This window comes from Oryza glaberrima, chromosome 2, assembly GCF_000147395.1.
Source record: "Oryza glaberrima chromosome 2, OglaRS2, whole genome shotgun sequence".
Classification (NCBI taxonomy): Eukaryota; Viridiplantae; Streptophyta; class Magnoliopsida; order Poales; family Poaceae; genus Oryza; species Oryza glaberrima.
Genome location: NC_068327.1, coordinates 21771050 through 21830773, shown reverse-complemented (window position 1 = coordinate 21830773; position 59724 = coordinate 21771050). Strand labels below are relative to the sequence as shown.

The window sequence follows — 59724 nt, the reverse complement described above, 5'->3', positions numbered from 1 at the left end:
CAAGCTAGACTGAGGATGAACAGGTGTGTCACCCCCCGCATCGTCTGCGCCAGGGAACACATTAGGGAAATGGTCCCAATGGCGACAACGAGCAGCACGATCACGAGCATGAGGCCTGACGGGCTAATGAACCTGCATGTTCATGTTGTTCGTGACGACATGGTGGATGGCTTGCAATACCACACAGGGATAGGAGACGGGATCACATCCCCTAGCATTCCGAATAAATATCCCACGCATCTAATGCTTGATACCGTCGAAAAAAATCACAGATTGCAAAATACTGTTGTATTTGTCGTTAACATGTGGATTAATGCCCTGCATGCTATTTTCCCATGATATAGATATTTTTTAAAAAAAGTCAAACTTTTAAAATTTTAACACCATAAAAATACTCGGTTTATATCAGACAAAATAATATCTTAGATTTACCATAAAAAATGCCACTCTATTGTAATACTAAAAAACATTAGATTTTACATACTTATTCGATAGAATCTTATATTAAATTTATTTCTTTTACAACTGAGAAGAGTTTTTTTTTCAAATATGTATGTTCCTACACACCCGATTAACCTCTGGACGATAAGGGCAACATCGGTATTATCACCTAATATCTGAACGACAATGGCAACATAATACTATGATAATGGTTGAGTCGTGGGGTGCATAACACACCAACTACAGTCTAAATTTTAGTGCCTACAAATATCACGTACCACCAAATAAGGTTCAAATAGAATACTACTGAGGGTAAGAATGTGCCACTAGTCAGGGACGGATTCAATGTGGGTGCAGAGGGGACTAGGGGGACTCAAGTCCCCCCTACACCCACAAAGGGACGGATTCAATGTGGGTGCAGAGGGGACTAGGGGGACTCAAGTCCCCCCTACACCCACAAAACCCATGAATACCCCCCCAGCACCCCCTTTGATTTTTTTCACTATGAATGTGTTAACGACCAAGTTTGGTAATATCACCATCGGAAAAGAGGATTAAATCGAAGCGGAATCAAGGCGAAGATTGATTCAAGAACAGAGCAAGAATCGGCTGGAGTCCGGATCGGCTACGATTGGGATCGGCTAAGTCCGAGTCAAACTGGGTTAAGTGATACAGCCGATTCCGACAATGCGACTTGGTGTACGACATCGGGTTGAGTTGATATGCTTCAAGATGATTGCCACGCATGGAAAGAGTCCTGAGAAAGCAATTGTATCTAGTAATTAGGATATTTTATGTAATTTCCTTAGAGATATGTTTGGGCAAAAGTCTGCCGTAAAGACTTATGGTATCTTAGAGTTTGTTAGAGATAAGAAGTCGTGTCCGATATGGACATAGTTTGTAATTCTCGGGTATAAATAGACCCCGAACCCCATGTAATCAATTAACACACATGTTCAATACAATTTCGGCGCATCGCCACACTTTTGCTTTAGTTTTATTTCGACGAGTTCTTGCTTTCAGGTTGAACTGCATCGGTTTCGATCTTCAACAAGAGGTAAAACTTGTTATGACGGCTTGCGTTCTCGGGATTAGTGCTTCCATCTTTATGATACTCTAATCTTGTTTATGTAATTCGTCGAGTTATCATATGTCTTACATAATCTCTGGCAATATCGCTATCTAACCTATAACTGGCTAATATCTGTTGGAAGAGGGCAGCCGATTAGGTTAGATTTCTACGTTGATTTAGATTATATAAGATATCTACCACCCTATGAAACTTCCTGCGGCTTGATTGTCTAGATATTGTTCTTCTTTTCATACTTAATGCTGCATCAGTTGAGTTTGATCTATTAAGTCGTGCTTAGAATATCAATCTCTAGCCTGCCTTCTGATTGTCAATTAGGGTAGCATCGGAGTTTCAGCCGATCTTATCTGATTTAACTATATTTGCTCTATATGCTTTGTTGACACGTTAAATCTGCCCTTTATGTTAAGATATTATTGCATCTAAGTATATTCAACTTCTGTTTGGTGTATTCTGCTTGTTTTAACATCTTAACATAGAGTCGTATCGGAGTATTAGCCGATACATACTAGATTTATCTGATCGGCTATGCTATGAACATATATAGTCATGTTATTAATATATATTTCGATATAAGTGATTTATACTGTCTCGGCATGGCGACCGATCTATCCCAATCACTTGATTCAAGTATATATCGATATAAGAATTATATATTGTTAATATCTACAGCCGTTCGAGTAGATTTATTATCTATTTATGATTACCGATCGATTTACATATGACATCGGCTCAAAGATAAATGATATGTCATCGGCTATCGTTTATAGGTTTAACCGCGGTTCCTTTGTCTTTATTTCTTGCACGTTTATATGTCATCAACTGGCACGCTAGCATACCCGAAGGCAAGTTTTGGACCTGCACTGGAGTTAAGCAGATCTCCCAGGCCTCGTGTTTTACGTCAACAGAATGATAAACTAAAGGCCTCTAAATGGCTGAAGGTTGAAGAAACTGCGTAATTGAGCCCCCCTCCCCCAATTTTTTGTTCCTGGATCCGCCCCTGCCGCTAGTCTCCATCTCTTTGAGTAGGTGTTAAGGATGCATTCACAACCGGTATGTGTGTGTGACGTCTTCGTCTCTTTTGCATGTGGTGTTAACTTGGGGGGGGGGGGCTTCTAATGGGCGATCGATCGCCCTGGCAATGGGGGTAGCGATCATATTCTCCCCCCTCCCCCACCTGGTTTCCTTTTTTGGCACCGCATTACTTTCCTATTTTAGTAAATTAATGCACCTAAAGTTTATATAACTCAAGTTTACACATTTAAAATTTAGAGACCAAAAGTTTATAAGTCAAAAGTTTATATATCCGATTTAAATTTGAATTTGATATTTTTTATATATGGTATTTCTATACATCTAAAGTTTATACACCTAAAGTTTATAAGTCGAAAGTTTATATACCCGTTTCAAATTTGAATTTGAATTCAAATATTTTCTATATATAGTATTTCTATACATCTAAAGTTTATACACCTAAAGTTTATAATTCAAAAATTTACATACCCGATTTAAATTTTAATTTGAATTTAAATTTTTTATATAGTATTCCTATACATAAATTTTTCTAACTTTTATTTTTTTTAGAAAAATTATGGTGTATTGTAGTAGAAAGAGAAGAATGGGAGGAGGAAGGGGAAGAAGAGGGAGGAGTATAGGGGGCTGATCGCGCGGGATTATGGGAAACGGAAATCGGATGCGGTTGCAAAAAAAACAGAAACTTCGATCTGATCGCGGTCCGATCCCGCAGGCGATCGATCGCTAAATATCCTTTCCGGTTAACGGGTGTCGTGGCTGGTGTGTTCGCGTGGGACGTGTATGACTGACAATTAGCATCCGATCGGGACCGTCCATCGCGTGAACGGGCGGCTCTCGGCCCGTAACCGATGCAACGCCCGATCCGACGAGCAGTGGATAACGCTTCCGGCACTCCGTCGTCTTCCTCCCACCCCGAAAAACCCACACAGAGATCTGGCCACGCGCCACCGCGATGCTCGCCACCACGCGCCTCCCTCCTCCGCCCGCCGCCGCCGCCACCACCCCAACCCCTCCCGCGCGCGGCGGCGGAGGCGGAGGCGTGGAGTTCCGCCGCAAGCTCCACTTCCTCTCTTCGGAGCTCCACCTCGACCCGTTCCCTCTCCTCGCCCTCCACCCGCCGCTCCGCGCCGCGCCGCTGCCGCAGCTCCGCGCCTCCCTCGCCCTCCTCCTCTCGCACGGCCTCTCCGCGGGCGACGCCGCCCGCGTCTTCTCGGCGTTCCCGTCGCTGCTTACCTCCCCTCCCGGCGAGCACCTCCGGTTCCTCTCCGCCGACGCGCCGCTGCCGCCCCCGCTCCTCCGCGCCGCGGTCGTCCGGTCCCCGCGCCTCCTCGCCGCGTCCGTCCCGGGGACGCTCCGCCCGGCGCTCCGCTTCCTCCGCCGCCGCGTGGCGCTCCGCAGGAGGCCCCTCCCGCTCGCCGCCGCGCTGCTCCTCGCCTTCTCCGTCGACCGAACCCTCCTCCCAAAGCTCCTCTTCCTCCGCGACGCCACGGGGATGCCCGACCCTGCCGTCTGCGCCATCCTCAGGCGCGCCCCGGCCATCCTCTCCTACGGGATCCAGACCAACCTCACGCCCAAGCTCCGGTTCCTCGCCGACCGCATGGGGAGGGACCCCGCCGTCGAGCTCGCCGAGTTCCCGCACTACTTCGCCTTCAGCTTGGAGGGGAGGATCAGGCCCAGGCACGAGGCGTTGAAGGAGAGGAGCGTTCAGATGTCGCTCAAGGACATGTTGACAATTAGCGATGATGAGTTCAGGGAGCGGCTGGTCGACGCGGCTCTCTCCACTCCTAGGTAGAGGATTTGCAGTTGGAAGCATGATATGCATGGACAGAGAGGGCTGGGTACAGGAATAGCAGTGCTGGAGTTTGTGTTTGATGAAGAAGATTACTTTCCGGTGGGAATGGGATGAATGGCGTCACCAACAATTCGAAGAATAAAATTGAGCATAAGGCCTAAATTCAAGGAAGAGGATGTGCGCTAAGTTGGAAGCATGATATGCATGGACAGAAAGGTAGCTGCACTAGTATGGATACATGAATGGCAGTGCTTATGTTCGTGCTTGATGAAGCTTATTTTTCCGGTGTTATGAATGGCATCAGCTACAATGCGAAGAATAAAATGGCTTTCTGTTGTTACTTTGGGTTCAGCATAAGGCCTTGCATTAGGCAGAGATATATGAATTTCACAAGGAGAGGGGCATTGAGATTAGTAAACAACCTCAATGAATGTTCATTGGGTATTGCATAAGCATCATTCCAGGAAGCAAAAAAATGAGTGATAAGAAAAAGGATCCTGCTGCTAAGCTCATGATTGGTTTACAGGTCATCTCATAGCCTTTGTAAAAAAAATCGCTGGGGCATGAGCTGTTTGAGGAGAGGCAATTTTGGGATTGATTGATGGTGAAGCTGCGGGTCTCCGTAAGGTTAGCTGCATGGTAACTGGCCACAATAGTTATATTGACAGCACGTTGGATTGCTTTTTTAGATGCAGATGCTTCATGGAGTGCCATGAATTTTATCATTGGCTCAGTGAATGCACTAATTGACTTTGCTACTGTTTTGAGATCATGAAGGATTTTATGCGATCATGTGAAAGACTTGTTTTCTTATTCACCTTTTGGACAGTTGGAAAAATCTGAATGAGGAAGATCTGATTATGTTTGTTAAACAGTCAGCTCTTTTCAGATCAGATTAGCCACCCTTTGCAAGTCAAGAACCAATAATGATACCAATGCTTTGTTCTGGGGTTATGAATTTTTCTTCGTTGGGGGGTAATTTTGTGTGTGTTTAGCTTGTTTATAACTTGTTAAGAGGACTATGATGCTCGAGATAACCAGTTCCGTGGGGACATTTGCCCTTGGGACTGTTTATGAGGTTTGTATTCAGCCTCTTCTCTTCCGGATCAAGCCACGTAAGTGTGCTACTAGCAGTTGATACACCTGACTGGATCCCAGAATTTTTCCAGCTAGCACAAAAGAGTTTGATCTAGCATTTAGAACAAGCTATGATGAAGATTATGATTTGTACCTGTATATATTCATCCATATTTACAACAGTATGGGACAGTGCCTACTCTTATATGTTACATGTTAAAGCCTCCTAGAAAAGAAGTTTAAGAATCCATCATCAATGGTGGCAGTCAGCAGCATCATAAAGTTCTGGCTAGCAAGATTCCACTCCTTTTATGCCCCTTGTGACATCAGTGAGTGTCCTGGTAGCCAAAAGATAAACAAGATGCTCAAGGCATGGGGATTCTTTTCACATCAGTTAGTTGCAGCACGTTGCTTGATTTGTCCTTAGGAGTTTCTCCCACATGCATAGCATGTGCCTTGGTTCTTGGTAGTGAGCAACGATGCACCCATCATTGCAGCCATCACTGTTAATTCTTTCATCTGTTTTGTATTGGACAGGTAACCCACCCTTCTTCATTTCATCAATCCATATACCCATTGCTACATCTTCTAGTTTGAACATCTGCATAAACCAGGGGTTGCAAACATGGTTAGTTTTCCTAATCTTGCAGCTGGTAGGAGAGAAAATCAGGAAATGAAAAGCTAGGGTTTTAGGCATTGTAATAATTTTCTATGAGCTTGCAGTTGCAGTGCTGTATGCTGGACTAGATAAGAATTTGCTGCATTTTCTGTAGCAAATTTTCAAGTTAAATTTAGCATGTAAGTGCAGAGCCACTGTTTGTGTCTACATCTAAATACAAATACCTTCAAATGATTTGTTTCATACCAACTGTTGATTTCCTTTGCAATGTCTTGTGATACCACATATCCTGGTCCGTGTGCCCATGGTGGGTATTTCTCTTCAGGCCATTCCTGCAGAGCAAATCACAATTCATAGTTAGCACTTGTGTTTCTTGACCATCCAAAAATATCATCTATGATCCCCTTTGTCTTAGTATGGTGACTGGTTGCAAATTGATTTGGTTATTTAGTATAAACATCCTCGGACATATTGTAGCTTGTGTATTTGGAATATTGGATTTCAACGATGAGTTCAGATTGAAAATGTTTACAATATTGATGTTTTTCAGGTAGAGATTTGTGAATTTGATTGCACAGAACTGATTGTTGTGCAGACATTACCTCTGGGCTTATGTACCATTTGCTCTCAGGATTTCTGTGAGGACCTGAGTCAGAATTGATACGACCATAAAGTAGGCCGTGACTGACATTCAGTTGTTTTACTGAGGAGTGTATCTCGTCCACACGGACAAAAGCATCATCGTCTGTTTTCATCAGATATTTCGCTGATACAGCACCAGTCTGTTCAGGGGAAAACCACTGCTAAGTGCTAAGCAAAGACAAACAAGAAATGGAAGGGAATGAATTAGAGGTAGAACATGAAACTTTACCCCGTAGATGCATATTGCCAGTGTCTTCCATGTTATCAGACTGTAGTAATCAACAAAGGGCAGCACTTGAATGTCGCCATATGTGCGTGCTTCATTCCAGAGTTCCTTGTTTACAATGAGGTTTGTATGCTTTTAAAACAAATAAAAAATACATTTACTGTCAGAATATAGTACGGAGCTATTATATCATATTCTTGTTTTGTTTTTATTACCAGGCCAACGAAAAAACGGACCAGTACTGCTCCTTCGCGCACCGCATCATATTGCATCCATGTCCGTCGGATCGCCATCCTTCGTTTGAAGTTGTTTGCTGTTGAAAAGATACCAATCAAAAGGTCCACATCTTTTCCCTCTGGAATAGGTGACGACTTCAACATTGCAAGATCGAAGCTGTTCTCCAGGTCTTCTGATGTGGGCAGGCCACTTGCAATTGCACTTACTAGCTTGAAATCACCAGATACTCCTACTTCAGTAACGAACCATGCTTCCAAGCCCTACAAACAGAAGCATCTATATGGTAAGGAATCAAATAATTGAGTTGAGTAAATGTCGGACTTATCATGGTCCAGATAGAAGGTTACCGCTTTATATGGAAATGAGGTAACATGTTTTCCATCAACTGTCATGTGAATCCCTTCTAGCCCTATCCGAAGAGTTGAGATAGCAAGGTGTCCCTGCTTAAATGGAAAATATGTGCTTGGGTGTTCATCTTTCTTGGCATTCAGGTGCTGTTTTGAGTTTATAGCTCTCTTCTCTTCTCTACCCACCATGGAATTACATCGCTCCAAATCATCCACTGTGATATATGTTAGATGACTAGTGTAACGGGGCAAAGAAGAAACAATAAAGACGCAATTTGGAAGTACCTTGAGTTGCATTATTACAGTTACTGCAGGGACATCTATCCTCATAACCCCAGCCATTACTTGCAGTGAAGGCATTCTGCACTATGACTGGACCTCCAGTAAGTTCATCACTTGTTAGACGAACACCATAGTGCAGTACGATGGGTTTCCCAGATCCCCCTGGCAATTCTGTCCCAACAAGATCAATCCTGAAGTTACCGGAGAGGCTACCTGGAGTGCCTATAATAGTTACTGAAGAACCTACAATCAGCCCACAAGGTATATCGATGGTAAAATCTCCAGTGTCTGGCTTGGAGGCATTCATTCTGTGGATAGAATATGGACACTGCCTCTCTTTCTCAGTCTGTTTAGAGGTTGAATTGTGAACTGATATCGTCAGGTTTTCCCATGCAGTTCTTGCATTGTCTATAGCCTCATTTGCGTGAGGAAGGCCATCGGAGATGTTGGTCAACTGCTTCATGTGATTCCATGTATTTAACCACTGAAATCCTTCAAGAGAGGAATTTCCGGAATTCGAGCTGTTTGAAGCTGAAGCATCTGCTGGTATCACTTCTACTGGTGTATTATCTGGATTTTGAGCCACTGAATTTCCCAATGAGTCGCTCAACCAACCAAGGAGATTAGAATGTATGACTTGGTATCGAGATGGCCCTGACACTGGGCTATTCACTATCAGATGATGCACAATCAGCAGAGGGAAGAGGACGATTAGAACCGTAATTCCGAGTCGCTTTGTCACCCACATCTGCAGTGCCGTTTCCATTAGTTATCGTGGCAATCACCTGAGTTCAATGAAAATGCAGCCCCTGAGTCTTCAATCCAAGCTTCTGGTCAAGGTCCAGCATTTCACCTGCAATGCAATTGATGTTACTGCTTCTTAGGAGTACTACAATTTGTGCATTTCCAATCAGACATATTTTGACGGACTTTCAGTCAAAGTTCAGGGAGGTATGTGGACTTTTTTCCTTTTGATAAATATGCTAAAGTTGATGACATGTCATCACATGTTAAGACCAGCAGCTACAAAGGAAATGATCATTCAAGAAACTGAGATCTCACAAGAAGAGCACATAGACTAGGAGCAGTTTTGGTTGACTGGAAAAGGTAGCTGCTACCGCTCTTTCTGTGCACGAAAATGACTGTCAAATCCGACGGCCTTGTGCCCAATTTTCGTATCTGTACTACAACCACTACCTGGAGTACAACCAGGTGATACGAAAATGCAGCCGGAATTGGCAAGCATACCATGCACCGTAGCGGACCAGGCACCCTCAGCCGAAGTCAAGTCCTGCACATGCCTCACGCAGTCTTTGAACGTTGTGGCATTCTGGCTTGCTTAGCAAATTTTCAACCAAGAAATGGATACTCGTAACAAAATTGGAAGAGAAAACCATGAATGTTCGCTTATATTCTATTGAATTTCTGGAAGTAGAGAAATCGAAGAATTTTCTAACATATCACCACAATGGTGTCGGAACTCAGAAATGGCCTGTAAAGCCAAAGAGAACATTGGGCTTTGAGCAGAGGAGTGTGCATCCATAGCCCTCTAGCGGCATGCATGTTTCCTTCTCTTCTCTTCCCTTGAGTTTTATGAGTTTATCTGACTAAACACCTTAGTTGCAACATGCAAAACCCCATGCTTTCTCCTTAATTGATCGGTAGAGTTACTACCCAATTTTCTTCAAAAAAAAAAAACAAAGAAATGGAAGGGTCCTAAGATTTATCGCCAGAACTATACCACTCTTACCAACGGCGATAACAAGATGGTGAGAGTAAAAGCTAATAAACGGAACACAAACACTAGCATGATTGCTGTATCGGCTATATATATATGGATTAAAGCTATCTGAAATCAACAACAAACCACGAAGAGATGCTTGAATCAAGTTCATGGAGATGGAAATTAACAAAGTAGTCCAAAAAAAGAAGAGAGGAAAAAACGGATATCAATCAAATCGCCTCACGAACAGACACAGAGATGCATATATGCTTAATTACCTAGGGAGATACGGCGATCATCCAGGAGAAGGGAGGAGAGAGAATACGACGAGTTCAGGTTCAGCGTATGCCTTGCCTCCGGGCTCCGGGCGTGGAGTAGTGCCGTTACCGCGGGCGAGAAAAAACGAGAGGGCAAAAGTATATAGAAGACGATTGCAAGGGCGGCAACCGGCGCACGTTGTTGGCCTGGTCCTCGATCGTTTCTCAATTCGTTTTTTTTTTTAAAGAGAGGGACACAGACACATTGTACACACTCCATCCAAAATGATATCTTCTCCCCGTTGATCGAATCGAACCGAATCAGGGAGGGAGCCAGCCGGCCTTGGAACCTGCCTCTCCCCTGCGGCTGCGAGCACACGACTAATAAGCTAGTGGAAGTAGAACTAACAAGCTTTGGTTTAATTGACGCGCGCACGTACCGGCGTGCGCCATCATCAGCTAATCGCATCGCGCCGCCGTTTGGGATGTGGGCAATGGCGAACCCAGAAGAAAAATCAGCGGGAGTCAATACGTGCTAACTAGTACCTAGTTATTGGTTGCTAGTATTGCTACTAACTAACGGGAGTGGATTCTAATCCCTTGAGAGGAATATCCCCTCGTATACCTTTTTCTTCTAAATTCGATGTAAATAGTTGTGAAAAATTCTGAAAAAATTAACAATGTAGAGTATAATGATACCCACTAGTCCACCAAAATTCATGTTCAAATTCGATCTACACATCGAGAAACAAAAAAGACAAATTTAGATATAAACAGTACACTACTATTCATACGCTGAATTTGTCTTTTTTATATCTCGACATATGAGTTGAGTTTGGACTTAAGATTTTGTGGAGTTGTATGAATGTTGCCAAATTTTTCTAAAATTTTTTATAACCGTTTAGATAGTTTTTGAATAAACGAGAGAACATCCCCTCGAGGGATTATAATAGTTTCCCCTAACTAATATAGTATAAGTTAAACTAGGATTGAATAATTTACCCTGAGTCACAGGCCCCGGGTAGTACTACATATGAATGCCCCTGGATGTGGGGCCAGTAGGTGCTGGCATCGATCGTGGCTTGAAGCTCGTGGCTTGAAGCCGGCCCGTTCTTTTCTCTGATAAAAGTTGGATAAAATTTTGGATACTCGTGACACGTTTTTTAAACTGCTAAACGGTACGTTTCGTGCGAAAACTTTCTATATGAAAGTTATTCTAAAATATCATATTAATCTATTTTTTAAGTTTGAAATAATTAAAACTCAATTAATTACACGTTATTACAACCCCGTTTTACGTGAAACACTTAATCTTCATCTTCAGGACATTCAAACACCACCTATAGTGAGCTTAATTTGAATCTGCTCAAATTTGTAGTCTTAATTGGTTGGGTTTTAGCTTGTGAGTTTAACGAGCTAGCTCACAAGCTATTCGTTTAGTAAGCGATCACCATTTTTTTTATTTATTTAGTGTTTTTTCTATAGTTACATAAAAACTATTTGTATTTAGTGAGTTTTTATTAGTTAGTTGTATTTATATATATATGATAAAATGATAAATTTAAAATATAAAATTGTATAAATACATTATTGAGCCTAATGAGCTTAATGAGTTAGCTTGTGAGTCGAGCCGAGTTGGCTTGTTAAGATAACAAGACTTAGCGAGCCGAGCTGGCTTGTTACGAGAACGCTCTCGCTTGTGTGCCCGGTGGATAGGAAAAAGAAAAAATATCGGGCATTCTCCCAATCACCTATTTCCACTCTCATGACTATCTCTTCCCCCTCCCCTTTCTCCCTCCTCTGTCTCTTTCCTGCGCAGGCACTTGCATCAGCCAGCGAACAAAGAGGAGTTGACACGATGGCTGACAGGAGCAGCGGGGGCATCCTCCCGTGCCGCTCTTCGGCAAGGTCTCATGGCACAACTCGACGTCAAGGAGTTGGAGGAAGACGATGGGTCCCATGTAGATCTGGAGGTGACGCGGCTTCCATTCGCCCGAGCAGTGACAACAACGTAGCTGAGGGCGTACAAGCGGTTGCATGTCTGGTTCGTGCCATTGTACAGCATCATGGGCCAGAATATGCACCTGACGCTCCAATGGGCTTGCATGGGCAGCATGGCCCATCTAGGATGAATAGATATGGTAAAAAATAATTATATCCTTTTAATGATACACATTGATTATTCAATTTAGACACTTTTAAAAATGCAATCCTAAAATGAATTCAAATTGGAATACGCATTACATCCTAAAAAATTGAGAATATACATTTTTATTAAAAAAAACAAAGGTTCTAAGTGCTCAAATAGAAAACGTGAAATTTCATTTAAAAACACCATTTTGCTTATTAACCGGGTAAACCTTAGTTAGCATTTGTTACTATTCTTTCTGCAACATTTTTACAAACACAAAAGTAAAACCCCATTAAAGAGTTGTATGGAATATTCCACGGGAATTGATGTACGACTTCCATAATAATTTCACAGGAATTGATGTAAAAGTAGTATTCTTATTTTACAAGGGACTATAAATAAAAATAGTATGTTTATTTATGTCAGAAACCAATAGATGTACCAGCACTATTATTATTGTTTTGTTCATCACTATTTTAAACTCAAATTTTAAAGGACATTAAAAAAATTACGGGCTATAAAGATTGGGCGTGCCAACCGGCACGCCAATTTTCTAGTAAGGGTTGGTTTGGTTTGAGGTCTATAGTGGCCTTACCAATATTTGGCAATTTGGTTTAGAGCCAAATTTTGACATGCCTAAGAAAATAGGCCATTTCAACAGTTAATTTAGGCTATTTTGGCTTCAATCCAAACACAGTTTTACCTTTACCAAAATTAGCCATGCCAAAAGTTGACAAAATTTGACATTGACAAAAATTGGTAAAGCCAATTTAGGCCACCAACCAAACCAGCCCTAGATGACCATATCTCATCCGAACACACGGCCCACCGGCGAAGAAAAAAAAAACAGCAGGCATCATGCTCGCTGGGCTGTGTAGGCTGTAGACCGCTCGCTTTCGTTTGTGAGGTGGGCTCGGAACGGGAGGCCTCTCCTCCCACGTAGGTGGCGAAACGGACCGGACCGCGGCGGCCGCCATCTCGCTTGTTTTAACAGCTCGCGAAGAGGAGAAGGAAAAAGTATACTTTGACTCCCTCAAGTATCATCCGAGTATGATTCATAACCTCCAACCACAAAACCGGGTATATCGACTCCTCCAACTATTAAAACCGGTGCAAACAATGTCCTTCACTGGTTTTGGAGGTGGTTTTGACTGACGTGGCGCCCACGTGGCAGTCTTGACCGATTGTTTGTCCTATGTGGCGCTTACGTGGCGTTAGAATAAAAACAAAAATAAAAAAAATGTGGGACCCATATGTCATTCACATAAAAAAAGTGTTGTGGGACCCACATGTCATCCTCCCTCTCTCTCTCCCTCCCTTATCTTTCTCTCACTTCAGGAGCGGCGGCGGTGGTGGTGGCCAATGGGGACGAGGCGGAGGGGAGCGACGGGGCAGTGGCGGCGGTGGTGACGGTGGGGAGTGGTGGCGGCAGTGGCGGTGGGTAACGTGCGGTGGAGAACGCGGCTATAGCCTGCGGCCGTCGGGAGGGAGGGAGGGGTACGAGAGGGGAGCTGCCCCCGTGGGGGGTCGGAGTCGCCAACGGCTGGCTAGCGCGGCGGCGGGGGTGGCACGAAGCGGCGGCGGTCGGGACGAGACGGTGGGGAGCGGCAGTGGCGGTGCTGGTGGTGGTGGCGATGGGGAGCGGTCAGGACGACGGCGGTGGGGAGCGATGGGGCGGTGCTCGGGAGCGACGGCGATTACGGTGGGGACGAGGCTTGCCGCCTCGAGAACTCCATCCGCCTGCTCTCCCCGACGCTCGCCGCGCCGCTCATCCACGGCGTCATCTCTGGGGCTGCCGCCGCCGGCCGCGCCGACCTCGCCCTCCAGTTTTTCCGCTTCGCCTACCGCCGCATCGGCTTCAGCCCCAACCCCGAGCCGTCCACCTTCGCCCTCGCCACGGCAGAAAAATTCTTGGCTAGGCACCGAACAATCCAAGAACGCACACCCCACACATTGTCGATGACATCGATCGCGCAAAAGAAAAAGACAAAGAGCGCTCCGGCGGGGAGAGCTAGCATGGAGGCGGGGAAGAGGAACACGGGGCTGCACTGGACCGCCATGAGGATTTCACGAGACGAGACGAGACGAGAAGGCCCTGAAGATGTTCTCTCCTCCTGCACGAACGAAACGAACTAACCAAAGCTAACACCAGGTTCGAGTTGGTGAGCTAGCTAAGGTCCTTTATATAGCCCAGCGATGCATATGTGTAGTCTACCGTCCTGGGGAACAGGTTCTGGGCGTATTCCGACCGCCGCTCCCGCCGCCGCCGCCACCGCTCCCGACCGCCGCCGCCGCCGCTCCCGACCGCGCCGCCGCTCCCGACCGCCGCCGCCGCCGCTCCCTATCGCCGTCCCCGCCGCCGCTCCGGCCAAGAGAAAGGCCGAGGGGAAAGAGAGAGATAAGGGAGAAAGAGGGGAGGAAGAAGGGAAGGAGATGGAGGATGACATGTGGGTCCCACAACACTTTTTTTTGTGTGTGAATGACATATGGGTTCAACATATTTTTTTTATTTTTGTTTTTATTTTAATGCCACGTAAGCGCCACATAGGACAAAGAATCGGTCAAGACTGCTATGTGGGCGCCACGTCAGCCAAAACCACCTCTAAAACCACCTAGGGACATTGTTTGTACCGGTTTTGATAGTTGGAGGAGTTAATATACCCGGTTTTGTGATTGGAGGTTATGAATCATACTCAGACGGTAGTTGAGGGAGTCAAAGTATACTTTTTCGAAGAGGAGAATGAAAGCTGCATGATCATCGGTCATCGCATCGTGAATTCGTGCCGGCGGCAGAGGGGGGCCACTGCGACCGCCTCACGTCCCGCAATATACTACCTCCAAATGTACGACGCCATTGACTTTTTATCCAACGTTTGACTATTCGTCTTATTCAAAAAATTTATGTAACTATCATTTATTTCATTGTGACTTGATTCGTCATCAAATATTCTTTAAGCTGGGCATAAATATTTTTATATTTACATAAAATTTTTGAATAAAACGAATGGTCAAACGTTGATCGAAAAGTCAACGGCGTCATACATTAAAATAGAGAGGGAGTATCATCATCAAAGCTTAATTGGTCTCTCTCAAAGATTTGGGCTACCACGAGGCAATAACCATTCATCGTTTCTCCTTAATTTAATTTCAACATAGCATGAAACAAACTACTCGGTCTACCTAGTAACGCTGTTATATATTTTTCTACAAGCAAATTGCATGCGAAAACGAAAAGGTCTACGTTTACGTGTAATGGACTAATGGCTAATTATAAGCTGATTAGTCCTGGGGTTGGGCGTACTTTAGACAATCTGATTCCACGCCTTATGTCATTTTTACCATGTCAAAATGCGTGACCTATCAGACACGATATACGTACAGTCGAATCCGGCGCCGTCAGTAAGTCGTCTGTGACAAACATCAACATGCACTCTACTTTATTTGCCAATAGGTGTATTTCACTACATGCACACACACTTTATTTTACTTAGGATATCAAATAAGAAAAAGATTATGAAAAGCAGCAAAAATAAGAACTAAAGTTGTATGCCCAGATTAATTAGAATTTAATGTAGTATGAGATGTGATGCTTTCTAGTAACACGAATCCGGATATAATTTCACATCACATATTACTCCATCCGTCCAAAAATATAAACATTTTTAGATTCGGCACAGTTTCCGAGATGCTATTTTGACCAACAATATTTATAAAAGTAAGATGTTTTAAATGAAAAGAGTTGCATATTATAAAAGTTTGTTTAATGGTAAATCTAGTAACATTAATTTTATATAATTGATCTTTTTTATTTTGTTTGCTATTAACCGTCAAAGTTAAAACCGTTTGACTTGACACTATTATAAAAATACTTATATTTTGGGATGGAGGGAGTAGATTAACTTAGTTTAGAACAGAGACAATAAGAAACAGCCTGAAATGGGAGACAATTATGGTGTACTGCTAGCAAATACGCTCTGGATATATTAATGGATTCTGGATAATGTCCTAGCGGATAAGAACCCGAAATGACCGTTGGATCCTTAAGGCAAAACCGAAATGAACCCCAACTACCTCTAATCCTCACTGATGCGTTGGCCCCACGCGTATGGGGCCCACATGTCAGTTAGAGGAGCGCCGAGGCATGCACCGCCGTCAGAGAAGACGGCGGGGCCGCCGGTGAGCGGACGGCGTCGTGACGGCGAGCCGTCCGTGTCCGTCACACGCCCATCACGCGGCGCGGGATAAAAAGCACCGACGAGTGGCGTTTTCCTCGCGAGACAAACGCGAAGAGGAGAGAAAAAAAAAGGAAGAAGAAGAAGAAAGAAAAGAAAAGAAAAGAAAGGAAGGTGGAGAGAGATATTTCGAGGAGGAGTGCTTCCCAGCTCATTCCGCCGAGGTAAAATCCCCCTCCCTTTCCTCTCCCCCATTTCGGCTTCCGGTCGCGTGGGGGGGTAATCCGAGCCTCGTCGTGATCCCCCGCGAGTCGGGGGGAGCTTCGATTCGGCCCGAATCCCGCTTCTTCGATCTCGCCACGGGATTTCTAGGGTTTTAGCCCCTAGCCCCATCGGTTCTTACCTCCAATCCGTTTTGTTTTTGTATTTTTGTGGGGGGTTTGCGGCTTTTGAGTTTTTTTTTTTGACGATTCGAAGGGTTTGTTGGATTGCAGGTCGTGAGAGCTGCTGAGCGTGGAGATTTTTTCTTTAAAACTTTTTTGGGTGATTTGCTGGAATGGGGGATCATGTTGCGGTGGATGTTGGGGGGCTCATGGCGTCCCGGGGCGCCGGCGAGGAGGAAACGGGGGCGCTGATTGGGATGGTGGAATGCCGCATTTGCCAGGAGGAGGACCTCGCCAAGAACCTCGAGAGCCCCTGCGCTTGTAGCGGTAGCCTCAAGGTATGTTGTTTCTTCTATCCAAGCGAGCAGTTCTTGTTCCAATCCATATTAACGATAAAATTATTTTTGCCTCAATTTCATGGGATCGTTGTTGATATATAATGAATTATAGTGTTGCAAAGAATGAGGAGGTCGTGAAACCATATATCCATACCAATGCATGTGTATATGACGATGTGCTATGCACACACGCTATGCTTTGCGCTTTGGGGCTTAAAGCTATGTAGGACAAATAGCTTAGCGGTTGGACTGCATGCTGATTGGAACCTCACATCCCATAAACCAGACATAACTGGAGTATTTGATGTGACTTTTAATCACATCCGTGTATTATTAGTTGTGTTTTGGATACAATCTTTTCTGCTGCTATGGCTACTGATATTATCAGGAAAAGTAGCGCCATAAAGTGATTCCAGTATGAGTAAATAGGTGCATGCTTGTTATCATCATTGTTGCTTAAAGAGTTGGACAACCTTTTTTTCTTGGTGGTAGCTACTTGAGGCAAACTTATGGATGAAGTGATAATGGCTAGATATCTTTTGTGAACTGCCTTCAATTTAAGGCACCCAAGTCACTGTCATGATCTAACTGCTCACCATAATTAACTTTGATAGCATGCTGTGATTGAATCTGTTAAGGATTTTTTTTTGTTTTACTGTATTTCTTTTGTACGTCATGTCTATATTTCTACGTGTTGATCTACAAGATTTTGTTGTGCAGTACGCTCATAGAGAATGTGTGCAAAGATGGTGCAATGAGAAAGGAGACATAATCTGTGAAATCTGCCACGTGGTAAGTAATTCTTTCATGCTTTAGTTCCTTGTGGCATAATTTGTTCCTTCTATTCAACAACAGGGGTGAATATGGGGGCATCCTAATAGTTGGCTTACTCAATCCAATTGCATAACAATTCTTTTGGCATGCAAATATTAGCAAGAAAAGCTTTAGTTCGTTCCCCTTGACATATGATACGCAGTATGTATATCCCTTAGTCAAACTTCTCTTTCTCAGTACCTTCTTGTCAGGACTAAAAAAATTAGTCATTTGACCCTTTTCTGTTCTTAAAAAATGTTTAGCAGGTTGAATACATCAAACTTATTTAATTATTTTCAAATTCCAATGCATCATGTTTATCTACATGTTTTTCGGTTGGTCTGTGAAAATGTGACATCCTATGGAAGTATTAGAAAGTACCATAAGTAAATGTGATCATGTATCTGCATAGTAATGTAAGCTAGACTTTTTTTTTTTTAGCTTGGATTAATTTGGAGGATTACTTGATTCCATATGCATTTAATTATTCATGTTTTCTTGCGATTTAACTGTGAGCTTTCTTGCTGTAAATCAGATTATGAGTTTTTCTTCTCTGTTGTTCAGTCATACAAGCCTGGCTATACTGCCCCACCCCAGGTACATCATGATGAGACTACTATAGAGATCAGGTTGGTATCTTCATTCATGAAAAATCTTCTTTCGTATCCTAGTACTTTTGTGAATAAATTTCTGAGTGAATATAAAATAATCCCTAAGCACAATTCTTAACTTCTCGTGTCTCTATCTCGTCCTATTCTCCAGTAGTGGAGATTGGTCTATCTCTGGCAATCGGTTGGATTTACATGATCCTAGAATCTTGGCTATGGCTGCCGCTCAACACCGTTTACTTGAAGATGAGTATGATGAATATACTGCAACAAACAACAATGCTGCTGCCTTTTGCCGCTCCATATTTCTAATTGTAAGTCTTAAAAGGGTTAGCAGTTTATATTCTAGAAACATGCAATATTTTACCTTCTGTTAATGTAAATTCATGATCATTAAGGAGGATAATCTTGTCATGCACTTGAATCCCTTTACTTCTTTCTTTCATTGTTTAATACTGTCATTGCCCACCATGTTAATATTGGATTGGATGATAACTGATGTGTCCTTGCTTTGTCTATCCAGCTAATGGCTCTTCTACTCTTAAGGCATACGCTAACCATTACTAGTAGTGATGATGAAGATGACGCATCTGCTATTTTCTCGGTAAGTTAGATTTTTTTTATGCAGTCATGCTCTGCTATCGGTTCATGTTTTAACTTGGCCACACTTAAATTTGGCAAGCTATGACTCCTTGCAGTTTTAGTGTGTGGTTAACATCTGTTATTATTTAGTTGCTCCTTCATTGTGCATTTCACTAGTTGCTGATCTTTAACAGTTGTTTCTTTTGAGGGCTGCTGGATTTTTGCTGCCATGCTATATCATGGCTTGGGCTATTAGCATCATGCAACGTCAAAGACAAAGACAGGTTGGTGACTGTTCGAAATCCTTTTGTTCTTTTATGTATCCGCAATCCACAGGCAAAAAATATTCCAGATTATCTATAGCTTGCTATTTTGCACTTTTGAACATATGATGGTATAATAAGGGTTAGGCATGTCAAGCAACCAGAGATTCAAATTGTACAAATGTATGTTGGATATATTATGTGAGGTAGTAATTGCCATTGTTCCATTTTCGTCCACACCACACATACACAGTTGGGACCTGGCTATCGGGTTGGAGTTTATCCTAACTGCCTAAACGTGAGTCACTGTGTCAAAAAATCTAGTGTCTTGGTTGGTTTGTTTTTAAGTAGTCTCTTACCCGTCAGTTGTGCTAAGCAGGTTGGATGATGCTGTTTTTTCTCCCTATTTTCATATGAGCAAACAATAAAATTCGTTTGAGTTGTTTTTAAGTAGTCTCTTACCAATCAGTTGTGCTGAGCAGATTGGATAATGCTGTTTTTTCTCCCAATTTTCTTATGAGCAAACAATACAATTCGTTTGAGCATGTGCATCATTCTTTATCACAGGGTATATCCTTAATTTTCACCTGTTTTATTTATTAACAGTTTACATTATTTACTTTGGTGAATCAGGAAGAAGCAATGCTTCTACCAACTGAAGTGGCAATCATACTCCACCGAAATGGAAGGACTATGCAATTCGCCGTAGCGCCAGAATCTCCTACCACACCTCATCCAGAACAAGGGCAATAGAATTTGCTGGCAACAGGCATATCTTGTGAGTGCATACAAGATACCTTGAGCCTTCTACACCTTGACTCTGTGTACACTGCAAGCCGGTTGCACCAGCCACTTTCAATGGCCAAATTGCAGCAAAAAAGTGTTGCGTGTCTATCTCTCGATTTGCATAAACTTTGCAGCTAGGCTTGAATGCTTTTGTGATTGGCTTTCAGCTTCTTCTGTACATAAAGAGATTCCTTTCAATAAATGAATATAAGCTAAATTAACAAGAAGAATTCTTGTTCCAGGGTCACTAGACTTGTTCATGGCTTCGTGCTGTGACGGGCCAGCTACTGTTCCAACAAATCCGGAGCTTCTTTTTTTTTTTTCGTCTTGGTCTGTTTACCAATTCCTTCTGTTTTGAGAACCACAATTTTCACGTCTGTGGAAGCCTGTAAGCTCTACACACGCAAGCCATGCTTCAATTGCATTGACCCGAAAGCTGAAACATGACGGCTGTGTTTGGAACCCCATGTTCGCAACCACTCTCCTTTGTTTTCTGCGCGCATATTTTTTAAACTACTAAATGATGTGTTTTTTAAAAAAGTTTCTATTAGAAAGTTGCTTAAAAAACCAAATTAATCTATTTTTTTAAAAAAATTAGTTAATATTTAATTAATCATGCGCTAACGAACCGTTACGTGCTAATGAACCGTTTCGTTTTGCGTGCGGAGGGAATCCACTGCATGCGAACACAGCCGAAGAGAGTACTTGTATCAGAGGTCAATGAAAAGGGTGTGTGTAACGTGTAATGTAAGGGTAAGCCGTTTGGTGCTCGTAAATGATCATCGGTACAATCTATTGGACACGCGAGGCAATACCAGAGAGCGAGAACAATATTTTACTATCTGATGTATCGGTTACTCACTGATGGACAAACATAATCCATGCCTGACAATACAGAATAGCTAATTGATTTTTGAGTTCAGATCAGATAAATAATTAACAGAAGTGCCTCTTTCAAAGAGGTCAAGATGGCCGAGTTGGTCTAAGGCGCCAGTTTCAGGTACTGGTCCGAAAGGGCATGGGTTCGAATCCCATTCTTGACAAATATTTTGTCTTTTTTAATCACCGGCATTTCTCAAATTTTCGATCACCGGCTCAATCATTTTCTCTTTTTTAATCCCCCGCATTTCTCCTTTTTATTTGTTTTTTTTTCCGTTGTAGCACTCAAATTTGCATTTCTCCTTTTTATTTTTTTCTGACACTTAACAAACACCGTTGTAGCACTCAAATTTTCAACCGCTACAAGGCACAAGCACGAAATTGACAATTATTTTATCTTTTTTAATCACCTGCATTTCTCTTTTTTATTTGTTTTTTTTCTTACACTTAACAAACACCGTTGTAGCACTAAAATTTTCATACAACACAAGGCATAAGCACGAAATTCTTATTACATCTAGTCCAAACAAGATCACACGTTGCATCGGACAGGATATTGAGAAGAACAGTTATTGATCAATGATCAAAGAGAGAGGCCGCATGAGTTCAGGATTACCCAAGAGGTCTGAAGGATTGAAGTCTCTCGTTTAATTCAACAACCAGAAGCTCGATGAGAGTAGGTACAGAAAAGCAACTATTAGTACCAATTACTTTGATGATTGCCTGTCCTTCATTCACCTTTTGAATCTTAAGAATCTGCTTCACAATCTTCTGCTCTTCCACAAAGAGAACTCAGAATGATCCTGCACCACACAACTCTAAGATGCAAAACAATATGTTTCACAGTTTCTCTAAAAGAAAGTACATGAACACAAAATTCTTGGACCCACAGAAGGAAGCCCCAAGAGTTGAAACTGGATCTTCATGAACCAGAAGATCATTCCCCTGCAGTTTTCTCATTCTTTTCATTGATGCAAAACTCTTCTTTTATTTGATTTACATCGCGATGTATACATATTGCCTCAAAACCTTTTTCCTCCTCAAGCTACAGCCTTGCACACACTTCCCTTGACTGTACAAGTATTTCCTATAAGAAATCTCTCCCTTTTGAGTTCTGAACATTTTCAGAGAACAAGTGAACCCAAAAACACCCCAAAAAGACAACACTTGATTTCTGAAGATCATCCAACCTAGCATTTGTTGTGAATCGGGTCAGATCCTCTCCGGACACGCCGCTTGCTCATCCTGTCGGGATCAAACACCGTCGATGGGGAAGAAGAACCCGTCGCCGCGGTGTTCTTCTCCGTCGACGTATCAAATCTTGCAGCTGCAGCAGCAGCAGCAGCAGCAGTGACAGCAACAGCAGCATTGCCCTCTGCAAGCTTTCGCGGTTGCTCAGCCGACGAGGCATTTGCACTGCTTGTCTGTGCAAGAACACCCAGGCTTCGGACGGCAAGAACCTCCGGTGTGGAGGCAAGAAGAACAAGAACGACGAGAATGGCGAGCTGATGGCAGTGAGCACCCATTCTCAATCGTAATCAACCTCTCCTCTAGCTTGTGATCTAGCGACTGGAAAGAAAGTTAGCAGTTCTGTGCCTATCTGAACTGGAGACAGAAATGTGCAGGGGTGGAAGCTAAGGAAACTGTGAGCTGTTTGTGTCTGTAGATATAGGGCCTCTTGGATTTGCATCCATGATAGTGAAGAGTGAGATCTTGGTCCAAAAAGAGTAAAGCTCAAAGCGGATCGGCCTCAAGAGATCGCTTTATACCAACATGGCCATTGTGGCAAGCAAGCAACAAGGAATTATTCTCCAAAGTGAAAGAAACTGCACTATGCAAAATCGAAGGCTGTTTAGGTAGATTCTGCAGGAGTTGTTTTTCAAAGAAAAGGTACTCCCTCCGTTTGAAAATATTTTACATAACGGAAATGGATTACATCTCCGGCTTCTTCTGTCATTAGACACAGCCATACTACACGATCTAGCGATACTACATGCATGCCATGAAACACATATATTTTTAGTTTAGTTATTAGTAAAAAGATTAATTATTGACTCTGCGGAAAACAAGGACGCCTCATATTTTCAAATCGAGGTAGTATCATTACAGCCCTTGTGAAGCCCAAGTTTATATTTGAAACAAAACTATGATACTCGTATTAATACTTTATGCTCCATCGCAGGGATACATCATCTTTGCATGAACTTTGGAAGCTTCTCTCTGAAGCAAGGCAACACGCTTCTCCATGCAAAACAGCACAGGGAAACACATCTCGTTGTGCTTTCTTTTTTACTGGTAGTAGTAGTTTCTTGTGCTGTAGCTGTTGCTTTATGTCCCTTTTGTTCTTTCATCATTCCTGGCTTGTTCTGTACCGCCTCTCCTTTTGCTGTGGATTTAGTGGGGTCCCAAAGCAAGCAGCACCGTTCAAAGATCCAAAGGAGCAGCCGCAATCGAAGGAAGGATCCATCTGATATTAAATCTAAGCAACATTCCATTCTTGTTCTTTCACTTTGTTCAGGACTTGGGGTAGATAATCCCTTCATTTGTTTAGCTTAAAGCATAAGCTTAAATAATGCAAGGTGGTATTATATATTATCTTGGTAAGTGATTAGTAAGATAAAATAAGGGACTTTTGACAACATTAAAAAAAGATAGATAGTTAACATGTTCAATGGTGTTACATGCTTGAAATTGGTAGCCACGGAACTTTTATTCTAGTTTGGATGACGTGGTACCTATAGAATTTATGTGATTTAGGAAATATTATTTTAGTAGATCATCTTATTGACAGAAGTTGGGAGTTTGTCCCATTATACCCTTTTTTTTAGTTTTTCTATGTTCATTTCTAACTTCTAAGACTTTTTGACTGTGTCCATAGATAGACTGGAGATGTAATCCATTTCCATTATCTAAAAAGTTAACATGTTCAATGAAGCTGGTACCTGTGTGTAACTGCACTTTACCGTTCACCGATAGTTCTGTCATCTCATACGAAAATTGTGAGGTGGATTTTCGTATAGGACATACGAAAATTGTGAGGGTACTACTTTTATCACATACCACCGATCAATAAACATATCATAGTGTGGATTAAATTTTCACTAATTAATTACTTAATTCACATTGCTATCACTAATCCATCAAACTTAACCAATGCAATCGAGAGAGCAAACGCAGTCGTCTTAAGGATAGAGAAAACCATTCTGATAGAGACGAGTTCAGGTCATGTTTGGAAGGAATATTGTGAATTTCGTATAGGACATAAGAAAACCATTCCTTTCTCTCTCGAAACACAGCAGCCACACAACCGATTCGGACTCGGTCTCGCTGCTGCTTGCCTTGCTTCCTTGCCGCATGGCTCAGCCACCACCTCGGCCGACTCGGTCTCCATCCAAATATCCAATCCAACCGAGCCGCTACATACTGTGTTGCACAGAACGCGCACACACATGCATGTATCGAGTACTGTAGCAACCATATACTCTCCAATTTTTCTACAAGTTTCCTTTCGAACCTCGATATCACAATCAGACAAAACAACCATTTCTAAACATAGATATCACAACCTGACCCATATTAATCACACACACTCACACCAAAATCTACATATATTCTCGAATCAATTCATTGATTAAATCATTCATACAACCAATTGATCATCACAAAATATTAATCATGACAACGATTTCACACAACCACAAAATGTTATAAGGATCAACAATATGCCCAAAGAATATATATCAACCATGGATCAGTAGAATATAGCACTGTTTTTTTTAGATAATCTTATAAAATGAACATTTATCTTCACATGGCATCCTTCTACAATTTCGTAATTCCTTAAAATGCCTACCTAATATCATTGGTGCAAATTCAACAGAAATTCCTATCAAAATTAGTCATTGTAACATTATAGTTAGAAAATACTAATATTAAAGAACAGTAGTGTTTATTCAAAACTATTTCGATTTACTTCACGGAAATCTCATATATACATGTTCATAGATTTATCTTAAAAGTAACATTACAATATTTCGGATAAAAAATATTATTATAATATTGCAATGTGAGATGTAGACATTTGCAAGCTATACAGATTGGGTTAATGTTTAACATTTAAAAACGTACTTTGTTGAACTACTAGAGTGATATGCTCCCAGGTGATCAGTGGTAGATGGCATGTTTAGTTAATAGCATGGTCAACCTGTCACTAGAATAGTAACATCATTAAAAATAACTGGCAATATCTTGTGAGACTGGTGGATTGAAAAACAAAAAGTAGTTGGCAATCTCAATTAATTGCAAACTAAGGGGGCAGAGCAAATACGTATACAACCACGTACATTACGTGCATGGCTAAGATGCAAGACGTTATATAGGTTGAGAATAAAAATCCTATATTTCCATACTCTTTGTTATGCAAATGTTACATCAGAAGTTTTCACTAATCGGGATAAACAGCATTAGAAGTACAAGTACCATTTGAAATTCGTAAATTGACCCAAGTAGGGATGGCAATGGGGCGGGTCTGGGGCGGGTTGGGCTGGAACGGCCTTGCACCCAACCCTCGACTTCTCCACCCAGCCCTGGCCCCTGGTGCAGTTGCGGGGCCAAATCAACCCCCACCCCCAGCCCCTTCGGGGCCCCGCTGTCGGAGGCGGCAAAGGCAGAGTCTCGCGGCGCCGCTAGCTCGCCGGCTCGCTGCGCTTGCGCTCCGCTGCCCTGCTCACCGCCGCGTGGAGAAATAAGGGAGAGGGGCGCGTGGCAGGAGGCTTGCGTGCGCCACCCGGTCGCCGGCTCGCCGCGCCCACACGCTGCCCGTCGCGCTGACGGTCCGCCACTTGTGCGCTGCCCGCCATGCTGCCCGTCCGCCACCGTGTGAAGACAGGAGGGATTGGGAGAGAGGCGAGAGGGAGATTGGAGGGCCGGAGGGACGGAGGGTAGAGCGCGAGATGGAGAGGTGCACTGGCGTGCTGGCCACGGCGGCTAAGGAGTGAGGAGGGTGAGTCTGAGCTTGGGGGAGTGGGGGTGGGGTGTATTAGGGTTAGGGTTTTCACCAAGTTGAGTTGGGTCTAATGGGCTATAGTTAGAGTTGGCACTATATTTAGAAGTCTAATATACCTCCTCCGGCCCAATTGTGGCCCTAGCCCTCACTCCCGCCAGGGTGGAAACTACACCCGACCCCGGCCCTACGGGGGAAATTGCCATCCCTAGACCCAAGAGTCCAAGTTATCGGCAAAGTCAGCGCTCGGCAACCTTGTGTGGCCGCCCAAGCTCGACACGTTAGAGGTATTCGGCAACCTACAAAGAGTCCAAGTTAAAAATCTAGCTAAAATACGTATGAGTTCAACTGACCCAAGCCTACAAAACATAGGCAAATCTAGGGATGGTCCTGGGAAAAAAAATCCTAGCCCGATTCATATATATACATATGTGAAAAGAAGCTTTTGAAAACAAAAAAGCTTGTTTTTAATATATTATGATGCACATTTGATCTGTTCATACTTTTAACTTGAAGATAAGAGATAAGCATAAGCATACCCAATCTGAAGCCACAGAGATCAAGATGGATCTATCGCCATATCTGATCTCGCCGCGTTCATATTCGAGGAAGAAGACAACCCTGTCGTTGACTATGTGGGGTGTTCCATGCCTCCAAGTCGATGATAACTAGACAGATTATCCTAAATATTGTATTTGTGTGATTCTGATGAATAAGAACAACACCGGCTTCGGCCAATAGGAGCAGGGCTATTACAAATAAAGGGCCTGAACCAGCATAAAAATCCTTGTCTCCGTATCGATTACCTCAATCTCGCGTATACCCTGGCACCAACGATCCTTATATACTCTACAAATATCGTAGCTATGATCTACTTCGTCGACAACGCCTTTTACCATAATAAAGGACTAGAGTTTTCTCTCCGTTGGTGCACTTGAGGAGTTGAGGAATTTAGTCCACTCAATGTCATCCCGCCAATCTGGCATCCGCTTAAGCGTTGGGCCAAGCGGACATTCGACGTCCAGATTAAGCCCCACATGTGAGATCAACTGATCCATCCGTCCATGTGAGGTAGGACATGCGTGTCATTTTTAAAGTAAGAGAAAAGGCTATCTTGTGCAATTTGGCTAATGTGGCATGTGAGATTCTTAGCGAGCTTGTAGGGTTTAATATATACTTGGAAGTTGGGACACACTCCCTTAAACTACACACATAACAACATCGAAATCTTTTATCCTTTCAACTATTAAAAAAAGTACTTATGTACTCCACACAGTTTAAATAAAACAACATGATATTAATATAGCGGTTTTTTTGCCTGCCTTAATACAACGAAATGATAATAGTGAAAACAATATAGGGCCTCACCGGTTGCCCAAAAACTTATTATAAGCCGTAGCAGCTTATTAGAAAAAAAATATAATTTGTGTGTAAAACTAAAATTTATGTGTTTCCAGTGACTTAAAAGTCAATGCTGAAAAAAATACGTTAAAAATATTTTCAAATCAACTTTAAAATTAAAATTTTAAATTTAACTTTGGCTTAATCCTTTTGGGGACATCCGAGGCTAATTGTAATTTGCAATATCTGAATCATCCGGCCCAAATCTAGTACACACAACACAACACACAACGAGCGACAGCAGCGTTGGGACGGCCGGCCGATTGTTAGGGTTAGGGTTTTAGAAAAACCCCCCGCGCGTAGACAGGCCCACGGGGGGATCATCCGACGGCCCACCCCACCTCCAAATCGGCTCAAACCCTGCGCCGGCGCGAATCTCAGCGCCGCCCGCTATATAAGCCCCCCGCTTCTCCCCCCCCTCTCCGCTCTCCTCCAGCTCCGCCTCCGACGCGCGCACGCCTCTCCCTCCCCTCCTCCTCCGCCTCGCCTCGCAGTGTGGAAGAAAGGAAGGAAGGCTAAAACCATATCGAGCGCGCGAGCGAGCGAGGGCTCTCTGCTTCCTTGCGATGACGGCGCCGGCGGACAAGGGGAAGAAGGCCAAGACCGACGCCGACGGCGGCGCCGCCGAGGAGAACGAGCAGATCGACGGCGCCCTCGTCCTCTCCATCGAGAAGCTCCAGGAGATCCAGGACGAGCTCGAGAAGGTGAGCCACCGCCCCCTCCTTCGCGTTTAGGAGCTAATCTTTTTTTTTTTGGGTGACATGGATGTGTCCTGTGGATTAGGCTGCGGGCGGGATGCGAAGGGGGGGTTTGGGAACCTGGGGCCGTGTCGAATTCGGGTGGAATTTAGCCTTTTGGGGTCTGTGATTGTGGTTGGGTGGAATTCTTCGCTTTCGCTACCGACCGTGGTGTTGCGGAGGGTGCGGAACATTGGGGTATTAGGGCTGACAGAAAAAGGTTTGGGTGTTTGGCGAAAGGCGAATTCTGCTAGGAAGTTACAGGGATTGGGGTCGAAATTTAAGTGGTAGCATTAGAACACGATTGTGTGTTAATAGTGTTATTTTAGAGATATGCATGAAAGCTCTGCACGCAATCAATTTTACTAAGTAATGTAGAGTATCATGAGAACTTTGCATTGGTAAGTACACTGTGCTGTAGTATACTTGTAGAAGGTGTTATCATCAATACATGGGAGCAAATATTTTTAGATGGTCTCATACCGAATAAGATAGTGTGGTGCTATCATCAATACATGGGAGCAAATATTTTTAGATGGTCTCATACCGGATAAGATAGTGTTTTATATGTTGGTAACATGCTCCTAAGAGACAAATATGCATATATATTTTTTTTTTGTCGAATAGCGCCCGTCTTGTTTGACATCATAAAAACCCAACTTTTGGTTCCTTGTCCTACTTGTCGATTGCCATACCCTCGGATAGCACCGAGCTTGTTGATTAGTTCACAATCTGAATTGTTGGACAGCTCAATAGTATCAAGTTTGTAGTCATGTAGCTCACTACAGCTTCACCATTGAATCAGAATTATTTTGAATCCTGAGGGGTTTTATAGTTAGCACTGTATAATGTCCCAAACTGACCTTTTTTTTTTTTTGGTTACCGCCACCTAATATGGAGTTTCCGTGTATTTCTGTCTATTTGCCGTATCCTTTTCTCCTTTGTATTGTTGTCTAAGTTTAGTGACTGTCCATTCATTCTTGTGGCGTGTTGGCTGTCTAGAATATAGGAAGAGAAGATAGCGCGGTATGCTTATGTTAGTTTTATGTATTGTTTACAGGTCAATGAGGAAGCTAGTGACAAGGTTTTGGAGGTCGAGCAGAAATACAGTGAGATTCGCAGACCTGTCTATCTCCGAAGGAGTGACGTTATCCAAACAATCCCCGACTTCTGGCTGACAGCGGTTTGTGAACACCTCATTCCATAATAACGGGCCCCCCTGTTTTTTTGAAACCTAACATTCTTATAATCTTACCTATTTTTGTTATGTGCTGATTACAGTTTCTGAGTCATCCTCTACTTAGTGAGCTTTTGACCGAAGAGGATCAAAAGGTACCTTTGTTCTTTGTTGTTAATAAAATTAACTTTAGTATACTTGTACGTTTGTATGACCGCAGAATGCAATTGGACAATACTTGCACATTTTTTAGATGCATTTAACTTATAAGTTTTTCTTTTGCCTTAATCGCAGATGTTCAAGTACCTGGAGTCTGTTGATGTGGATGATTCTAAAGATGTCAAGTCAGGCTACTCCATAACTCTTGTAAGTATCATTGCACACATGTATAGTTTTATGTTGCATGTTTTAGTTGTGCTTATGAATGTAATATGAACTGGCAGACCTTCTCCGAGAACCCGTACTTTGAAGACAAAGAGCTCACGAAGACATATGCCTTCGCTGATGACGGAACAACCACAATAAATGCTACTAGCATTAAGTGGAAGGAAGGAATGGTATTGTGCTCTTTTAAAAGCTGCTTCTAAGTGCTTGTATAGAAACGGCAAATCTAATATCTTTAATAATAAAATATACAGGAAATTGCAAATGGGAATGCCAAGAAGAAAGGGAGCAAGCGACCATTGGTTGAGGAAAGGTGAGTTTCTTCTGCCCATCTCTTGCCTCCAGCAGTATCATGTCTAATTGTTCCTCCAGTAATTCAAAACAATTTCTTGTCTTCACTTTACTTATTTCCAACTACATGCTGATGTTGAAGTATTTGATGCTTGTTTCCTATTTTGTAGTTAGTAGCTCTGCCATTATTCTGTTGGGTGGTTGTTTCAGGGTTAAAATAACTGTAAACGATTAGTGCTTTTACTTCCATATAGCTATTACTATATAAACAATTAAACACACAGTTATATTGTGTGCATCCTCTAGTAATTTGTGAAAAGATAAAGGGACTCTTTGAGCAGCGTTCTCTGCTACTGAACTCTTTCGCATTTGCTCAAGATTTGCACCAACCTTTCCAAAGGTGTCATATCACTTAAGCGGGTGTTGATGCTTCAATTATACATGGTTACAAAATTGGGTTGGCATGATAACTATTAGAAGACTCTGCACTTCTGGATTTTGTATTCTGTTCTTCAAACTGTTTATTACTGCATGCTTATATTTATCTTTTAGTTAGTACAATTTTTCTTGTTGATTCACACTTAGTGCCCTGTTTCTGCGATTCTGTTATGATCCAAAATAATGTCGTGTAGATTACTTGTCACAGCATCACTATTGCTATAGGGATCAGAATTTAGTTTCTCTTTACATATTTCCTCTTAAGTTAATTGCTGTTCTTTGGATTTCCTTTAATTATTAGTTTTTATCCTTTGGGATCTACCGCTTCTATATATGGAGGCCATTGTTACCATTATTGTTAAGAAAGATCAATCTAGCTGCCCGCCTGACCATCTTCTTGGCTGTGTTTTCACCCTATTATCTAGGTTGATAACAATTCACTTGAAACATTGCTTATTCCTAGTACAAGCAAACTTCATTGTGGGCAATGATACCTTTCAAGTTATCACATTATTATTCATTCAGCTTTGTTAATGATGGATTGCAGAGACTGTTCTCGACAAGTACTTTCTGATATTCTTATTTTTCCTATGTAATATATGACTTTTTTGGCATTAATTTTAAATCTTGTCCTGTGGTCATGGGTGGTGCCCTGCCAAAACAACGTTTTCTGTTGGACTCCTTGTTGCATGCTTGATGTATTTTTTTATATATACAAAATCGTAAATCAGAAAAAATATGTGAAAATCTTCTTCTGCCTTTCTTGCAGTTTCTTCACCTGGTTTACTGATACAGAGCACAAGAGTCTTGCTGATGGTGTGCAAGATGAGGTAACCAATTTGTGTCTAACCTGTCCTTCTGTTAAGAAAAAGCTTTCTTGATGTTCTTTTATTCCTCGAGCATGTTTTCTTAGCTTTTAATCTTGCAGGTGGCTGAGATCATCAAGGAAGACCTGTGGCCCAATCCATTGAAGTATTTCAATAATGTTGGTGACTGTTTTTTATGAATCATTTTATTTCATATCCTGTGTTTGGGGCTTTGGACCTTATAGATCTGTCATTGCAGGAGGCTGAAGAGTTAGGAGAGGATGACGACGAAGAGGTAATAATTTCTTAATGCAACATGATGGTGTTCTTATGATTCTAGGAAAGAGAGAATCATATGCTTGGCTTAATTTGGGTACACATGTTGTAGCACTACATTTCCATGCAAAAATCTAAATACTGGCTACTAGAGTAGCAATTAACTAGTCACATGCAAGACCATTTTGTACTTTGAATTGAAAGCAGGAATGCAAGTGCTTTTTTTTTTTGTTCTTTTTATCTGCTTCACCTTCGATGTTGACTTATTTCTACCTTTTTACCTGGTTGTTTGCAGGGGTCTGATGCTGATGAGGGTGAAGAGGATGAGGAGGAGGAGAACTGAGTCTAGGATGTCAGATTGCGATGGTGCCGATCGTCTGCATTTTGTGGATGCTGTCACTCTGAAGGGCGAAGTTGCGTGACCCTCGGTTGCTTCTTTCTTTTTTCTTTTTGATGACTTAGCTGGAACCCTTAGGAACTGTTTAATGCCTTATGGAGTCCGTCGTATTTTCGACTCAAAGGAGACACCTCTATATCATAATCTGCGTATAACCATGGAAGACATTTTAACCTGCTGATGTGTGGTTCATTGCGCTGCCTCTGTTGGTGCTGTAGGGTGTTCGTTCCTTTGTGCTCTCTGTCTTCTTTTTTTTTTTGTGTGTGTGTGTGGTCGCGCTGGCATTGTTGCCAGTCTGATGGGCTGTTATTTCTCCCTCTAGAAAGAGTGAAAAACCTGGCTTGTGATCATGGTTTACGAAACCGTGCGGGTATCTCATGGTTATCTCGGTTATTACATGCTGTAATTTTCTCAATTCGGTTATTACATGCTGTAATTTTCTCAATTTTTGAAACTACGATATATCTCACGATAACCACGTGGTTTTCGTGGTAACCGTCAAACCACACGGTGGTAACCATCCCAACCATCCCAAACGGTTTGGTAAAACCTGACTTGTGATTGACTTCCTGCATGTGAACTGATGAACCTTTGTAGGGTTCAGAGTTGGGATTTTCAGTCGCCGATCGTAGTAGGGTTGGTGAATATTCCATCCAAAGGTGGAGGTCCCGATCGCTTATCTTCCGGCACTGTAGCATAGCTTTAACTCATCACTCTTGTGTCACTCTCATACAGATCACTCATCCCGCTTTTGCCAATGCCATACAGGGAAGGTAACGTGCCTATTTTTTTATTTATTTTTACACTGGAGAGACGTTAATGGGGGCATGTAATTTGGTACTACTACCATACGTAGAAAATAGGATGAGGATGATCCGCTGGAGAGCCTGGATGGTGATGAAGGCCTAACGTTCCAGTAATAAATGCTATTGTGTGCTAACCTACTCTTTAGCTCCAAGCCTCCAACCGATAGTTTTGGCACGATATTTGTGGTTTCTAAAGTTAACTAATACTACAATGTAAGTAATTTTTTTTAGATAAAAAGATATTGTCAAACTAATTTTGGAAAGCATGAAGCACAAAATTAGAATGTGAGCTTAAAAAGGTACTCCTATAATGAGAAATATAGATGGTAAACCTGCCACTCAATAGCAAATACAACAAAAAAAAAGTGGAGAAATATCCAGTTTTACATCTTCACCGTAATATGCGCAAATCTCGCTTGCTAGTTGATATGAATACGTATGTGAAAAACCTCACTCGTGTAAATACGTCTATACCAACATGAATACATCCGTACAGATATCATATAATCAATACTACTTGATATGAACAAATCCGTATATATATATATATAAAATATACACCACCAATTAATACCAGTACATCTAATAGCCGAGTAGTAAATGCCACATTCAACCCCATCCAAAAATTCACCCCATGCTTACCTGGCAGCAAAATAAAGGGATAGGATCAAGCCAAACTTCAAGCCACAATTCCCCAAACCGATAAAACCATCTCCCACTGTCATACGAACAGATTAAAAACAAAAACAAAAAAAAAAACCCATCTCCCGCTGTCTTACGAACAGATTAAAAACAAAAAAAAAACATCTCCCGCTGTCATACGAACAGATTAAAAACAAAAAAGGATTAAAAAAACATCCCTGTGCCTCTGCCGGTGGGCCAGCCACACGCCTTCAACCTCTGAACCACCACCATCACCCCTCCTCGCCCTCTTTAAAACCCCACAACTTTCCCTCTCCAAAATCTTCATCTCCTCCTCCTCCTCCTCGTGCTGCAAATCCGCGCGCGTGCTCGTCTTCTTCCTCTTCCTTCTCTCGCTCTCTCTCTCCCTCCTCGAGGCCGCGACGCGTACGACGGCAATGGAGGAAGGCCGCCGTGGCGACCGCGAGGCGAAGAGCGCGGCCGGGTGGACCGCCCTGTCGACGACGAAGACGACGCTGGAGGAGAAGCGGCGGCTGCAGGCCAACGGGAGCGTCGGCGGCGACGCCGGGACGAGCGGCTTCCGGAGGATCGTGCGGCTGTTCTTCGCCTGCATGGTGGCCGGCGGCATCCAGTACGGCTGGGCGCTGCAGCTGTCCCTCCTCTCGCCCTACTCTCAGGTTAGCTACTCTCCCACATGCCTCTCTCTCTTCCTCTTCGTTTACCTTGGCTTTGCTCTCCATTGGAGCGTCCATGTTTTGTAACATTTAGCTCGTGTTCTTGGCGGTTAATAATTTCTTGGTGCTGTGTTCCTATCTTGTTTTTGCTTATTATTAATCTTTGTTTGACTGCAGACTCTCGGGATTTCCCACTCGTACGTTTCCCTGACATGGATCTGCGGACCAATCGCTGGATTTGTGGTGCGTGATTTCCACACGAGTTCATCATGCAAAAACAAAACAAAAAAAAACAAATCCTGTTTTTAAGGGAATTGTCATAAAAGGGTCAAACGAAGAACCGTTTCATATCGAGTATATATGTTATTTCTTCAATATCCAAATCTACAATAAATGCATGGGATTCACTGCGTATTTTTTTCCACTCCAAGTCATAAAATAAATGCAAAATTTGATGAAAAATAGGTAAGTAGTATATGAGATAAATGTGCTCATTTATTTCTACCGTCAGGTGCAACCCATCGTCGGTTACTACAGTGACAGATGCACCATGAAGATGGGCCGCAGGAGGCCTTTCATCCTTGTTGGCTGCCTCATCATCTGCATCTCCGTAAGCTCATACCAAACACAACGAACTCACTTCATGCTATTGTTTTTCTTTTCCATCTAGATCTTACCTATATGATTATATCAGACAAAGATATCATGTTTCATCATGGTTTTTTTTTCTCTTTGTTGATTGATCAGGTCATGATCATCGGTTTCTCGGCGGACATTGGACGTCACCTCGGTGACACCAAAGAGCACTGCAGGTCTGATCTTATCTCCCTTGTGTAGCGATGGCAAAGTGTTTGTATTTGAGCATGTTTATTTGTGATACGAAATATTCCATGTTTTGTTGCACACAGCACGTACACGGGTCCTCGCTGGTCGGCCGCCATGGTGTACATTGTTGGCTTCTGGTTCCTTGACTTCGCTAACAACACTGTCCAGGTAGTAGCATACAATATCTATCATCCATCACGCACTCAGATTGATCAATGTTTCTGAAATTTTAAGAAAACACGAATGCGCACGAACTTCTGAATTCTGATCATAATTTTGCTGATTCTCAGGGGCCGGCTCGTGCCATGATGGCTGATCTGTCAGGTGAGCTATTTATCCATCCATGTACCATGTTACGGTCTTGCGATATTCATCAAACTTGTAATGGTACAACTAATTTGATCCATTGATCGATTGTATGATTGCTTAATTTGCAGCTGGACACCATGGCCCCAACGTCGGCCAGTCGATCTTCTCCCTGTGGATGGCTATCGGCAGCGTCCTCGGCTACTTGTCCGGCGCCAACGGGAAATGGCACGAGTGAGTCATCTACAAAAATCATCTTTCATTTTTTGTCCTCTTTACTTCTCAAGCATTTGTGCTGTGTTGGCTAACTATGGTGTTCGTTCGATCGCGCCATTCGTCAGATGGTTCCCATGGCTGAAAACCGCGGCGTGCTGCGACGCCTGCGCGAACCTCAAGGGCGCCTTCTTCACCGCCGTGGTGAGCACTAAACTACTACTCCGTACTCCCTCCGTCCTATAAAAACCAACTTAGTACTGAATGCGACAGTTTCGTAGTCCGATTTATTTTTTGTGGGATGGGGAAGTATACGATATTTTGTGATACTGAATTGTTCTATGGTTGGTTTAATGATGCTTAACGTTGCTTTCTTTTGCTTAATCACTAGCTACTCATCGTCGTCAGCATGACGGTGACGATGTACCTCGCCGACGAGATGCCGCTGGACAAGCAGGACGTCGACACCTCCGGCGGCGGCGGGTGCGCCGTGTTCGTCGACCTCTTCAAGAGCCTCAGGAACCTGCCCCCCGCCATGTTCAAAGTGCTCGCCGTCACAGCCGTCACCTGGGTACGTACCGTACCGTTGCACAAATATCGTGCCTCCGTGTCGTCATCAAGTTAATTTAGATCTCTCCTATATACGTCGTTCTTCCGCGTTTGGTTACCGATGCACTCGCTCACCGATTCGATCATACGAAAAAGTCGCTGATCTGCACGTAAAATTTTCTCGTTTTTTTTTTTTTGCAGCTGTCGTGGTTCCCCTTCATCCAGTACAACACCGACTGGATGGGACGGGAGATCTACCACGGCGAGCCGCAGGGCACGGCGGCCAAGGCCGACGTGTACGACGCCGGCGTCAGGGAGGGCGCCATGGGCCTGCTCTTCTGCTCCGTCGCGCTCGGCGTCACCTCCTTCGTGATCCCCAAGCTCTGCCGCAGGCTGACGTCCAAGGTGGTCTGGTCCATCAGCAACTTCCTCGTGTTCGCGCTCATGGCGGTGATGGTCGCCGTCGGCATGGTGTCCATGAGAGGGTACCGGCCGTCGCTCGCTGCCGGACTCACCGGGCCGGACCCGACGCTCAAGGCCGTCGCGCTCGTCGTCTTCGCGCTCATCGGCATCCCCCAGGCCGTATGTGTTGTGTTTTTCATGTCCATTTCTTTCTCTGAATTTTAGTTGCTCCTTGTGGTTGCTTGCATTGCTTATTACTGTTTGCTGCAATGATCTTTGCAGGTGTTGTTCAGTGTTCCATGGGCCGTCGCGTCTGAGGTTACTGCTGAGGAGGGTGGCGGCCAAGGTATATCTCTTCATCTAATTCCTTTGAAATTTTTTACATTTTTGCCTCCATATTTGCTGGAGTGATAAAATCCTGGTTTCTTGGATTGATTGCTCAGGTCTTGCCATTGGTGTCCTCAACATTGCCATTGTTGTCCCACAGGTAAGATTAAGAGCCGTGTCATCATCTAGAAATTTGTTTTTCAAATGACTTTTTTTCTTTCAGGCACTAATTCTCATTTCGTTGTTGCTCTTGTCATCAGCTGGTGATCGCGCTCACCGCCGGCCCGATCGACGGCGCCTTCAACAAGGGGAACACGCCGGCGTTCGGCATCGGCGGCGCCTTCGCCTTCATCTGTGGAGTCCTTGCGCTCATCTGGCTACCAAAGACAAGGGGTGTGTCCAACGCCGCCGTCGTCGCCGGCGGTCACTAGTGCGAAACTCCATCAAAGGCACCACCCGGCCGGCCTATCGCCGATCGATGTGCCATGAATTGGGAGTGCATGAGACTCTGAAAATTTTCGCTACAAAACAAACTCAATGTTGATTCGTTCGCTGTGTTGTCCTTAGTTTTTTTTTCCCTACTCGTTCATGTCCATGTGAGAGTGTTAAGCCGTAGAGGACAAAGAGGAATTTTCCTGGCTGCCTTGTTTATTGGCAGATCTCAGGAAACCCAAATATTTTAAGATGAAGAATTGTTCTCTCTGCTTTAGAGTGGTAGCAGCTTCTGAACAACGAGAAAAAAAAAAGAAGACATTTGCATGACAGTTTGTTACTTTGTCTGGTCCACTGATTTGGATATTATTATTGACATCTTATAATAATTTCCTCTACTAATAGGATATACTATATAGCAGAGCAATAAGTAGTTTCAACAATAAACTGAAACAAACAGTTATAATCTTTAGTGAATTTAGGTAAGTTTTATCCATGTTGGAATTTGAGTGTTTGGCCATGATAGCCATCTGCATCTACACATGGATATGCCAACTAATGGTCGGCAGTGCATTGGTAATTCAGGCCCATCAGGCTCACATGTGAATCTTTATCTGTGCAACTGACGAACTTCTAAAACCACACGTTTAATTTTTAGCCTTACTACATTCAGAACAACGGGCAGGTCGAAATCAAAAGTAGAAGCCCCTTCTGACATTGATCACGTGATGGCACCCGTCTATCTTGCAAGGCTTTGCATGCTTCATATATTGATTCACTGTAAATTTTACTGTCCTTTGAGGGACCTGGAGATACCATTTTTTAGTATAAATTTTGGGAAGCTCTAAATTCATATTTCAAATGATTTTAAATGGATGCTAGACGGAAGAGACCGGCTACTTGGATACATATTAAGTCTTCCTTTAGCTAGAACAGTCAACATTCATTTTGCTAGAGCTTTTATCAGGTTCATTATGGTAGAACCTGCCCAGGTTCAACACAATATGGATGCTCGTGTATATAGCTAATTATTATTTTAGTGATATGCACGCAATTTAAAGAATTCATTGATAACAAGATGACTATGATAAACTTCGTTAATTTCAAGATATACTTGCCCAGTTTTTCAAAGGCTCTTGTAGGGGTATGTGTATATGCATTTATAGGGAACGTTTATATTTATACCGTGTTTTTTTTAAAAAAAGCACTTTCTGAAAATTGGCTTGAAAAAGGTAGTATAGATTTTGTTATTCATGCATGCGTAATACACATATGGACTTGGAAGGGGCAACAATTGGGGATATTTTTTTTTTTAAAGGAAGATGGCAAAAGAATTGCTGGTTATATTAGAAGGAAAGAGTAGAGTCTTACAACAGAGTTACAGATGGTAAAGAAAAGTACAACAAACAGCTAGAATAATACAAGAAAAGAGAATTAGGGCGGTTTAAATGCAAATTCTCTGCCCAAACAATTGGGGATATATCACAACTATTAACTCCCTGATAAAATGCTTGATCTATCCTGCTGCAAAATTTACCCTTTTTAATTATGTGCCATCCTGGTTTACTTCATTCTTAGCACACTTTAATACGTTCTGTTTCATTGACAAATGAGTAACCTCCGATTTTGGTTAGTTGACATATTTGAAATCTCTGCTTTGATATGAAAACGTACGGGGGCCTATATAAAGTTGTATACCATGAGCGTGATCGATCGACAGTTCATCAACACCTACAAAAGCAAAGCAAGCAGAAAAGTCATGGCGCCGATGACTTCCAAGATCGCTGGTGCCCTCACGTTGGTGCTGCTCCTGGTGCTCACCGCCGTGACGGAAGGCCAAGTCCTGCCGACTCCCTGCTGCCGCATCGACTGCTGCGACGGCAAGCCCGAGTGCTGCGATCCCGGCTTCGCCGCCACCGTCGTCGCCATGGCTGTCACCACGCCTGCGGCGGCTGTGACGACCTCCAAAGCACGACCAGCGGCAACGACTGCCGGCACCACCATGGCTCGTAAGGTTTCTGCCGGAAATTAGCTAGTGAGGTGCAAATGAGAGCCTTATTAGCTCACTCTTTGGAATATGTGTGTTGTGTGGATGTTTATCTTGGGACTTGCGCAGGTTTGCTGAAGTGCTAATAACAACAAACTTTGCTCTTGCAATTGTTGGCGATTCATTCAGCGATGCAAACTGAATCCCAATCTTTGCTCTTGCACCATTGCTCAAACTCGTGCCGTGTTTTTTTTTTTACTAAAAGGAGTTTCAATCGGTGGTGGTTGGTTGACACCAAATTGTGCTGTATGTGTTTGTCAGTCACTTGTGATTTTTTTTTTACAGATTACCTTTGTTGCACTTTTATGAAAAACTGCTGAAGATTAAGGTATCTGTTACTGCTTGCTGGTTCTCGTGCTACTGTTCTCTACTGTTTTTTCTGAATTCTACAGCTGGTGCTGCTGCTGATGTCCTGTACTGTCGAGGCCACGATCAGGAGTCTGCGAGCGTGATCTCGCAGAGGGATAGGCGGAAACAAATTTCAGTTGGTGATTTTGTAGAGGGCCCACCTTTTAGTTTTAGTAAGTCAATTTTAGGCAATCTTTTGGAGGGATCTATATTTTAGCACCTCAAATTTTATTTAGGATTCACATAAGAATAATTTTGGGAATGAAATTTTGAGATACTCTTAGTGATGCTCTGAATCCAAGTGTACTTAGGGCATCTTCAATGTATCTTACCGAAGTCAGCAATAGCGTGGGCCATAGTAACAGAGTAGTAGTAGTTATTCACAACATCCACAATGTTTATGTAGGGGATGGGAAGTAAGGTGGGGCCTGCTTTAGAAAAATTCGCAAGCTTTCTGCAGACATTGGCTTGATGTGTCAGAAGGAAACATTGTTTATTTGCTTATACCTAGTAGTAGCGCTACGATCCGGTATTAGTTCTTCACCACCTCCACAGTGTTTATTACCAGGTAATAAGGTAATATTTAATGCTTACTACCTGCTATTTTGCTATATTATGGATGCCCTTACGACGCAGACTTGTAGCTATGGGCAACGTTAGCTGGCCTAACAAACTACCGGGGTTTTTGGCTCGGTCCGTGGTGACAAGTCCATAACCCCAACAGGTGGGGTTGAGCTTGGAGCTGCACTTCATACTTGATATTCTACCTTGGCAGCATGATGGAGGCCTACCAGACTAATTAAAGTACTCATGATGCATTTGTGTGATGAGTGATTTTAAGGCCCTCGAGGAGGTAGCAGGTACTATATCGTGATCTCTCTCGGTACCTTAGTATCAGTAACAAATTTATATCAAAAAATTTCAGCCATCAAAAAATTTCCCTACTCTATATATATGACACCATAAACCAGGTTCGATGCATCAACAAGAAGAATGTGGAATTAATTTTGTATATCATTGCAAGTAAAACAATAAAAAAGAAACTAATTCATCCATGAGGAAAACATATATTCATTAATTTCTAGTTGAAAATTATAAATGTACATAAACTAACGCTATTCAACCGTGATAATAAAATGACAAAAAAAGGACAGTTGTTAAAAATCTTTGGCGAATAATATCACTAAACAAAATCGACAAAATAAGCATAATCCTAGCTATATGCTATCCTTCAAAGAAAAACAACCACGTATATATCATTTGTGGTTTTTTTCTCTTCAACAAATCAGATGCTTCTGTTGCCACTAGGATAGTGAGATAACAATAGCTAATGTATGTTTTTTTTGCGTGGAAAATCGACCAACGGTTTCCTCTTAAAGAAGCTGATAATTAATGTGCAATCTAATGTTGTGTCGTATTATAAACGGTTACAAAATCTCTTGTAGGGGATACGACTATACGAGCCAATACACGGTTTCCTTTGTAAAGAAACGACAATATAGATATTTATGCAAACTTCGACGCAAACGATAACATATATCTTTCTGGGACAAACGACAAAAATACGATCTAAAATGGATATGATTCTTCAAAGGAAAATAACAAGGCATGTAACGGTGTTTACCATATCTTCTTGGACGCCACATCATAAACCATGCGATTTATATATATAGTGTGAGAGTAATCTTATATATTCACCGCAGGTAGTATATTCTCAATTGAAAAAAAAAATCCACGGAAGCATTATAATTTGCTCTCACATTTCGTGCACTACATCTTCTCGGTGGTCCCCCACTTCTCTCCAAAACAGAAATCCAAACGAACCGCACGGCAGTGATCAGCTATAGCTTTAACAGAAGTTGCCGCTGGGGTTCAGCATCGAGAGAAGAGAGATCGAACAAAATAAAAGCATGCCATGCCAACGCACTATGCCTGGTATCCTTAGCCATCCAGGTAGGAGAGAATGTCACACACACTGACACATACACACCAGCCGATGGATGGAGAGCTAGGCAACCGTTGTGGCTGTGTACTCTTTTGCTGCATCATCGATAGATCGCTCATCCATCGTCCATCCCGGCCCGGCACTGCACACACGCGCGTAGTACCATGCACCGTCCACTACGCTGGACCCCACACACTACCCCTCCCTAGTTCGCCTTCCACGTACGCACTTGGCGTCGTATCTGCAGATCGATCCTAGCTGCTAACACTAGCGGGCGCGGGGCGGGGTTAGCAGTGCACGTCACGCTACGGGGGTGCCGGGGCGCGTGAGCTAGCACGGGGCCTCCCTCCTCTCTGTGGTCACGTCTCCTGCTGCTCGGGCCGCTTACAAAAGGGGCCCCCCACCCCGTCTCCTCGCTACAGCTACACCACCACAAGCCTAGCGAGCTTGGTTGATTTTTCGTGTGCGTGCGGTTGTGTAGGCGAAATCCTCCGGTTTTTTCTCGTAGTTTGGGATCGATCGATGGCGTCGTTGGGTGGTGGTGGTGGTGGGCAGGGGCCGCCCAACGGCAGCGGCGTCCCAACCAACCGGCCGGTGTTCACCATCGAGGGCCGTGTCGTGGAGCCGCCCACCCTTACCGCGGCGCAGCTGGACATGATTAGGGTATATATACCGCAACTTCAGTTAACTGATCGTTCTAGCTATATGTATAGCTATAGTTCATTAGTCCCGTAGTACGTACATCTGTAGATTTTATACTACGTGCGTGATGATGTTGATTAATTTCTACTCAGTATAGTATATGCTTATCAGTGTTTTTATGATAGAATATTTCTCATTTAGTTATTTCATCATACTCCTTGTTAAATGAAAAAAAATAATTTTGTATATATGTATCCATTTATTTCGTTTTGGGTCGTGAAAAAGTCGATGGATTAGTCCATCAATCGATCTGACTCTTATTTAGGTCATCTGCATGCAGTCAATGTATCTCTCGTCGCTTGGTGCGCCACCTGTCAACGGATTCTATCCGGTATATATACTACTACTCCTCGCCATGAAAATGATGTACTATCCGTCAAGTTAATTAGCTTTGATTTATTTTTGGTAAACAAACATTAATTCCTATATATATATATATATAATATACATCGACTGGGTTATTCATGAACAATCATTTCTATCTGATATACTATATGTTTTTCTGATTGGCATGCATGCAAAAAAAATTTCCCACATGCAGGGCGCAGTACAGTATACGAGAGGAGTGTTCGTCCCTTCAAACGAGTACGAGGCGGCAGGGGCAGCTCGGGCTGCCAAAAGGGCCAAGCAGACTGACATTTCCGCTGAGAACGAGCTGGCCGCGAAGACCACCGGCACCACCCCACCACCAGCCGCGCCGAAGAAGTGATGCCCGCGAGATGGATACATGGCGCGCGCGGCCGGCCGGCGTCGAGCTCCATCGATTCCTCCGGCGACCGGCCGGCGTGCGTGCAGGCGACCGACCCAGCGAGCGAACGAATAAAATCAGGGGCGCCTCCAGCCTGGCGGCCTCTGAGCGTTACTATCTACTACTAGCTGTAGTATTTCTATTTTCAGCGTGAAGACTGCGTGATAATTAAATAAACGAGGCCCGGTAGAAATTAAACCATGCGTTTGTGTGGTGTGTGGCATGGTGGACAACTCATATGCCGGTTTGATTTACCTGTATGGCTCTGTGTGAATGTGTGATCCATAGATATGCTCGCCTGCAGTGTGTTGTGGTTTTTAATAATTTGGTGTGTTCGCGCGTGTGTGATCTTGTTTGTTTCCGGTCACTTGTTTCTTGAAATGTTTCATCGCCATGCATGCGTTTCTGTTGTTGTTTTTGTTTTAACTGTTGGAAACAGGTGGTGCAACGTGCAGAGCGAGGAGCTAGCTAGGTTGCAACACAAGCATTGGGTTGCGCCAAATCAGACAATGATCGGCTGTTGTGAAGTTTTGCAGGTGGTGATTCTAGGCGCATCGACCTGAAGATCCTCGGAAGCTCGATCGCTTGAGGTTAGGCCTCAATTCCTCATCGATCGGGCTCATCGCGCCATCGAAGCCCGAAGTTCTTTCTTTGTGTATATCTTCGCATGTGTAGCCTGCAGGAACGTTAATTAATTTGTATATATCGTTCGTACTGCAATATCATCTCTTTGTAGTTCAGGTTTGTCTCATGAAAATTGTTAATATATTTTTACCAGCCATATTGGATCAAGATGTACATCATGTACTACCCATCTATATACAATACACGTGATTACTCACGAAGATGAGAGGCCTAACCTTGAACTGTTGACCAAAGTCAAGGAGTAATATTACACCCTCAGCCGAGAAACCAAAATATGTCGACGTATAGCAAAGTCGCAAGGAGGAAAAAGCGTTCGACGGCACGTCATAGCAATAAATTAATTCACTCAAATTCATCATTTATTTTTCTAGCTTGTTCTCATTGGTCTGAGCTAAAATCTGCAGAATATGCTAGCTTGATGTTATTTTACTCTATGTACTATAAATTAAAATTTGATTTTATTGCATCAACCATTATGGAAAACTGAAAAAAGTTATAAATTAATTGGATGTGCATTCATGCATGTATATCTGGACTTGATAGACACAAATTAGAGAGAGATTGCAACTAGTACTACCTCCTTGAGTAAATGCAAGCTTTGTTTATATCTGAGTAAAGTCCATCACCGGTCCCTAAACTCGCAAATTGACCGTTCAGGTTCTCAAACTTGTTCGACTGTGTCATCTCGGTCCCTAAACTTGCAGATCACTCGTTTAGGTCCTCTAATTTGTTCAGTTGTGTCACCCGGTCCCTAAAAACTTTATATCAAAAAATAATTCATATTTTTTTCATGTGAACTCTAATAAAGACAAACTTTATATCAAAATTATAGCCCTCGACGTGACCTACAACTTTGTAGTTGAAAAGTTTTTGAATTAAAACTGTTTAGGGTCCAAAATATTGTTGCATGTTTATAGATTTTGAAATTTTAATTTTAAAATTACATTTTGAGAAAAAAAATGAATTAAAATAAAAAAATCAACTACAAAGTTGTAGATCGCGTCGAGGGCTACAAGTTTGATATAAAGTTTGTCTTCATTAGAGTTCACATGAAAAATTTATGAATTATTTTTAAATATAAAGTCTTTAGACCGTCCTATTTGACCCAGATGATATTCAAATCCAAGCTTAGGGGCCAGGGTAACACAACTGAATAAGTTGGAGGATCTAAACGAGTGATCTGCAAGTTTAGAGACCGGGATGACACAGTCGAACAAGTTTGTGGACCTGAACGGTCAATTTGCGAGTTTAAGGACCGGGATGACACAACGGTACAAGTTTAGGGACCGATGATGGACTTTACTCTTCATATCTTCTATATCCTGCAACGTGTGGTTGAAATTCTGTCCAGTGGCATTCGATCACAGAAGCCGTTGACAACAGCATAAATCACAGCAATTTGTTTTTCAATTGGAAGTGGTTCATATTGTAGTTGTTTGGGCACTTCTGTAAGCCTTGCACCTCTATTGAGTAATGTCTGAGTCGCAGCATCAAAGTCTGACCCAAATTGAGCAAAGGCGGCCACTTCGCATATCCAACTGTTGCTAGCTTTAATCTGTAGTGTCATTTTCTTATTATTATGTGCTATCCCGATTTGGTTCATTCTTGCCACATTAATTTTAATACATTTTGATTTGCTGCTAAATGAGTAATCTAAAAGAGATACAGTAATTTGACTATGTGGGTGTATTTATGGTCCAAAAGGTTGCCACATGCATGAGAAATTTTGCCACATCAGCATTATACATGAGAGATGCTCTCCAATATCAGCCACCAATCATGACAGCAACCAAAGAGGGTAGGGCAACAATTAGAAAGAGGGTGATAGCCGAAGAATATATATGCACAAGCCAATGAATAATCGACACCAAATAATGAATGTAGAACCGAGTAAAGGAAAGGAGACAAAGAAAATATGAAAACAATTAGTAATGTGTCCATAAACCGCAACGAGAAGATATTATTTGTTTGAAAAAACCACTGAGGTGTATATATAAAATTAATAAATGTCAATAAACCGTGATAAGGAAGATACAAAGTAACAATGGTCAAACAATCTTCGACCATAAATACCCTCCCGAGGAAATCGACAAATTAAATACGAATGTACGGAAGCGCCCTCTTTCACGAAGACGAAAAAGTAAAATCCGATACCTTGTTCTTTTTGAAGGAAAGCGACAAAGCATGAATAGTTTGTGGAGTTTACTCTTGAACAAACAATTCTTATCGCCATAAGGATTGCAACACAACAATAACTACTGACACGTACTCTTTCCTATGCAAAAAATTAATCAACGGTTTCCTCCTAAAGGAGCTGACAAAAAAAAATAATACAACACATATCGGAGTACAAGCAATCAATGCATGGTTTCTACATAAGGAAACGATACTATAGGCCTTTCTACAAACTTTGGCGTAAACGACAAAATATGACCTGTAATGTATATGATCCTTTGTGGAAAATAATAAAGCATGTAATGACGATTGCTATGTCTTATAAAATGGCCACAACAATATATGCCATGCATCCTGCAAATTATCTATCGTGCAAGAGTCATCTTATTCACTATGCCCAATGTTTTTATAAAACAAATCACGGTAGTTAACATTACATTCTCATATTTTTCATGCACTGTATCGTTTTCCCCAATGCCAGTGATTATCCACTTCCCTCTATAGAACAAATGCACATGAATCATACATCACCACTAGCTTTTAAGGGGAGCTAGAAAGGGAGATTGCCCGACCGTCCGGGTTCAGGATTGAGAAAAACCGCACGCTGGTAGGAACGGAAACCAAAAGTAAGCACGCGATATAGCTAGTGTCACGTACGTACGCCAGCCGAAAGGTTAACCTGCCGTTATGGCCGGATGCCTGCAATACATATCCCTGCATGCTGCAGCGTGCATTGCATTGCATTGCATTCGGCGCCGCTCCTACGCACACGCGCACCACACTCCTCTACCATTAGTACGCGTAGTATATATACCACACCGTTCACCCTCCACGTATACGCACTCCCTAACAATCTCCACACGAGCAAGCGCAGTTGGTGGCGTACGTATGTGTCGCACGTCACGCAGCTGTACGTGCGTGCGTTACGCCGATTTTACAGCTTGGCTGCAGGCTGATGCTGATGCTGCGTGCGTGGGTGGATTGGTACGTTTTTGCTCCTGCTCTCTCGCGCTTACAAAAGGGCCGGGGTCCCCACCGCACCACACTCAGTCCAGCACCAACACCACGACAAGTAGTCCACACTCCACATTCCACAAGCCTATCAAACTAGAGCGCGGTGTAGGTGAATTTTGGAGTCGAGCTGAACTGATCGTGAGATATATGGCGTTCTCCGGTGGTGGTAGGCAGCAGGGCGACGGCCCGTCCGACGGCGACGACGGCGTCCCCCGGTCGTTGATCGGAGGCCGCCCCCGCCCCATCCTGGAGCAGATCAAACTTAATGCCACACAGATGCACAATCTTAGGGTACGACAGCATATTTATGTGTGCAAATTTCTGTTTATGGAGTGAATTCTAAACTTTCGAAGGGACATCCCCTCGTTATTTGCATATCATTTAAATGATTATGATCTTTCTTTAAAAAAAATAAGATAGATTAATATATATGATAAATCGCTCCATATAAACATGTAAGTTAAAATTTAACTCCTACAGATTACAACGAAAAAAAATCAAACTATGGCTAATGTATATATTCGCAGTCTAATTTGTTTCTTCGTTGTAATTTATACTCCCTCCATCCCATAATATAAGGGCATCCACAATGTTAGGAAAAAACAGGTATTAGGCAATATAGTATTCCTATGACGTAGTAATAAGCATTGTAGAAGTGGGTAATAACAATGATAGGTAGTAAGCTTATGACTAGTTATAAGAATAAAAAACATTAAAATCTCTCTCACTCTCTCCTTCCAACACAAGAATGTACTACTACTGCATGCTGAGTTAGACAAAAAGCAATAAATTTTTTCTCATGGGACCCACTTTACAAAGGCCTACTAGCTTAGCCTTACTACTTATTATCTAGTTAGACAAGATACATTGCTGTTGGCCTATGGGATTTTGAAGGGATGTGACATTTTCTAGGACTACGAATCTAGATGGGCTAAGCTAGATTCGTAGTCCTAGCAAGTGTCACTTCCCTCCAAAATTCCTTTATATTATTGGACGGAGGGAGTAGAAGTTAAATTTTATACAAATATATCTTTGATCATTTGCCTCATACAAAACTTTTATACAAATAAAAAAAATATAAATCTCATTTAAAGTATATTTAATAATAGAATAAATAAAAATTTTACTTATATAACATTTTAAATAAAATCAATGATCAAACATAATCTAAAAGTTAACAATTAAATAGAGCGAGTACCAATTAAATAACTCAACAGAATCAGTCGATCTGACTCTTATTCGATCGGCCACTGCACGCAGATGCAGGTAGAGTACCTCGTGGCAGTCACCAAGACGCGGCAGCGTGCCAACGGAAGCGAGGTATAATTCGCGCTGCCACGCAATCCAAACATTCCATCCCCTTTAATTACTGTGTTCAATTTGTTGATTTTCATGCCCTTTTTTTTTTCACAGGGCACAAATTCCCCTGCAGTTGGCACGCCTGGAATGTCGTTGGCCGCGGCGGCGGAGGTGGCAGTGGCCGCAGTGTTGGCGGCAGCGGCAGCGAGAGCGGCATCAGCAGCAGCAGATAATGCGAGCGAAGCTGAAGGTTCCGGTGGAAACAAGCAGGAGGCGGCGGTGACCACCGCGCCTACTTCACCGGAGAACTGATGCATGTAAAGCAACAGCGTCTCCGTCCGTCTCGAGCTTTCCTCCTAGCTAGCCTACTGCTCAGCGTTAAGACTGGGCGCTAAATAAAGGCATGTTTAGTTCACACTAAACTTTCCTCTAACTCCTAATTTTTCATCACATCACATCACATCCAAAACTTTCCTACATACATAAACTCTTAACATTTTTTTTTTAAATTACCAACTTTCATTAAACTTCTCCCCAATTTCAGCTTCTATAAACACGGTCTAAGTGAGCTCCGGTAGAAGAACCATGCATGCATGATTGCCTCTGAGTGTGATCGATGATCTCGGGTGCCGGTCGACCTGTGTGCTGTGGTTTTCAGTAATTTGGTGTGTTTTCGCGTGGCATACACACCATGCATGCTAGACTGTGGGTGGTCTTGTTTGCTTTAGCCTTTAGGACATATGTTTGCGATTGTCTTTCGCTAATTTCGCGTGTTTCTCATAATTAATATTGCATCGCATTGGAGGTTTTTCGAAACCGACGCACCCAATCCACTCCAATATATTCAAAACTCATGTTTAGATGCTTTTTAACTTTTTCGTTCCGGTAAAAAACATGGCACCCACGTGTACTAATATCGGCAAAATGACAAAAGTTCGCCGCATGAGTAAGGAGAGATCTTTCGAAACGAACGCACCCATTCCACACCATTATGTTCAAAACTCATGTTTCGGTGTTTTTTTGAACGTTTTCGACTCGGTGTAAAACATCGCACCTACCTGTGTCAATATACGACATTAATTGACAAAAGTTCGTCGCGCGAGTCATTGGGAGAGTTTTCAAAAACGACGCGCCCAATCCACTCCAATATATCTAAAACTCATGTTTTTGTGCTTTTTGAAATTTTTCGTTCCGATAAAAAACATCGCATCCACCTGTGCTAATATATGACAATATTGGCATTAATTTACAAAAGTTTACCGCACAAGTCACGGGGAGATTTTTCGAAACCGACACCAAATAAAAATTTACCAAGGTGTTTGACACGACTCAAAGTGATTTGGAGGGGGAGAGAGTTGATTCGCTTGGCCTGCACGGCACACGGAAGGAACACAAGGAAACAACCTATCTAATCGATTCAATCTACTATTTCTTTCCAAAACCAAATTTCACTACTTCCAAATAAAATAGATCTGATAATCTTCTTCCCTTGTCTGCACGACACCAATGCACGGGCAAAAACAGAACCACGGCTAGGTCTACATAAACCCTAATGCAACTCAGCAACCTGATCCACAAAAACTTCTGAAAATTATTAAAATCAAACCCTGACGGCGAGACAATTCCGTTTCCAAAGTTCCCAACGACAACAAAGACATGGCAGCGACAACGATAGTAGTACTTAACGTGACCAGAACTCAAAACTCTAAACAGACAAACGCTAAGACCAGCAACTCAGCACGACGATATAACGCAAAACTCAACAAGGTAAAAACTGAAAAGAACAAAGAAGTGGCACAAAGATGGCAAGGTGATGGATGCAATATTTTTTATGGCTATTTTCTGGTTATAGGTAGAAAGAAAACTCACCGAGCAACAAAAGTTCTGATACCACTTGATAAACCCTGAGCTCCACTCGAGACACCGAAGGCTGTTGTTGGCCTGATCTTTCGATGAGTTGATGATAACTACGATTTGGGAGAAGCATTGACAACCCAACTACAACCGTGCGAGATGTTGTTGTGTTACACCTTAGCAATTGATACACCTCTCCGTGGGTTGTTGATATTGCCAATGCATATCAACCTTATTCCTGTAAGCAAATCGAAGAAACAAGCAAGAACAAGATAAAAGCAATCTGAATTGTAGATAGGAATTGAATACAAATGATAAGTTGGGATTCCGTAACGAGCAAACCGGCGATCTAACCGATCACGGGATTACACAGCAAAGTAGCGAAGCTAAACTTTACTCTAAACAAAACCCAAGAAACCCTGAAGGGGAACCTAGCTATTTATAAAGGTGGGAGGACAACCTAGGGGTCCTTAGGGTCATGCTCCACCTGGTTGGGACGCACCCCACATGGGCTCCACTTGGGTTGATGTCTCAAATGAAGTTACAAGCCTATATGCCTATTACAGGTGACGCATCTCCTTGTTTATGTGATTGCGGCCAAACGAGATGGAATTTGGAGATAAGACTGGATCCATTAGAAAGAGGACTCTGAGAGCTTTCCATCAAATACTCATGGACCCAAAATGGAGCCCGTATGCATATTTGGCGGCCGTTCGAAGTCAACAATATAGCAGGTGGCCGAAAAGGATTCTAGCACTTGGGCATTTTGATCTTGATGTGAACAACAGTTGTATCAATGGTAGCCTTGGTGTTGACAGAAAACACGAGGCCTGGGAGATCTGCTTAACTCTAGTGCAGGTCCAAAGCTCGCCTTCGGGTGTGCTAGCATGCCAGTTGATTTGATCCTGTAACCAACAAGAAGTAGAAACAAAGAAATCACGGTTAAATCTATAAATGATAGCCGATCGGCTAGGTGCCGATGACATATCATTTATCTTTGAGCCGATGTCATATATGCATCGATCAGCAGCCATTAATAAATAAGAAGGGACTAAATCTACTCGATCGGCTGCAGATATTACCAATATATAATCTTTATATTGATATATACTTAAATCAAGTGATTGGGATAGATCGGTCGCTATGCCGAGACAATATAAATCACTTAGATCGAAATATATATTAATAATGAGACTATATACATTCATAGCATAGCCGATCAGATAGATCTAGCATATATCGGCTAATACTTCGATACCACCTTATATTAAGATATTAAAGCAAGTAGAATATATTAAACAACAGCCTAATATACTTAAATGCAGCAAGATCTTAACGTAACGGGCGGATTTAACATGTCAATCAAGCATATAGGATAAAAAGTAGTTAAATTAGGTAAGATCGGCTGAAACTCCGATGCTACCCTAATCAGCAACCGAGAAGCAGGCTAGAGATTGAGATTCTAATCACGACTCATAAGATCAAACTTAACTGATGCAGCTATAAGTATGAAAAGAAGGACAATATCTAGACAATCAAGCCGTTGGATGTGTCATAGAGTGGTAGATATCTTATATAATCTAAGTCAACATCGGTATTTAACTTAATCGGCTGCCTTCTATTGACGGATGTTTAGCCGATTGTAGGTTAGATATCAATATTGCCAGGGATTATGTAGGATATATGATAACTCGACGAATTACATAAACAAGATTAGAGTGTCATAAAGATGGAAGCACTAATCCCGAGAACGCAAGCCGTCATAACAAGTTTTACCTCTTCTTGAAGATCGAAACCGATGCAGCTCAACCCGAAAGCAAGAACTCGTCGAAATAAAACTAAAGCAAAAAAAGGGTGGCGATGCGCCGAGATTGTATTGAACGTGTGTTCTTTTTTGTTACATAGGGCTCGGCGTCTATTTATACCCCGAGAATTACAAGATATGTCCATACCGGACACGACTATTATCTCTAACAAACTCTAAGATACCATAAGTCTTTGCGGCAAACTTTTGCCCTAAGCATATCTCTAAGGAAATTACGTAAAACATCCTAATTAATAGATACAATTGCCTTCTCAGGACTCTATCCATGTGCGGCAATCATCTTGAAGCATATCGACTCAACCCGATGTTGTACACCAAGTCGTATTGTCGGAATCGGCTGTATCACCTAACCCAGTCTAATTTAGATTTAGCCGATTCTGGTCGTAGCCGATCTGGACTCCAGCCGATTCTTACTCTGTTCCCGCAACAATCCTTATCTCCGACTCCGCTTCGATCCCATCCTCACCTCCGATGCTGATATTACCAAATTCGGTTGTTAACACTTGGTCACATCAGCAGAATAAAACCGAACCAAAAAGTCCAAGACCGAGACCTAGAAATTCGGTCTCAACCAACGAAAGAACAAAATTTATTCGGTTAATTTGGTTAGTGGCTTCGGTTAAGCGAATTGACCGATATAACTGAATTGTGATTTGTGATGTACTGCATGTTATATGAAGTTGAGAACTGAGTATATGATTCTCGTGATTTATTCTTGCTAGTTGATCCTAACTTGTGATATATTGTTTGGTTTTTTATGTTGCCTATTATCTTGTATTTTTGTTGTATATAACTATCAAATGTTGTCTAAAAATAGGTTAAGTGCTCCCAAAATTTATCATTGTAAAATTTATCTCCTGAAATTGACACAGTTAGGTCAGGACAGATACCGAGAACCGAATTCGTTGGTCGTGACACAATTTTGCGTTTTTATTTAGTCTGCACTTTTCAATCTATGACTGCACTGACCGAGGGATGAAAGACCGACATGACTTTTTCAGTTTAACCGAATGCCCACCCATAGCAAGCTTAGCGTGCGCGGTTGGCTCAGCCCACACTTGTCCATACACATGATGGGCCAACATGACTATTGGAGCATTAGGCCGATCGCGTGGAAATTTCACGATGGGAATTTTTAGAATGTGGATTGAGTGAGTCTGTTGATCCATGATTCAACGGGATCGATCCATTATGAGTCTATTATATTAATTGTTAATCCATGGATATCCAAATGGATAAGCTATATTAGTAGTAGACCAAGAAACTCCTATAACATCAGTGTAAAACTCGGGCTCAAAAATTTTTTAAACTCATGTTCACACTATAAAAACTTGTCAAATTCATTCAAATTTTGTTGGAATGATTTATTGCACAAAGAAGCAACTTCGTGTAAATTTTGTGCCATTTATACATGTGGGGCCCATAATGCACGACTAATAGAATAAGAAATTTCCATTATATGTGTGAAACTTGGACCCAAAAATTTTAAACTCATGTTCACATTATAAAAACTTGTTAAATTCACTTGAATTTTGTAGGAATGTATACAGAGAAGCAACTTTGTATATTTAGACATCCGAGACCCACGATGCATTACTGAGACCAAAAATTATAGTTACATATGTGTACCACTTGGACCCAAAAATTTTAAACTCATGTTCACACTACGAAAATTTGTTAAATTCAATTGAAATTTGTAGGATAATTTATTATATAGAGAAGCAACTTTGTATAAATTTTTGAGACCTTCATACATGTGAAGTTATTTTGGGTTGAACCCTAGAACTTAGGTTCTAATGGTTTGATTCGTTTGATCCACTTATCTTTTAAGTGATTCTAAAGGTCAGCTGGAGCAAATCTACGGATAGATTTAGGCCCTATTTAGTTCCCAAAACAAAAATTTTCACGCTATCATATCGAATGTTTGGACGCATGCATGGAGTATTAAATGTAGGGAAAAAAACCAATTACACGGATTGTGTGTAAATTGCGAGATGAATCTTTTAAGCCTAATTGCGCCATGATTTGACAATGTGATGCTACAGTAAATATTTGCTAATGACGGATTAATTAGGCTTAATAAATTCATCTCGCAGTTTTCTAGCGGAATCTATAATTTATTTTGTTATTTTACTACGTTTAATACTTCAAATGTGTGTCCGTATATCCGATGTGACAACTAAACCCAAAAATTTTTCCCAACTAAACAAAGCCTTAGGGGAGAAATGGATTGACCCTGAGTATTTCCATCTTGACGTGGAATGATATTTGTCACAGGTAGTTATGCGCGTTCACGAGAGATCCAGAAGGTCCCAGTTTCCCGCACTAGAAAAACTATCGCTGCGGCACCATTCTCCACGCGTCATTAAACTATATGGCAATTTGGACCAATCGGCTGACGGCAAAACCGCCAGCTTTAGGGTCATACGGGATCTTCATTTTTGAAAAAGAGTGTCAAATGAGTAAGTTAAGGGAATATGATCTAACATTAAGAATGAGGTCAAACGTGCAATTGTCCTAAAAGACACCAACACCAAAAAAAACTATGACCGCTCAATCAATGGTTTTTCTTATTTTGGGGCTATTCACTTTGATGCCATTTCAAACCATACCATTTTTTTGGGTTAAAGTTGTGAAAAATATGCATATGTTTGGTTTCTTACCAAACTTTGGTAAATATACCAGAAATTTGGCAACTGCACAGTAATGACCAAAATTGGGTAGCATGTATGTTGGCAACAAAATGAACACATCCAAAATAGCTATCTTGCTAAAATAACTATCTTGCTAAAATAGCTATCTTGCTAAGCTTTGTACAAGGTTTATTTTGGCATCAAAGTGAACAACCCCTTTATTTCAAACTATAAACAATTAAATTGACTCCATAATTAAAGACACTTATATTTGTTCTGTACCTCCATACAACTTGAAATTCAAAATTAAATAGAACTAAAGGATCCAGCCTAAGTAAGAAGCCATATTGACATCACAGACAACGGTGGACCAGATAACACAGGTAGCAACGAACATCTGATTGCTGAGCCAAGCAGTGAAAAGGAAAGCTGAATTTTAGATTGCGCAAGCAAACTCGTCGATATTGTTGATCACTGAAATCTGCTTCATCCACGATATCGGACAAATGTGTATTACTGTATTATGTGATCTTTATGCCTTCAGGCTTCAGCCCTCAAACATTTCTAGAAGTTGTGACTCCAGCTGCTCCACACTGTACCTCGCTGACATTTGTTTCTTCTCTGATTGGTTTCCCATCTGCATTTGATAAACTGGGATAAGTTTCTGGATGATTGCCTCACGCAACTTCAGGCGGACATTAGGATTAGTCACCTTCCAAGTCTTTTGTACACTGTAGATCCTCTCGAAAGAAGAATTAAACTTGTCAAACAATTGATGTGGCCACAAAATTATCGCGACTTGAGTTCGCTTTTCGAACGATGAAATAACTGGATCCCAAGAAGCTTCTATATAAGCTGTGATTAATTGATCAAGCTGGTCCTCGCGTTGAACAAGACAACTTTCTCCAAGAATGAGTCCCGAATCTATACATCTCTTTACTTGCTCAATCATGAAATGAAGATTGTTCAGAAGGAATACCTGTTTCTGCCCTTGAAGTACCAAACTTCTAGAGTTCATCTCCAACATAGATTCCAAAGACGAGACCAATCCCATAACTAGTTCACCAAATGCATTTGGCTTACTATCCAACATTTGATAGATTGTGCTCTTCTTTTCAAATAGCACCCGCATATATTCTGTGATATGCCGAGTAATATGATGAACACCAATATCAACCATGACCAGTCGTTGAGATTTTATCAAGTTGTTTAGCTCCATGAACAACTGGAGCACCGTAGATGATGATCGATCGATTAGACCACGAAACTCTGCAAGAACGATCTGCTCAGTTCGCCCCGAGAACAATGCCAAGAGTTCTGGCATGGCGTAATTCAGTGCTCTGTACATCATGACTAAATTCAGTATCATCTGTGTAGTATGTTTTGTTGATTCACGGGCAGCACAGCTTTGCGTGGAGGGATCGTCTTGTGAGTTTTGCTGCCAACTGCACATTGAACTACCACAAGCAACCAATTTTTTTATGGATTGCGTTGCAATCACCATAAAGTAGTCATGCTTGAATGAATTGAATGCGCCGAAGTTTTGTTTGTGTAACTGCCGTCGCATCTCAGTAAGAACATTGAGAGTGATTCTCATCGCCCGTACCCATGCGTTCACTAAGATTTCCACCGAGTCCTTCATATGACTCCCCAAAATATTTTCTATGTCAAGAATTTCAAAATATCTGCTTGGTATTGGAGTATTGGACATGTATAAAAATGAAAAAAAAAAGTCTGGTCATTAGTAGACGCCGAGAAACTTTCATCTCTGATAAACCAACTAAAATTAAAGCTGCAAATTAAGTGCACAAGTGAGAAATTAAGGGATGCTAGCCAGGCCATGTGCAGTTCTATTATATAGACATATATAAAGTTCAAGGAGATATCCGCATTATTGCAAATAATCCAATCCTCCAAACCTTCATATTTGAATAAATATCAAGTCTACTTTCCAAGAATACAAACGATATGATATGAAGCTTTGTACATGAAGTTATGGCAATTTGAATGCATCTTCAGACAAACTGACTCAAATAATATTAGTAGCCTACTCCCTCTGGTTCCATAACCGGAGGGAGTAAATGAACAGTCCGTGACCAAAAATTTTCCATGCAAGGAGTTTTTTTTTTACTGAAATTTTTCATGCAAGGAGTTGAAGCATAATTTGAAAAAAAATCCATAATTAGCCCAACATAAGGCCATAATCTATGTGGATGTGCTGCATAATGCATAAATATTCAGGTAACATGATTCATCAACAAGAGTCCAAGTTAATTTATTTGTTGTTAGAGTAATAATATTTAGGTAACAAGATTCATCAAGCGCATCAGTGTCGGTTTATGCGACGAATCGACAATAATATATTCTTGGGACAAACTGATTGTGATACTCAATAGTTCATCGGCTGAATTGACAGTTTTGTATACGTGCACTACATATATTGGACCTATGGCTTGATTTTCTGGGTATCGAGATGGACCGGACCGCCAGGACCATTTCAATGACCAAAGGAAAGAGGCCCCCGCATCGTCCTCCCTCACGGGTGACACGGGAGGCGGACACCGCCGCTGCCGTCGTCCGCTCCCCCTCCTACCTCTGCCGCCTCGCCACCGTCCGAGCGGCCGCCGGCAAAGCCGCGCAGCCACAAGGACGGAGGCGGCGGGGCTTCGTCTCTCCCTCCTGTCGGCGGTGGGGGCACCGATGCGGCCTGGGGCGCGAAGACGGCGGCGCCGGCTTGCCCGGCTGGCTGGCGAGGTGAAGAAGGCGGCGGGGTGGAGGAGGTGGCAGCGGGGTGAAGGAGGCGGCGGGGCGGCAGAGGATGCAGTGGCGGCGAGGGCGTTGGAGGCGAAGTTGGCGGCGGGGTAGAGGCCGCGACGGCGGGCTCGCCGGCGTGCGGCGACGCCGGATCTAGATCCCCTAGCGCCAGATCCGGCGCTCCCCCACCTGGATCTGGTCTCCCCTGCGCTCCCCGCGCGGCGGAGGCATCCGGCGACAGGGAAGGAGGAGCGGCCGGCTTCGGTGGCGACGGCGTGGGCAGCACCCGGTGGTGCGGCGGCGGGCGAGGCCGACTACACAGCCGACGGAGGCGCGCGGAACCCGTTCGACGGCGGCGGCTTCGGCTGGCGCAGCACTGGCGGGGCCGCTCGGCCAGCGACGGCACAACCCGGCACGGCACGGTGGCAGTGGTGCGTGGCCGGCGGAGGCTGGCATGGTGGCGGCGGTGCACGGCAGGCGGAGGCCGGCACAGTGACGCTGGTGGCGGCGGGGTTTGCTGGCTGCTTGTGGCGAAGGGCGACAGCGCAGCGGCTTCTTTAGCGGTGGCGGCGGTTTGCGGAGACGGCGGTTGGTGTCGGCGGCTGGTGACAGCGGCAGTGGTGACGGCGGCCGGCTTGCGGCGGTCGTGTCTGTGAGGCGGTGGCGAGGTTGCCGGATGCAGCAGCGGCTGGCGACGTCATGCAGACGATCGCCGGCGACAGCTAGTGGAGGCGGGGAAGGAGTCGGGTGCGAGGTGTGGATGGCGACGGGCGTTCGGCAGCGGCGGCTGCGGTGGTGGTGACCGTGTCTGCGGTCACCGGAGGCATGATGGCTTCGGTTGGCTAGCCGAGGGCGTGGCAGACAGCTACTTCTGGCTGGCGCGGCATTGTTTGGAGGAGGGGTCGGAGACCGGCTTGGCGCAGAGAGGCGCAGCCGATGGCAGCGGAGGCCGGCTCGGCGCGAGAGGCGCGGGCGGCGGAGAGGGAGGCCGGCGTGTCGCGAGAGGTGCGGCCGATGGAGGGAGGCCGGACTGGCACGAGAGGCGCGTCTGGTGGAGGAGGCCGGCTTGGCGCGAGAGGCGCGGCCGGCGGTGAAGGAAGCGACCTCGGTGTGAGGGAGAGCTACCGGTGGGTGTGGCGCGGTCTTCGGCACACGAAGGCTGGCCGGCGGGGGGTGCCGGTGCTGGGGTCCCACATGTCGGCAGAGCTTGAATGGTGGTGGAGCATCAGGGCACCAGCCGTGGATTCGCAAGAGGGTGGTTGCCAGGCGAAAGCCCAGTCTTGGCTCCTTTGAGCCCCGACGGATGGTGGCGGCGGTCTTTCCGTCGCTTCTCTTCTTGAAGACGTCGTTTTGGCATCCCCTAGGGGGCGATCTCGTCTGAGTTCTTTTGTTGGTCTAGCGGCGGTCGGTCACGCTTAGTTGCGGCCGGTCTGGTGCTTGCCTTCTCCTGGGCTTGTGTGTTGTCGCTGTCGATGTATGGGTGGTGGTATATTTTTTCCTTTTTCCTGGTTACGACCCTCCAGGGTTGTAATCTTGTGATGCAGGTGATGCAGGTTATGAACCATCAATGATAGCCTTCTCTGCACTAGTGTCAACCCAATATCCCGGTTGTGCTACTGTTAAGAAATATCACTACAGTGATTATTTTGACGGATGTATACAGTAAATGTGTTACCTTGCAAGTTCGGAGTAGTGTCGATCGAAAGCTCCTCGGAGGAGTTGCTGATATCCGCCCTCAGTGATGATGCTTGCAATGTCATCTAAGACAGAAACGGATTGGATGTTAATAAAACCAGTGCATGCCAATCTTTTGTCTGGTCCATCTTCAAGAGATGCTTGATTATTATCACTGCTACCGTTGGTGCTACCACTGCAGGTGAAGGAACTAGAGGAGCTCGACGACACCGTTGCTGAGATTGACTCATTAAAGGTAGATCTGACGGAGGACTCCCAGATGGGTCCTGGCAAGTAGCCCAGACGCCTTAGTGGACTAACCCTCCAGACTTTGAGGTAGCAAAACTCCGTGATAATGGAAGAGATGGTGGTGCCGTGGAGTGATCTTGCACGGTCACGGAGATGTCCAGTTTCGGTTAGGACAGGGTGCTCCAAGTTCAGTATTCGTGTAAGGTTCTTGGCGGCGACGAGGTATTTGTCCACCTTGTCTGGGTTACCAGAGGTGTCCATCTCTTGGCATCTTGGAATGACAATAGATTTCTCTATGTCATCAAGATTTAAGTCTAGCTTAACCTCCATATTGTGCTTCAATTCCAGCCAAGACACCGGTGGAGGGCATATGGAGGCGAAATGAACGTTCCCGTGGACGCGATCTTCCTGGTCCTCGTACCGTTGCCTCCTGCGAGCTTGATGACTTCTTTTGATCCGGGCACTAATCTTTCGGTCATTTTCTGTCCTCTGTCTTGGTATCTCTGATTCCTTTGTATCCACCTCCATCCTTCATGTACGTACGCCGCAGTGTGCAGTTCATTTCAAGTGAGGAAAAAAATAGGTATATGGTTAGAAAACTGTATCGATATACGGCAGCGTTTGAAAATTTAACTTAAGCTATTTAAACCCACAATTTTTTTAAAAAAAACAAAACAGCTTCAAATTCATCTTCCTTTCTTGGATCTTGATATTAGGGACAGAATTTGTAGAGAGGCTGGGGTATGGCTGCGTGGAGGCGGCGGAGAGGCCGGCTCCCGAGTCACCGATGGCGGCTGCGTGGAGGTGGCAGCGCGGAGGGCTGGAGTGGGCTGCATCGGCAGCTGTGGATGGCCATCGCGATGGCATTGGGAGGCTGATGCGGGCAACGGCAAGTAGACGGCTCGGTCGACGGCGCAGGAGGCTAATGCGGCGACGACATGGCCAGGCCAACGCGGCGGTGGTTGGGAGGCCGGTGACGGTGGAGTGTGCCTCATGGCATGCCG

At 43.2% G+C, this 59724-nt stretch overlaps 8 protein-coding genes and 1 non-coding gene across 12 annotated transcripts in view; 7 read left to right on the top strand and 2 right to left on the bottom strand.

Annotated features, from left to right (window-relative positions):
• Positions 1-3486: 3486 nt before the first annotated feature.
• LOC127763001 (transcription termination factor MTEF1, chloroplastic-like) lies at positions 3487-5601 on the top strand. Its single transcript, XM_052287557.1, has one exon. It carries the CDS (start codon positions 3519-3521, stop codon positions 4356-4358), a length of 840 nt encoding a protein of 279 aa, XP_052143517.1. The 5' UTR covers positions 3487-3518; the 3' UTR covers positions 4359-5601.
• Positions 5602-5818: 217 nt separating this feature from the next.
• Positions 5819-8596, bottom strand: LOC127763000 (beta-1,3-galactosyltransferase GALT1-like). 2 transcript variants are annotated; one of them, XM_052287554.1, is made up of 7 exons: positions 7792-8596; positions 7507-7721; positions 7138-7419; positions 6926-7054; positions 6657-6836; positions 6279-6386; positions 5819-6036 (listed from the first exon to the last, which is right to left on the bottom strand). In XM_052287554.1, the coding sequence occupies exons 1-7, from the start codon at positions 8552-8554 to the stop codon at positions 5830-5832; spliced, it is 1884 nt and encodes a 627-aa protein (XP_052143514.1). In that variant the 5' UTR covers positions 8555-8596; the 3' UTR covers positions 5819-5829. The 2 variants fall into 2 exon arrangements, with proteins under 2 accessions (XP_052143514.1, XP_052143515.1); XM_052287555.1 differs by having other exon boundaries at positions 5898-6036; positions 6301-6386.
• A 7567-nt stretch (positions 8597-16163) lies between these two features.
• LOC127764558 (uncharacterized) lies at positions 16164-20091 on the top strand. 2 transcript variants are annotated; one of them, XM_052289451.1, is made up of 8 exons: positions 16164-16295; positions 16566-16792; positions 17513-17584; positions 18170-18234; positions 18368-18527; positions 18737-18817; positions 18990-19079; positions 19692-20091. In XM_052289451.1, exons 2-8 carry the CDS (start codon positions 16628-16630, stop codon positions 19809-19811), a joined length of 753 nt encoding a protein of 250 aa, XP_052145411.1. In that variant the 5' UTR covers positions 16164-16295; positions 16566-16627; the 3' UTR covers positions 19812-20091. The 2 variants fall into 2 exon arrangements, with proteins under 2 accessions (XP_052145411.1, XP_052145413.1); XM_052289453.1 differs by lacking the exon at positions 16164-16295 and adding an exon at positions 16302-16466.
• Positions 20092-20806: 715 nt separating this feature from the next.
• Positions 20807-20887, top strand: TRNAL-CAG (transfer RNA leucine (anticodon CAG)). The gene has a single exon. It is a non-coding gene; the product is annotated as a tRNA-Leu (tRNA).
• A 6657-nt stretch (positions 20888-27544) lies between these two features.
• LOC127763921 (NAP1-related protein 2) lies at positions 27545-31845 on the top strand. Its single transcript, XM_052288728.1, has 10 exons — positions 27545-27830; positions 28924-29046; positions 29145-29195; positions 29335-29406; positions 29484-29597; positions 29679-29737; positions 30923-30983; positions 31082-31138; positions 31219-31254; positions 31531-31845. The coding sequence occupies exons 1-10, from the start codon at positions 27693-27695 to the stop codon at positions 31576-31578; spliced, it is 759 nt and encodes a 252-aa protein (XP_052144688.1). The 5' UTR covers positions 27545-27692; the 3' UTR covers positions 31579-31845.
• A 1565-nt stretch (positions 31846-33410) lies between these two features.
• On the top strand, positions 33411-37150 carry LOC127761638 (sucrose transport protein SUT5). The gene is made up of 13 exons (XM_052285962.1): positions 33411-33757; positions 33932-33997; positions 34266-34364; positions 34502-34566; positions 34663-34747; positions 34870-34903; positions 35017-35119; positions 35227-35302; positions 35490-35669; positions 35849-36229; positions 36332-36395; positions 36493-36536; positions 36637-37150. The coding sequence occupies exons 1-13, from the start codon at positions 33518-33520 to the stop codon at positions 36805-36807; spliced, it is 1608 nt and encodes a 535-aa protein (XP_052141922.1). The 5' UTR covers positions 33411-33517; the 3' UTR covers positions 36808-37150.
• A 4481-nt stretch (positions 37151-41631) lies between these two features.
• On the top strand, positions 41632-42904 carry LOC127764808 (uncharacterized). Its single transcript, XM_052289729.1, has 3 exons — positions 41632-41811; positions 42131-42181; positions 42392-42904. Exons 1-3 carry the CDS (start codon positions 41671-41673, stop codon positions 42557-42559), a joined length of 360 nt encoding a protein of 119 aa, XP_052145689.1. The 5' UTR covers positions 41632-41670; the 3' UTR covers positions 42560-42904.
• A 3675-nt stretch (positions 42905-46579) lies between these two features.
• LOC127761702 (uncharacterized) lies at positions 46580-48043 on the top strand. The gene is made up of 3 exons (XM_052286026.1): positions 46580-46723; positions 47693-47752; positions 47846-48043. The coding sequence occupies exons 1-3, from the start codon at positions 46580-46582 to the stop codon at positions 48041-48043; spliced, it is 402 nt and encodes a 133-aa protein (XP_052141986.1).
• A 6110-nt stretch (positions 48044-54153) lies between these two features.
• Positions 54154-59724, bottom strand: part of LOC127761650 (exocyst complex component EXO70A1-like) — a 7439-nt gene continuing 1868 nt past the window's right edge. Inside the window, exons 2-4 of one of the 2 annotated variants that reach the window (XM_052285977.1) lie at positions 58654-59249; positions 58473-58557; positions 54154-55728 (exon numbers count right to left, since the gene is read on the bottom strand). In XM_052285977.1, the coding sequence (XP_052141937.1) occupies positions 54591-55728; positions 58473-58557; positions 58654-59249 (1819 nt within the window). In that variant the 3' untranslated portion in view covers positions 54154-54590. Of the gene's footprint in view, positions 55729-58472; positions 59250-59724 lie in introns of both variants that reach the window. The other variant, XM_052285976.1, reaches the window with a different exon arrangement.

What these genes read in the sequence shown, in the direction of transcription:
- LOC127763001 (XM_052287557.1), top strand. Translation starts at nt 3,519, where the DNA reads ATGCTCGCCACCACGCGCCTCCCTCCTCCGCCCGCCGCCGCCGCCACC.
- LOC127763000 (XM_052287554.1), bottom strand. Translation starts at nt 8,554, where the DNA reads ATGGAAACGGCACTGCAGATGTGGGTGACAAAGCGACTCGGAATTACG. An exon ending in CCTCATTTCCATATAAAGCG is followed by an intron (nt 7,420 to 7,506) that starts GTAACCTTCTAT and finishes TTCTGTTTGTAG; the next exon opens with GGCTTGGAAGCATGGTTCGT. An exon ending in ATGAAACAAATCATTTGAAG is followed by an intron (nt 6,037 to 6,278) that starts GTATTTGTATTT and finishes TGGTTTATGCAG; the next exon opens with ATGTTCAAACTAGAAGATGT.
- LOC127764558 (XM_052289451.1), top strand. Translation starts at nt 16,628, where the DNA reads ATGGGGGATCATGTTGCGGTGGATGTTGGGGGGCTCATGGCGTCCCGG. An exon ending in CTTGTAGCGGTAGCCTCAAG is followed by an intron (nt 16,793 to 17,512) that starts GTATGTTGTTTC and finishes TTTGTTGTGCAG; the next exon opens with TACGCTCATAGAGAATGTGT. An exon ending in GAGACTACTATAGAGATCAG is followed by an intron (nt 18,235 to 18,367) that starts GTTGGTATCTTC and finishes CCTATTCTCCAG; the next exon opens with TAGTGGAGATTGGTCTATCT.
- LOC127763921 (XM_052288728.1), top strand. Translation starts at nt 27,693, where the DNA reads ATGACGGCGCCGGCGGACAAGGGGAAGAAGGCCAAGACCGACGCCGAC. An exon ending in TGACCGAAGAGGATCAAAAG is followed by an intron (nt 29,196 to 29,334) that starts GTACCTTTGTTC and finishes CCTTAATCGCAG; the next exon opens with ATGTTCAAGTACCTGGAGTC. An exon ending in CGACCATTGGTTGAGGAAAG is followed by an intron (nt 29,738 to 30,922) that starts GTGAGTTTCTTC and finishes CCTTTCTTGCAG; the next exon opens with TTTCTTCACCTGGTTTACTG.
- LOC127761638 (XM_052285962.1), top strand. Translation starts at nt 33,518, where the DNA reads ATGGAGGAAGGCCGCCGTGGCGACCGCGAGGCGAAGAGCGCGGCCGGG. An exon ending in CCGTCACAGCCGTCACCTGG is followed by an intron (nt 35,670 to 35,848) that starts GTACGTACCGTA and finishes TTTTTTTTGCAG; the next exon opens with CTGTCGTGGTTCCCCTTCAT. An exon ending in TCATCGGCATCCCCCAGGCC is followed by an intron (nt 36,230 to 36,331) that starts GTATGTGTTGTG and finishes TGATCTTTGCAG; the next exon opens with GTGTTGTTCAGTGTTCCATG.
- LOC127764808 (XM_052289729.1), top strand. Translation starts at nt 41,671, where the DNA reads ATGGCGTCGTTGGGTGGTGGTGGTGGTGGGCAGGGGCCGCCCAACGGC. An exon ending in CGCAGCTGGACATGATTAGG is followed by an intron (nt 41,812 to 42,130) that starts GTATATATACCG and finishes ATCTGCATGCAG; the next exon opens with TCAATGTATCTCTCGTCGCT. An exon ending in CTGTCAACGGATTCTATCCG is followed by an intron (nt 42,182 to 42,391) that starts GTATATATACTA and finishes TCCCACATGCAG; the next exon opens with GGCGCAGTACAGTATACGAG.
- LOC127761702 (XM_052286026.1), top strand. Translation starts at nt 46,580, where the DNA reads ATGGCGTTCTCCGGTGGTGGTAGGCAGCAGGGCGACGGCCCGTCCGAC. An exon ending in CACAGATGCACAATCTTAGG is followed by an intron (nt 46,724 to 47,692) that starts GTACGACAGCAT and finishes CACTGCACGCAG; the next exon opens with ATGCAGGTAGAGTACCTCGT. An exon ending in AGCGTGCCAACGGAAGCGAG is followed by an intron (nt 47,753 to 47,845) that starts GTATAATTCGCG and finishes TTTTTTTCACAG; the next exon opens with GGCACAAATTCCCCTGCAGT.